Here is a 67,500-nt window from a genome sequence, read left to right as displayed (position 1 = left end):
AAACTTAAATAAGAAGCCGGTTTTAACATATAGCAGCCTAAGTATGCATGTGCAAGTGTGTGCAAGTATGAGGTAATCCAAAAAGTAGTCCTTAGTATTGCACTTGTGGGTCCTTACTATTGCACTTGTGAGTCCTTAATATTGCAATTGCACTTATAGGATAAAGTGTTTGTAGTGCACGGGAGTGGGGGGTGGGGAGGGGAGGGGGATCAAGGCTGTGTGTGTGTGTGTGTGTGTGTGTGTGTGTGTATGGATATAGGGGGGTGGGGGGGAACTATAGGGCATGGCTGGAGTTCAGCAATCTGACAGCTTTGGGGAAGAAGCTGTTCCTGAGCCTGGTGGTCTTGCTCCGGATGCTCCCCAGCCGCTTGCCTGAGGGGAGGGGTTGGAAGAGTCCATGTGCTGGATGGGTGGAGTCCTTCATGATGCGGAGGGCCCTCCCCCTGCATCGTGCTGTGTAGAGGTCTGAGGTGGTGGGGAGGCAGCCCCCCCATGGTCCTCTGTGCAGCCTTTACCTTCCTCTCAGCAGTGGTGCAGCTGCCGTGCCACACAGTAATGCAGGTGCAGAGGATGCTCTCCACCACACAGTGGTAGAAACTCCTCAGGACTGAGCTCCCAAGCCCAGCTCGCCGCAGCTTCCTGAGGAAGTAGAGATGCTGGTGGGCCTTCCTGACCAGCCGGGAAGTGTTGGTGTTCCAGGTAAGGTCCTCGGTTAGGTGCACACCAAGGTACCTGTAGCTGGAAACCACTTCCACAGCTACTCCTCCGATGTGCAGGGGAGGGATGGGGCGCCTGTCTTTTCTGAAGTCCACCACCATCTCTTTGGTCTTTGTCACATTGATGCAGAGGTTGTTTTCTCTGCACCACTGCACCAGGTGTTCCACCTCCTCTCTGTATCCCAACTCATCGTTGTTGTTGATGCATCCCACCACTGCTGTGTCGTCTGCAAACTTCACTACGTGACAGCTGGGATGCCTCGCCGAGCAGTCGTACGTCAGCAGAGTGAACAGGAGGGGGCTCAGCACACAGCCCTGGGGGGAGCCAGTGCTGAGGGTGATGGAGGAGGAGGTGAAGTTGTGGATCCTGACAGTCTGAGGTCTGTTGGTCAGGAAGTCCAGGACCCAGTTCCCAAGTGTGTGACTCAGACCAAGGGTGGAGAGTTTCTGTACCAGGGTCTGTGGGACGATGGTGTTAAAAGCAGTGGAGAAGTCCAGGAAGAGCAGGCGGATGTAAGAGTTTCTGCTCTCCAGGTGGGTGAGGGCTGTGTGGACCACTGATGAGATGGCGTCATCCGTAGAGCGGTTTTTCCTGTAGGCGTACTGGTGGGGGTCCACAGTGACGTCGATAGAGTCTCTGATATGTGCCATGACCAGCCTCTCGAAGCACTTCATGACTATCGGGGTCAGAGCTATGGGTCGGTAGTCATTCAGGCCTGTCACTGTGGAACACTTTGGAACGGGGACAATAGTGGCAGTCTTTAGGCAAGTGGGGACGGACACCAGTGACAGTGAGGTGTTGAAGATGTCTGTCAGCACCTCAGACAATTGGTGTGCGCAGTCCCTCAGTACACGCCCTGGGATGTTGTCTGGGCCAGCAGCTTTGCGGGGGTTGATACCTTTGAGGGTCTTCCTCACATCCGCTGTGGACACACAGAGGGGCGTGTCACCAGGTAGTGGTGTAAGTCTAGTGCGGGGGGGGGGGGGTCAGGATCCTCGAAGCGAGCGTAGAACCTGTTGAGTTTGTCCGGCAGGGAGGGGTCCCTTGGGCATTGTGCATCTCTGATGCTATAGTCTGTGATGCACTTTATGCCCATCCACATGCTCCGGGGGTCATTGGAGGTGAGGTGCCCCTGAATTTTACGAGTGTATGTGGCTTTGGCCCTGTTGATGCCTGCCGTCAGTTCTCTTCTCGCCACTCTCAGTGCTGATGCCTCACCTGCCCTGAACGCAGCATCCCTAGCTTTCAGGAGAGCTCTCACCTCAGCATTCAGCCAGGGTTTCTGGTTGGAAAAGCAGGTTACTGTCCTGATGGTGGTGACATCATCAGCACACTTGGAGATAAAGCCGAGGACGGAGTAGGTGTATTCCTCCAGGTCCACCTCTCCCTCATATGTAGCTGCTTCTCTGAAGACCTGCCAGTCTGTGCACTGGAAGCAGTCCTGAAGCACAGAGGCTGCATCACTGGGCCACACAGTGACAGTCTTCTTTGTTGGCCTGATCCGTCTCAGCAAGGGGCAATAAGCTGGCACTAGCAGGATGGAGATGTGGTCAGAGAGGCCAAGGTGGGGGTGAGGAAGAGCTCTATATGCATCGCGGATGTTGGTGTACACACAGTCCAGAATGTTGTTTCCCCGTGTGGGTATGGTGACATGCTGATAAAACCTGGGCAGAGTGTCCATCAGTTTCACGTGATTAAAGTCCCCCGCACCCACGTAAAACACCTCCGGGTGCCTAGTCTGCAGTGAGCTAATAGTTTCATGTAGCTCCTGTAGCGCTTCTTAGCATTAGCACCCGGTGGGATGTAAACGAGGAAATGAGGATGGGTTCCCTTTTGAGTGTGGTTCCTCTCGAGGTTTCTTCCTCGTGTCGTCTGAAGGAGTTTTTCCTTGCCACCGTCACCATGGGCTTCATCATTGGGGATAGATTAGGGATAAAATTAGCTCATGTTTTAAGTCGTTCAAATTCTGTAAAGCTGCTTTGCGACAATGTTTATTGTTAAAAGTGCTATACAAATAGACTTGACTTGATGGTGATGATGATGATGATGATGGTGATGATGATGGTGATGATGATGATGGTGGTGGTGATGATGATGATGATGATGGGGCTGGTGATGGTGATGATGGTGATGATGGTGATGATGATGATGGGGATGGGGATGATGATGGTGATGATGATGATGGTGATGGTGATGATGATGGTGAAGATGGTGGTGATGATGATGATGGGGATGGTGATGATGATGATGGTGATGATGGGGCTGGTGATGATGATGATGGTGATGATGGTGATGGGGATGATGATGGTGATGATGATGATGATGGTGATGATGATGGTGAAGATGGTGGTGATGATGATGATGGGGATGGTGATGATGATGATGGTGATGATGATGATGGGGATGGTGATGATGATGGTGATGATGATGGTGATGGTGATGATGATGGTGAAGATGGTGGTGATGATGATGATGGGGATGGTGATGATGATGATGGTGATGATGGTGAAGATGGTGGTGATGATGATGATGGGGCTGGTGATGATGATGATGGTGATGATGGTGATGATGATGATGATGGGGATGGTGATGATGATGTAATAATGATGATGATGATGGTGATGGTGATGATGGTGAAGATGGTGGTGGTGATGATGGGGATGGTGATGATGATGATGGTGATGGTGAAGATGGTGGTGATGATGATGATGATGGGGATGGGGATGATGATGATGATGATGATGATGGTGATGATGGTGAAGATGGTGGTGATGATGATGGTGATGATGATGATGATGGTGATGAAGATGGTGGTGATGATGATGGTGATGATGGTGATAGTGTTGATGAGGATGATGGTCATGATGATGATGGTGAAGATGGTGGTGATGATGATGATGGTGAAGATGCTGGTGATGATGGTGATGATGATGGTCATGATGGTGATGATGATGAGTGTACAGCGTGCTTTGAGTGAACAGTAAATCGGCTGTGACTCCTTGTCGGTAAGCCGTTGGCGTAACACAGAGACGTGATGAGCTCTGACACACGATGAGTTCAGGCGAACTGAAGGTCATGGAGGACGAGCTGCTAATGAACATCAACACCATCTCTCTCTCTCTCTCTCTCTCTCTCTCTCTCTCTCTCTGAGATGCAGGCTTATCCTGACTCACCCTGATCTTTATTTAAAGAGATCCTTGGTGCTCTAATTACCAAATCCTGAACACACACACACACACACACAGTGTGTATCCTCTCAAATACACACCATCTGTGTTTATCAAAGAAAATACTGACATCATTTTCCATAAGAATTTCTTGAATTAACATCAGTTATCACATTCAATAACATGAACAAAATACGCTGTAACTGTGCTGTAATGAACTCTTTTACTACGAACTTTCTCATATAACAAACTAAGTTCATGTCCCTTCCTTTAATGACAATGTGTCAGAGTCTTCAAAAAAACATCGCTGAGCCATGTGTTCCTCTTCCCCCAGAGACAAACAATCAGTAATCTAGTCCACAGTCGAGTTATCGATGCATGTTAATGCCATGAAACAGACTTAACGAGCCTCGCTTCGGTGTCGATCACTAACAAATATCAAGAACGGAAATCAAAGGATCAATAAAAGGATGAAATGACTGCTGGCATCATCTGTGATTTGTGACACATGAATGAAGTGAATGGGTGAAGATTTAGAAAACAGAGCGATTCAGTGTGTGGACATCGATAACAAACAATACACCAGTAACCTCCATCTTTTCCATAACAGATGAAGAAATCAATCACCACCTCTGTTCGTGATCCTTTAACTCAGTCAGTGAACTGTGAGAGTGACTCAGAAGGAGAAAGTCATGATCAGGAGAATGTGATGAAAATTAAAGCCGTCCAGGATTACGCATTTCTTCAGTAAGTAAAACTGATGGGACATGACTGGAGTATCGGAATTTTACTAACTGAAAGTTGACAATATTCGCATTATTTTGATGACATTGTGTTATGTGCACACACAGTGGTTCGCCTCGAATTGCTCCTCATGTGCATGTTGCGCTCAAGCTCATGAGGACTAATTTCCGTGCACCTGTTCCTTATCAGTGCGCAATCACAGCACACACTTACAGTATAAGGACTCTGAAACACACCAACTTTGTGAAGTACAGTAAGCCCTCAATATTCGCGGGGGTTAGGGACCGAACATGGCCGCGAATAAGCCCAAATCGCGAATACTTGTAACCCCCCCACCCATAAAATTCCTGATCTCTTGCTCCTTCTTTATGTAGCGCACGGTACTCTCGTTGATGCTGTAGTGACGAGCCACTACTGCAAAACTCTTCCCTTCCTTTAGCATATCGAGAAGTCCTACCTTCTCCTGCAGCATCATTACCTTCTTCTGGCGCTTAGGTTCCTTGGCAGGAGCCTTAGAAGATGCAGAGCGTTTAGGAGCCATTGTAGGGTGTAAAAATTATTCAAAAATACCAAGAACGCACAACACGTGAACAAGTCTGAACTACAGGAACCGCGAGACTGTACTGTACAATGCGCTCATTCGTATCAGCCAATGAGCAGCAGCCCACCGTTCAAACTTCAGCCAATAGCGAGCGAGCATTCGGCTCCGAGAATGTAGCAGTGCGTAAACATTCGCAGTGTGTAAACGTTCGATATGTTTGCCACAAATGACCGCGAATCGCTGAGATTTCCGCAAATGTATAGGAGATATGTTCTATATAAAATCCCGCGAATATGTGAATTCGCGAATACTGAACCGCGAATAGGCGGGGGTCTACTGTATACGTGCTGTACCTCATGTCTCTGTATCACCCTTCTGGTTTTGACTTTGTTTTGTAGATTTAGATTCCGCCTTTCTTTCTTGCCTCGGCTATTCTGTCTGTGCCTCGCCTGACCCTCGCCTGTTTCCTCGCTCTGCTTTCACATTATGTTCTGGATCTGTTTACCTGCCTGTTTGTAAATAAACACTGTTTCTGTAATTACATCCATCCATCTGTCCATCCGCCTCCTTTACACGACACATAGAAAAGTGTGACATAAATATGTAAGTGAATTAAGTGTAAATATAAATTAAACACAGTTGGTCTTGTTTTATGTAAGCGTGAGTGTTTGGTGTCACAAGTGGCTCCATTTCAGTATAACAAACTATTTGGACGTCCCCCAAGGAGTTCACTATAGCAGAGTTGCAGTGTATAAAAATAAATAATCTCATGTTGTTTTCTTTACAGCAGAGTGCATTGAATTAATACAAAACCACTGACGTTGTTTTATTCATTCAGCAAATCAAAATAGTGAATTATCAATGTGATAAAATCTCCGACATCCTGCACACACATTACAATTTCATTACCTCGGTTTAGAATCTCGTGTCTTCATCCAGATGTGAGTGACTGTCAGAGGTCTATAAATGTAAATGTGGATGATGTTCACATTAAAATTGTGTGTACAAATTATTAAACGTAAAAAACAAACAAACAAAAACAAACATAAAATAATAGTCTGTGCTGGATCAAGTGCTGTGTGGTGAATAATGAGTGTGGACTCCATTTTGTTCAGTCATTAATGAGAAAAAACTCCTTCAGTCCATATTTTCTATCCCTGAATATTGTCATGTTTAAAGGTGAGTCTTTGTGTTTAAACCCATTAAACTGAAAACTCCATCTCAGACGTTTCTCCTCAAAAATTAATAATGTGAATGTGGAGGTCAGAAAATCCACAGAAGTATCTGCGTGACCCGACTCTGAACACCAGGAACTTTCCTCACGTAAACACTGATGTCACTTTTGGATCCTTTATTACGTTTTACCATTACTGATGATGGAATTAACTCAAGTTCACTAATGGATGAAACAACGTTATTAAGGGAAACAGTCACATTTTCCATCTAATCTCTGAGTGTGATCTGATTTATTTCACCAGCTTTCTTTATTCACATGACAATCCTAATAACACTGAATAACAGGAGCAATGATTTTCAAACAAAGCAAAACAAAACTCTATCTGTTAAAGCGTCCCGTGTTTAATATGAACAGCTCTTTAGCTTGTTATCGTAGCTGGATAATTACGTTATTATGATTGGGTGAGTAATGAGCAGAGAAGAGCTGTGTGTGGGAGAGAACCAGGATGAGTTGAGCTTTAGGAACATTGATGTTTAAAACAGTAAAGTCAAATATAAAAACACAATACGCTCCTCAGGTTTCTTAATGGTGCATGTTTTTTTTTTTATTAGCGTCTATCTAATAAAAGGTCTGTCTATATTTTTAAAATAATTATTTGTAAAAGAAATATAGAAAAATAGGGCAGCACGGTGGCTGGCTATTAGCCTGCAGCCGACTCCTCCCTCCCCTGACGGGAGAGGAAGTCCGCCACAACCATCTGCGCCCCCGGCCTGTGGACCACCTTGAAATTAAAGGGTTGGAGTGCCAGATACCAACGGGTGATCCGCGCATTGGCATCCTTCATGCGGTGGAGCCACTGGAGGGGCGCGTGGTCCAAACAGAGGGTGAAAGGGCAGCCCAGCAGGTAGTACCGGAGGGCGAGGACCACCCACTTGATAGCCAGACACTTTCTCTATGGTGCTGTAGCGCCCCTCATGCACCGACAGCTTCCTGCTGATGTACAGGACGGGGCGGTCCTCCCCCTCCACCTCCTGGGACAAAACCGCCTCCAGCACTCTGTCCGACGCATCGGTCTGCAACATAAAGGGGAGAGTGAAGTCAGGGGTGTGTAAAAGTGGCCCCCACACAGTGCAGCCTTTACCTCAGAAAAAGCCCGCTGGCATTGCTCCGTCCACTGGACCGGATCTGGTGCCCCCTTTTTAGTGAGATCAGTCAGCGGGCTGGTGACGTCCGAATAATTAGGTATAAACCTACGGTAATAGCCAGCCAGCCCCAGGAACTGTCTCACCCCCTTTTTGGTCTTGGGCCTCGGGCAGGCCGCAATTGCTGCCATCTTATTAATTTGGGGATGCACCTGCCCGTTACCCAAGTGGAAGCCCAGATACCGTACTTCCACCCACCCAATCGCACACTTCTTTGGGTTGGCTGTGAGCCCCGCTCGCCTCAGCGACCTAAGGACGGCCCTCAGATGTTCGAGGTGCCGCTGCCAGTCATTACTATAGATGATGTCATCTAGATAAGCGGCCGCATAAGTGGTGTGAGGGCGGAGGACTCTGTCCATCAGCCGCTGAAACGTAGCGGGCACCCCAAACAGCCCAAACGGAAGGGTGACGAATTGGTGTAAACCAAACGGTGTGGAAAAGGCCATTTTTTTCTCGGGATAGTGGAGTCAAGGGGATCTGCCAATATCCCTTCGTCAAATCCAGCGTCGAATAAAAGCGAGCAGTGCCGAGTCGATCGAGCAGCTCATCAATATGAGGCATTGGGTACGCGTCGAATTTAGACACCGTGTTGACTTTTCTGTAGTCCACACAGAACCGGACTGACCCATCAGCCTTGGGTACCAAGACCACCGGGCTGCTCCAGTCACTGTGGGACTCCTCGACAATGCCCATTTCGAGCATGGTCTCAAGTTCTTCCCGAACCACCTTTTTTTGTGTTCGGGTAGTCTGTAAGGGCAGCTACGCACTACTACCCCCAGGGGTGTCTCTATTTGGTGCTCTATGAGGTTGGTGCGGCCGGGCAGGGGCGAGAACACATCCGAAAACTCGGTCTGCAACTGGGCGACCTCCGTGAGCTGGGTCGGGGAGAGGTGATCTCCACAGGGGACCGGAGGGGTACGTGATGTCAATGCCCCTTTTTGAACCTCCGGCCCCAGCTCCGCCTTCTCCGGAACCACTGACACCAACTCCACGGGGACCTCCTCCTTCCAGAGTTTAAGGAGATTGATGTGGTAAATTTGTAGCGCCCCACCCCTGTCTGTTTGCCTCACCTCATAGTCGATGTCCCCGACTCGCCGTGTGACCTCAAAGGGTCCTTGCCACTTGGCGATCAATTTGGAGCTCGAAGTGGCAACAGTACGAGTACTTTATCTCCCTGGGTGAACTCCCTAAGGCACGTACCCTTGTTGTACAGGCGGGCTTGCCGTTCCTAGGCCTGCCGCAAATTCTCCTGGGTTAGGTGGGTGAGTGTGTGGAGTTTTGCGCGCAGGTCCATAACGTATTGAATTTCGTTCTTGCTTTGTGAAGGTCCCTCCTCCCAATTTTCCCGCAGCACGTCTAGAATGCCACGCGGTTTATGCCCATATAATAATTCGAACGGGGAGAACCCCGTGGAGGCTTGGGGAACCTCTCGCACTGAGAACAACAAGGGCTCGAGCCACTTATCCCAATTACGTGCGTCCTCACTTACGAATTTTTTAATGATATTTTTGAGGGTGCGGTTGAACCGTTCCACTAAACCGTCCGTTTGTGGGTGATACACACTGGTGCGGATCGGCTTAATTCCCAATAACCCATACAGTTCGCGCAGTGTCCGTGACATAAATGTAGTGCCTTGATCAGTCAGAATCTCTTTCGGGATTCCGACTCGGGAGATGACGCGGAAGAGTGCCTCTGCAATACTGCTTGCTGAGATATTGCGCAGAGGCACTATTTCCGGGTATTGCCTTGCATAGTCCACCAGAACTAATATAAAGCGGTACCCTCGTGCTGACCGATCTAATGGCCCGACGAGATCCATCCCAATTCTCTCAAACGGGGTCTCAATCAATGGAAGAGGGCGCAAAGGCGCTTTTGGAATGGCTGCTGGATTTACTAACTGGCATTCGCGGCATGCCGTACACCACCTACAAACATCGCCGCTAATCCCTGGCCAATAGAATCGGGCCATTATTCGGGCTAGTGTCTTGTCCTGCCCTAGGTGTCCAGCCATGGGATTAAAGTGAGCCGCCTGGAATACCAATTCCCGGCGGCTCTTTGGAATTAAAAGCTGCGTGATTTGCTCTTTTGTCTGAGTGTCCTGCGTCACTCGGTATAATCTATCCTTCATAATAGAGAAATAGGGGAAGGACGGGGTGGCGTTCGGCGGGAGCGTTTGACCATCGATTACTCTCACTTGGTCAAACGCATGTCGCAGAGTCTCATCTCGCGATTGTTCTAACGGGAAATCCGCGAGGGATTCCCCGAGAGAGAGAGGAGGAGCCTGGGGTTCCTCACTCTGACGCGGAGATGACATAGACGGCTCTGTGACAGCTGCTCCCGCCAACGCGACACCGGGACCTCCCCCTGCTAAATGGCAGGACCCACTCTCTACTAAGCGTGACAACAAACCCCGAAATCCCGGCCAATCAGTCCCCAGAATCAAAGAGTGGGTAAGGCGAGGATTAACCACCGCCTTCACTATAAATTTTTCCCCTTGGAAAAAAATGTGGACTGACACCAAAGGGTAGCTGTGAACATCCCCGTGCACACACACACAACACCTTCACCCCCTGTGCTCCCCCCAGTGTCTCGTTTTGAACCAGGCTTTGGTGAATTGAGGTCTGATTACAACCAGAATCAACCAACGCCTGATATGTATCCCCTTGGATACTCACCGGTATGTGATACGCTCCGGCCCGATCGAGGGCGGCTTCTAGCGCGTCGGGGATCCGAACCACCGCGCCCACCTCCATTGCCGTGCACTGCTGTTGGAGGTGGCCCGGTTCCCCGCAGCGCCAGCACACCGGCCCGGGCTTCCTCTCTGCACTGGTGTTCTGGGGCTCACTCACCTGAGGGGGGGGAGAGACAGACACAGAAGGGAGAAACGGGAGGGCACCGTGGGTGCGGCGGGCCGGCTGGGGTAGTGCCAGCCCCTGGCTCTGCAGTGGGGGAATGGGGCGAGGACGGGACACAGAAGGAGGGGGAGAGAGAGAGAGAAGAGAAGAGAAGAGGCTGTCTGCTGTCCTGCCGCTGGAACAGCCGCCAAATGGTCCTCCGCCAGCTCAATGGCCTGATCCAGCGACGCCGGGCGGTGGCACTGGACCCACTCCGTGGTTCCTGTGGGCAAGCGCGCGATGAACTGCTCCAGCACCACCTGATCGACGATCTCCTCAGCATCGCGGTTGTTGGCCCTCAGCCACCGCCAGCAGGCATCCCAGAGTTGCTGGCCAAACGCGAACGGGCGGCCGACTTCCTCCAAGCGCAGAGCGTGGAAGCGCTGGCGCTGTTGTTCGGGGGTGTGCCCCACGCGCTGGAGGATGGCCCGGCGAAGGTCAGCGTAGGCCAGCCGGCGGTCGGCGGGGAGCTGTAGCGCAGCCAACTGCACCTCCCCCGTTAGCAGGGGGAGGAGGCGCGCCGCGCGCTGATCCATCGGCCACCCCGAGGTCTCCGCGACTTGCTCAAAGAGTGTGATGAAAGCCTCGGGGTCATCCTGCGGGCCCATCTTTGTCAGGGTGAGGGGGGAAGGGCCTGCGATGGAAGCGTCGATTGTCCCCGCCGACGCGAGGAGGTGCCGGAACACCTGTCGGTCCTCTTGCTGGGCCAACACCAGGGCCTCAAAGCGCTGCTCCTGCTCCTTACGGAGCGTGACGAGCTCCTGGTGCTGGCTTTGCTGGGCCGTGGCGAGGGCGTGGACCAGGTCGGCGAACGGGGAAGACTCCATGGGGTGGTTCGGCGTTCTGTGCTCCCGGTCCCGGGTTTCAGCACCACTGTAGCAGTTCTTATGTATGTGCGGAGCACAGAAGACGGCAGGACAGAGCTCAGGTTGATAATCCGCTTTATTGTCACACTTTTCAGTCTAACAACTATATGATCAACTTTTACAGACACACACTCGGCGTCTGGTTCCAGGGAGAGCTCCCCTGCTCTCTGCTCTCCCTCCTTATATAAGGCGTGGTCACTGGGAAGACACATAAACAGGTTAATTGCTCTCAGGTGTAGTGATTCTGCCACTTACCTTCCCTGACTCCGCCCTCCTGTCACAGACCGGCGCTTGACCACGCCCCCACTGCCACAATAACATTACCCGGATAGCTTTCTTTCATCTCAGAAATATTGCTAAGATAAGAAATTTAATGTCACTACATGATGTGGAAAAACTAGTCCATGCTTTCGTTCCCTCCAGGTTGGATTATTGTAATGCCTTACTGTCTGGATGTTCCAATAAGTGCATAAACAAGCTCCAGTTAGTTCAAAATGCAGCAGCAAGAGTCCTTACTAGAACTAGAAAATATGACCCCATCACCCCTGTCTTATCCACACTGCATTGGCTCCCAATCACATTTCATATTGATTATAAAATACTACTATTGACCTTTAAAGCACTGAATGGTCTCGCACCACAGTACCTGAGTGAACTTCTGCTCCTCTATGACCCGCCACGCCTACTTAGATCAAAAGGTGCAGGTTATCTGCTGGTACCTCGTATAGTGAAGGCTGCATCAGGGGGTGGAGCCTTTTCTTACAAAGCCCCACAGTTATGGAACAGCCTTCCAAGTAGTGTTCGGGAATCAGACACAGTCTCAGCGTTTAAGTCTCGGCTGAAAACAGATCTGTTTAGTCAAGCCTTGTGTTAATGGTGTTTATGAGGTAAAGGTGTAGATCTGGAGGATCCTCAGACAGAGTGTTTTGGTAAACTGGGATGTATGGATGCTGTCAGTCCCCACTCACTCGCTCCCTGGGGTTTGTTGACGGTGTAGTGGCTGCTGCTTTATGTCCCAGAGCTCCCTCATGCCTGTGTTACCTTCTGGCTCTCCCCTTTTAGTTATGATGTCATAGTTAGTCTCGCCGGAGTCCCTGCTTTCACTCAGCGCACAATGTACACTGTTCTTCACCATTAGCTGACACTGGGCGAACCTAACAACCTGTGTTTCTCTCTCTCTCTCTCTCTCCAGTGATGCTGAACCTCTCCTGCTCTCGGACCTGCCTGATCCATCCTGATGCCCTACTTCTGGCTGGAGTCTCATCACATTGCTCCTGTGGAGGTCGGAGGACTGTCCCCGTATGGACAGTCTAAAGACACACTTAGAAGACGCTCTGGACACTTATAGTTTTACCCTGATGGCTGAACAGTTTTACACTCAAGTCTCCATCAGTGAACAGTTTATTACTTCAACAAAACAGACTTCCTGTTAAACTGTAATGAATTTCCTGGTTCCACAGTTGTACTTTGTGACTCTATAGGACACAGTTATAGAAGCGAGTTATTTATAATCACGCTATCTGTTATCACCCAGATGGGGATGGGTTCCATTTAGAGTCTGATTCCTCTCAAGGTTTCTTCCTCGTGTCGTCTGAGGGAGTTTTTCCTCAACACCGTAACGTCAGGGTTACTCATTCGTAAATTAATATATATTTAAAATATATATAAAATCTATTTTTTAATTTATTCATTCATTTTTTAGTTATGGCTTTCCAGGGACTTATTAATATAATTAACATTTAGACAAAGTCAAAAATAATACATCATGCAATTTTTTTTTTAATAATTAGAAAAAAACAGAATCTGGAAACACAAGAGTTTTCATAGTGTGGCGCACATGGACACAGAACATGTAGGACGTGTGCTTCAGTGCTCTGAGGCTATGTGACCTATTTGTAACTTATTTCGGCGGAATATTCGACTGTACAGCTATTTCTATCGTATTATTAACAAGTTTAGAGATCACTCGACTGAGTTATGGCTACTTCACGACAGAAAGATTCGGGGAAATCCAAAAAGAGCCCTTCACAAGTCGGCGAGGCGGATGCTAGCTCGCTACAGGAGATGATGAATGCTATCAGGGACGACATATGTGGTAAAATCGACTCGCTGTCCACTGAACTGAGATCGGAGATTGCAACAGTAAGAACCGAACTGAGAAGTGCGATAACACCATTGCAACAAAAAGTGGACACACACAAGGGCACTATCAGGGAGTTGGAACATGCTGCTTCAGACCAGGGTGATCGCTTAAGTGAGTTGGAGAATGTCGTGCAAACTCTGAAAACGCAAGTGTCGCAGCTGACTGCTAAATGCGAGGATCTGGAGGGGTGTTCGAGAAGAAATAATGTTAGACTGGTTGGAATACCGGAGAATGTGGAGGGCCCAAACCCAACCGAATTTGTCTCTGGACTGTTGCAGGATATTTTCAAACTCAACCATAAACCTATCGTGGGCAGAGCGCACCGCAGTTTACGCCAGAAGCCCAAGAAAGATGATCCTCCCAGACCGTTCATCATTCGTCTACACTACTATCAAGATCGGGACCGGATTTTACGCAGGGCCGAAGAGCTTTCCCCAGTCGTCTACCAAGACAGGAGAGTGTTGCTTTTCCCTGACTACATAGCTGCTGTGGCCAACAAACGCGGAGAGTTCAGGGAGGCAAAACGCCTGCTTCGTTCCATCAAGGAGGTGAAATTCAGGCTGGTGTTTCCAGCCCTGCTGAAAATAACGCTGCCTGATGGAACTTGCACAAATTCGACGACCCCTCGGCCGCGGAGGAGTTTATCAAGTCCATTAAACCCCTTGGACTACCCGACACAGATAATACTGCCGATGATGAGGAAATAACCGAGTGAACTATTTTCTTCTTCCAAAATATGCGACAGGTTAATTTATTTAAGTTATCTGGTTTATGTCATAACTCAGTCTATATACTGAAATGCTGCTATGGTTCTTATTTGCCACTTGTTTGAATTACCCATTTAAGTGAAGTCACTGGCCTCTACGGCACGTAGGCGGCCCTGGAATGAGCATGAGCAATTGTGCTACTTCAGTTTGTTCGTCGAGTTTAAGGGGGGGTAAGCGCGCGTCATGTTCAGTTGACGCTTTAGCAAGGGAGGGGTGTATTTTAACATTTTTTGTTTGTGTTTTCCTTTATTCTTTAATCTTGTGTGTTTTTGTTTTTCTTTATGCCTGCTTAAATATTTTTTCACTTGTGTTGACAACCTGCAGCAGCCTACTTTTCAATGCCTTATCAAACATGTCATATGCAACAGTTCAACGGGAATGAGCTTAATTTTGTCAGCTGGAATTGCAGGGGTCTAAATGCACCAATGAAACGTAACAAAGTTCTGGGTCATCTTCGTAAATTAGGGGCGCATATAGTTTATTTACAAGAGACACATCTAAAAGTGGTGGACCATATTAGATTGAGAAAAAAATGGATAGGTCAAATATATCACTCAAAATTTCAGGCCAAGGCGAGGGGTACAGCTATTCTCATACACAAGTCAGTCCCTTTTATCTGTTCTAATGTTCTAGCAGATCCAAATGGGAGGTATGTTGTTGTCACTGGCAAAATACATAATACTCCACTTATCCTTGCAAATATTTATGGGCCTAATTGGGACGATCATAATTTTTTCAAAACTTTTTTCTCTAAGCTCACAGATGTTGCAACACATTCTCTCATTCTTGGAGGGGACTTTAACTGCTGGATCAACCAGCCCTTGATAGATCCGCAACCAAAACACACTCCTCATCCAGATCTGCACAATTAATTAAATCCATTATGGAGGAACTTCACATATCTGATCCATGGCGCTTTCTGTATCCAAATAGTAAACAATATTCATTTTTCTCTCCTGTCCACCGGACATTTACACGTATTGACTACTTTTTAATACAAAATAATTTACTGCCCTCTGTCAAATCTGTTACCTACAATCCCATAGTAATATCAGACCATGCACCTATTTCTTTAACAATAGCCTTTCAGGGACTTAACTCTACTCGTCCTCCTTGGCGATTAAACACACGCTTGTTATCTAGTGGAAAATTTCTCCAGTTTATATCTGCACAGATTAAAATGTTTGTAGAAATTAATAAAACTCCTGATATCTCTGCATCCACTCTTTGGGAGACATTGAAAGCATATCTCAGAGGGAATATTATTTCATATACTGCATTTGAGAGGAGAACAAGAGAGGATGAACTGTCTAAGCTGATAGCGAAAATTGGGGAAACTGACAGGCTATATGCAGCCAATCCTTCCCCTGATTTATATAAAGAACACCTTACCTTACAAGCAAACTTTGACATTTGTTCTACACAGAGGGAGGAAGAAATGCTATTTAGGTCTAAATGTAAGTATTATGAACAGGGTGATAAGGCGGGACGGCTGCTTGCGCACCAACTCAAAAAAGAAGCATCTTCCCACCAAATACTCCAAATTAGGACCCCTATAGGGCCAACAACGGACCCAAAAGAAATTAATGATTGCTTTAAGGATTACTACAGCTTGCTATATACTCCAGAACACACACCAGATTCTTCTGAATTTGATCTCTTTTTTGATTCCTTGGACATTCCAAAGGTGGATGAGGAGGCGGCTAGTAGTTTGGACCAACCTCTATCTGTGGAAGAACTTAAGATTGCAATGGCTTCAATGCAGGGCGGTAAATGTCCAGGGCCTGACGGCTACCCAGTAGAATTTTATAGAGCATTTTTTCCATTATTGGCCCCTTTGCTTGTCAATATGTACAATGAATCTTTTGAAAACCATACTCTCCCACCCACTCTCAATCATGCCACTATATCTTTGATTCTTAAAAAAAACAAAGACCCACTGGACTGTGCCTCATATCGGCCCATCAGCTTGTTGAATGTGGACCTAAAGCTACTTTCTAAACTGTTAGCACTTCGCTTAGACCCTATACTGCCGACCATCATATCCCCAGATCAGACAGGGTTCATTAGACATAGGCATTCATTTTACAATCTAAGGCGCCTTTATAATATTATTTATAGTCAACCCTCATCCACCACCACCGAAGCCCTGATTTCTCTTGATGCTCTGAAAGCATTCGACAGAGTGGGCTGGCCGTACCTGTTTCACACTTTGCAACAATTTGGTCTTGGACAAAAATTTACCACCTGGGTTCAGTTGTTATACTCTGCTCCAAAGGCCTCTGTCAGGACTAATAATAACTTCTCTGAATACTTCCGCCTACACCGTTCCACTCGACAAGGATGCCCTTTAAGCCCACTTTTGTTTGCTACAGCAATTGAACCTCTGGCTATCCTCCTCAGATCCAACCAAGATATTGCGGGCGTGTCTAGATCAGGTATAGAACATAAGGTGTCACTTTATGCTGACGATCTTCTGCTTTATGTGTCAAACATCTCCACATCCATACCTGCTGCACTTCAGTCCCTCACAGCATTCGGCTCTATATCAGGCTACAAATTAAATCTTAGTAAGAGTGAGTTTTTCCCTACAAATGCTGCAGCTCGAGCATATCCTACTCACACTTTTCCATTTAAGATAGCAAATCACAGATTTACTTATCTGGGAGTGCAGGTCACAGAAAAGTTTCAGGACTTGTTTAAGTTTAATTTTGCAAGTTTGCTATCCCGTGTACAAAATGACTTTGAAAGGTGGTCAATTTTACCCCTATCACTGCCAGCTAGAATTAATTCTGTTAAAATGAACACCCTACCTAAGTTCTCCTATCTTTTCCAGACCATCCCCATATTCCTCCCGCAAACATTTTTTCGTAAGATTGAGAACGTAATAACAGAATTTATCTGGAACGGAAAAACACCCAGAATTCGTAAAGCGCTCCTCCAAAGGCCTAAGAGACTTGGAGGCATGGCATTGCCTAATTTACAGTACTATTATTGGGCTGCCAATATTAGAACCTTGCACTTCTGGTTGCATTTAGACACTCTCAGTCCACAGCCTACCTGGCTTCAGATGGAAGCTTTATCATGTAAACCCACTTCTTTGAAGGCCTTATTGTACTCCCCTCTTAGATTTTCTCTGTCTCCATACACTAAAAATATTTGTGTTAAAACCTCAATGAGAATTTGGAACCAGTTCAGAAAGCATTTCAATCTGTGTGATATTTCCATCCTCTCTCCTCTCACTTCAAATTTAGTTTTTCCACCTTCACTGATTGATGGAGCATGGTCCTTATGGTCTAGGTTAAGTATCAAATCTTTAAAGGATCTGTATATAGATGGGGTATTTGCATCATTTCAACAATTGTCTGAAAAATATTCCTTACCTGCATCACATTTCTTTAGATATTTACAGATACGCAGCTTTGTGAAATCCTTATATCCCAATTTCCCTAATGTGCCATCTGCTAACCCCATTGACTCCCTTGTAATACCTCTTCCTAATGTGAGCGGAATGATATCCTCTATTTATAATAGAATGTATGCCTTACGACCTGTCACTCTCAATCCAATTAAGACTCAATGGGAGGAGGATCTTGGAGAGGAGATCCCAGATGTCGAATGGGAATTAATCTTGCAACGAGTACATTCATCATCAATATGTGCTAAACATGGCATCATTCAATGTAAGATTGTCCACCGGGTTCACTGGACTAGGGTTAAATTGAACCGTTTTTTTCCTGACATTGACCCCACATGTGAGCGGTGTCACTCAGCACCTGCGACACTGGCACATACACTCTGGTTCTGTCCCAAACTATTTGAATACTGGTCCAAGGTATTTGATATCCTGTCATACATATTCGAACAAACAATTCCTCCTTCTCCATTTACTGCGTTGTTTGGTGTTCTTCCCTCTACAATCTCCCTATCCTCATATAAAGCTGATTTTGTTGCATTTATCATTCTAGTAGCAAGGCGTCTAATTCTGCTGAGGTGGAAGTCTCCTAACACCCCTTCATTCAGTTCCCTGATTAAAGATATCCTTTATTTTATGAAAATAGAAAAAATAAGATGGAGCATGAAGGGCTCTACCCGCAAGTTCACTAAAACGTGGGGATATTTATCTGACTACATTGACGAGTTGAACCTCCCCTCTGTGACAGACTAGAACTGTGAGTACACTTTACAGACAGTAGACTACTGTGGTAATATATTTTCAAGGTTGCAGGCTTTGTGTATGTACTTGTTATTGCTGGTTTTTTTGTTTTTTTTGTTTTGTGTTTTTTTATTATTATTTATTTTATCTAGGTTTTATTATAGATTTATTATTATTATTAATTTATTTATTCATGTCATGTTTTGGTTATTTTGTGTTAAACTGTGTACCATATATGGTTGGTGGGTGGGGGGTGGTGGGGCAAGGTAGGGTTTGTTCTTTTATCGTTGATCTGCTGCTTTATAATCAAGGTGTGGTATCATTCCTAATGTCAGCTCCACAAATTGCATCACTTATTGTGCTTTGGACATATCCTATACCTTTGTATTTACTCTTGGAAAAATCAATAAAGAAACCTTGGGAAAAAAAAAGAATCTGGAAACACAAATAATTTACACATTAATAATTGTGTGTGTGTGTGTGTGTGTTCTTTACTCTTTTTTTGTTGTCCTTCACTGTTTCTCTCCCTCTGGTTACCAGCGGCAACAGCACGGTGTATCTGAAATACAAATTTTGGTGTGTGTGTGTGTGTTTCAGAAATCTATTTTGAGCTACCTGCAGTTCCAGACTCATACCTTCTTGTACATGCTTTCACTGTTTACTCAGGGCTACATTTATTATAAATACCGACTCCTTCGCCGTGTTTCACTCACTCTTTAATCTTTAATCAATAATCGTTTTCTGTAAATTAGCACTGATTTAATCCTGGACTCTGATTGGTCAGAAGGTGTTGATTACTTCTCTCTAACAGCACCTCTGACAGTGTGCAGGTTTATATTAATGCCCTCGCTCTGATGTTATCGTTTCTATAGTAACGGCTCACTCACAGGGGTGTGTCCAGCAGACGCCCAACATCTCATCTCATCTCATTATCTGTAGCCGCTTTATCCTGTTCTACAGGGTCGCAGGCGAGCTGGATCCTATCCCAGCTGACTACGGGCGAAAGGCGGGGTTCACCCTGGACAAGTCGCCAGGTCATCACAGGGCTGACACATAGACACAGACAACCATTCACACTCACATTCACACCTACGCTCAATTTAGAGTCACCAGTTAACCTAACCTGCATGTCTTTGGACTGTGGGGGAAACCGGAGCACCCAGAGGAAACCCACGTGGACACGGGGAGAACATGCAAACTCCGCACAGAAAGGCCCTCGCCGGCCACGGGGCTCGAACCCGGACCTTCTTGCTGTGAGGCGACAGCGCTAACCACTACACCACCGTGCCGCCTGTCACCCAACATAAACGGATTAAAAATGTGTGTAATCAGTGATATAGTTCACACACACACACACACACACACACTGCCAGCCAGCCAATCGCTGCTATGTTACTAGGACAGCTAAAAGGACATGGTTTCTGCCGGCTGACTTCTGAATTAAAATCTTGCCCTGTTCTCCTCAGAGCTACGAGTGTCAAAGACTAAAATCAGGTCAACATTGGCAGTGTTGGCCTTTTCATGACATGAGATGTCAGTTATGTTCATTACTGTTTCAATGATTGGTTATGAGACTCCGCCCCTTTCAGAGATCTCCCAGTCATCATAAGGAGAAGCCGTGTATCTGTGTGGGACGAACAAAGAGCTCACCGTCCAGTCTACAGTCCTGTGCAAAAGTCTGAGGCACGTGTAAAGAAATGCTGTTGACCAAAAATGGCTTAAAAATAATGAAATGAAATGGTTCAACATTAAAAAAATACTATAAAAGTAATCAGTGAGCCATAATAAATGAAACAGAGTCAGTATTTGGTGTGAGACGACCCTTTGCTTTAAAAAAATATATATCCATCTGAGGTCCAGTGAGGTCAGTTTTATGTGGAAATGATCTGTAGGTTTTCCTGAGCATCTTACAGAACCAGCCACAGTTCTTCTGCACACTTTGACTGTCACACTCACTTCTTCATTTTACACCAAAACCCAGCAGCCTTCATTATGCTTTCTTTTTTCATATGGAAAGTGTCTCTTATGGAACATGCTGCTCAGATACAAACTTCTTTTTTCCTGTAATATTTAATTTGTGCTGGAAAACAGGTTTTTCCCTCCAAAAAACTGACTCCTCCCCCTTTTCTGCTGCCATCTTATTCAGGCCACACCCCAATCCGGCTCAGCCAATGAAAAAACATCAGGGTAAGACAACGTCAATAAACTTTATGAAACTCTCAGTGTTAGAAACTCTAATCAAACACGGTATAATAAATATTATTTTCAGTACTCTTTATTTGTATATTTTATTTATAACATGACAATCGTGCTTTATCATATGACACCATTTAAATACATATCCTGTGTGTATAACACGCTGTAGGCAGTGTAACAGTTAAAAATATACAAATCAATGTTATTTTATTACTAGACATAAATTCTATCTCTCATAATAATAATAATAATCTTTAAATATTTTTTATAATCATTGTCACTTCTCGTATGTGCTTCGCTTTCAAAGATCAAAATATTATTGCAGAAAAAAACAGCAATATCATTTTCTGACTGTTCCAACATTTAGACAGAAACTTCCAGAATAGTACAGACGTTCACAGGTACATGTTTAACACGACACCGTTTTACAATAAAGCTCCAGAGAGAGAAAACAGCAGGTTTTATACAAATCTCACAGGATGGCGCCGTTTCACATTTCCTAAGTGCTTCTGTCTGTAAACAGCTTCGGATTTAAACTCACATCGTTCACACATAGCTGCCGTAAAACGCAAACTCACATGTCATCATCATCCTAACTCCGCCCAACTCTGCCCACAGACATGGAATAAGACATGTCAAATGATAATAAACTCTGCCTGTCTGTACAGGGAAATGAAACCTTCACGCTTTCTCCACAAACAAACTTTCACAGTCTAAAGCTCAGAATTCTAGAATATTTGTGCTTTTCCAGAAAATTCACCGACATTCCTCATTGTAAACTTTCACAGAGGTACTAATACTTTTTGCTTGTTTGTTTGTTTGTTTGTTTGTTTGTTTATTTGGTTGACAGATTTGGTCAAACAGTTTGGCATAGAAATGAACGACGTCTTCACTTCGTTCCATCAGATTCACCTCTATTTATGATGCTTACATTTTTATAGTTAAGATATTTATTGAGAATTTACTAAAAATCAATCAATTAATTAATCATTTAATTGAATGGTTTAAAATAAGTAACAGGAAACTGACACTTGATTTTATTTTAGTGCTGTCAAGCGATTAAAATATTTAATTGCGATTAATGTCGCGACTGTCATAGTTAACTCGCGATTAATCGCAATTTAATTGCACATTTTTGTCACATGAAAAACCATTGTAATTCTCTTATCAGCATAAAGTGAATGGGCTTGCTCACCGTTCGAACTACGGGGGTACACGGGGGATCCGAGATCCCCTGAAACAGACATGAGATCCCTTGAAAACATGATTTGGGAAATGTTGGGGGGTCTCTAAAATATTGGCAAAATGATGTTTATTGACATAGCAATCATGTGTAACGGGAAGCATTTGCATATCCGAAGTGAGCACGCGATGGAGATCCGCGCTCTGAGACAAGCGCAAGCACCCCCCCCAAGGGAAAAAAAGGGACCCCCTGAAAATATCGGCCTAGTTCGAACACTGGTTGTACCAATGTTTTTTTTTTATTTATTGCAGAGCATAACACGTCTTGTCACAGCCACTGCAAAGTGGGGCTGGAGCCGCCGATGGGAAAACGAAACCTAAGCCGAGCACCGTGGCTCTTCGGGGGAGGGCAGAGGACTCTGGCTGTGCGGGGCGGGGCATTACAGTCTAGCTGCTATCATTTTTCTAAGCAAAGTCTCTGTTCCAAGTTCCTGGCAGTTTCAAAAGCTTATGAAAAACCTACATCATGTCACAGAGCGTTAATCTCGCGATAAAAAAATTATTGCCGTTAAAATTGAGTCAAGTTAACGCGTTAATAACGCAACATTTTTGACAGCACTATTTTATTTATCTATTGTTGAAATACCACTAAAAGGAAATTCAGGTAAATTTGGCAGCTTTTCTTTTAGTTGGTTTGCAAAATGTAATTTTTAAAAATATTTTTAAAAATTAATCAGAAACGCAGGAATGTGAAAATACAGATTTAATCACAAATGAATCCTAGCGGATCAGAACACATCTCAGATAAAGAGCTTCAAGGTTCTGAGTGTAAAGTTGAATTCTGGGTAAAATGTTCTGTTGCTGTTGGATTTTTGAGATGTTTCGCTGCCACACACACACACACACACACACACACACCGTGTATCCTGTGTGTAAATGTTTTGTTGAGATAAAAAGCGTCCCGTATTTTATGATTTCAGAGATCGCCGAAGCGAGTGAGCAAGAATATCACATGACCACCTTGGGGCGTGTCTGAGCTACTTTTAACCAAAACAAGTCGGTGTTCTCGAGTGCCTAGTGAGTGCAACTGCAAGATAGAGCGAAGTTAGATGACGTCATTTTTCTGGACAGATAACTAAATCATTCTAGCTAGCGCTTAGCTATCTTAGCATTAGAACCCATGGGCTCGATTCCACGGTAGTGAGTACGGAGTTACACACCTAATGTTCTGATCTTACAGAGAAAGAAACGAGAACACAAAAGCAGGAACAGAGAAAAGATATAAATATTCATCTTTTGTTTCACGGATCTGTTCGCGAACGTCAACCACAAATTCCATCCCTGAGGCTCAGAACTCTCCGAGATCGATGCAGAGTCACAATGTTTTCCGCGCGTCGGTGTCTTGGTGTGACACAGTTCCATAGTTACGGTAATTAGTTAAAGCTCCTCGTGTTCAGCTGTTTCCTGTCTCCGTAGTACCGTACTGTTTACCTTAGGAGGGAGGAAAACGGCCCCAAAACGGAGAAAAGCGACCCTCAGGACATCAAAATGATCACATCTCGTACGCAGGATATTGTTTTAGCGAGACAGAGGAAAATGCCATGTACAATAAACAAATAAAAAAAATTCAGATGACTTTGCAGTCAGCACTTTTAAGTTTTTCCATCTAAGAAAACCTTCATGTCTCTAAAAACAGTATTTTTTGTAAATTAAGAGAAAAAAAAGAGTGATTATAGTGATACAGTGGTGCTTGAAAGTTTGTGAACCCTTTAGAATTTTCTATATTTCTGCATAAATATGACCTAAAACATCATCAGATTTTCACACAAGTCCTAAAAGTAGATAAAGAGAACCCAGTTAAACAAATGAGACAAAAATATTATACTTGGTCATTTATTTATTGAGGAAAATGATCCAATATTACATATCTGTGAGTGGCAAAAGTATGTGAACCTTTGCTTTCAGTATCTGGTGTGACCCCCTTGTGCAGCAATAACTGCAACTAAACGTTTGCGGTAACTGTTGATCAGTCCTGCACACCGGCTTGGAGGAATTTTAGCCCGTTCCTCCGTACAGAACAGCTTCAACTCTGGGATGTTGGTGGGTTTCCTCACATGAACTGCTCGCTTCAGGTCCTTCCACAACATTTCCATTGGATTAAGGTCAGGACTTTGACTTGGCCATTCCAAAACATTCACTTTATTCTTCTTTAACCATTCTTTGGTAGAACCACTTGTGTGCTTAGGGTCGTTGTCTTGCTGCATGACCCACCTTCTCTTGAGATTCAGTTCATGGACAGATGTCCTGACATTTTCCTTTAGAATTCACTGGTATAATTCAGAATTCATTGTTCCATCAATGATGGCAAGCCGTCCTGGCCCAGATGCAGCAAAACAGGCCCAAACCATGATACTACCACCACCATGTTTCACAGATGGGATAAGGTTCTTATGCTGGAATGCAATGTTTTCCTTTCTCCAAACGTAACGCTTCTCATTTAAACCAAAAAGTTCTATTTTGGTCTCATCCGTCCACAAAACATTTGTCCAATAGCCTTCTGGCTTGTCCATGTGATCTTTAGCAAACTGCAGACGAGCAGCAATGTTCTTTTTGGAGAGCAGTGGCTTTCTCCTTGCAGCCCTGCCATGCACGCCATTGTTGTTCAGTGTTCTCCTGATGGTGGACTCATGAACATTAACATTAGCCAACGTGAGAGAGGCCTTCAGTTGCTTAGAAGTTACCCTGGGGTCCTTTGTGACCTCGCCGACTATTACATGCCTTGCTCTTGGAGTGATCCTTGTTGGTCGCCCACTCCTGGGGAGGGGAACAATGGTCTTGAATTTCCTCCATTTGTACACAATCTGTCTGACTGTGGATTGGTGGAGTCCAAACTCTTTAGAGATGGTTTTGTAACCTTTTCCAGCCTGATGAGCATCAACAACGCTTTTTCTGAGGTCCTCAGAAATCTCCTTTGTTCATGCCATGATACACTTCCACAAACATGTGTTGTGAAGATCAGACTTTGATAGATCCCTGTTCTTTAAATAAAACAGGGTGCCCACTCACACCTGATTGTCATCCCATTGATTGAAAACACCTGACTCTAATTTCACCTTCAAATTAACTACTAATCCTAGAGGTTCACATACTTTTGCCACTCACAGATATGTAATATTGGGTCATTTTCCTCAATAAATAAATGACCGAGTATAATATTTTTGTCTCATTTGTTTAACTGGGTTCTCTTTATCTACTTTTAGGACTTGTGTGAAAATCTGATGATGTTTTAGGTCATATTTATGCAGAAATATAGAACATTCTAAAGGGTTCACAAACTTTCAAGCACCACTGTATTATTACTGTAAATAAAAATGACACTGAAACGCTACGCAGCTCCACGATCCAAACCAGCTCACAAAAACTAAACTGATCAGTAATGTGCACCAGTGATGACATCATGACCTGATTATTTGAATGAGAGATGTATTCTGATTGGCCAGAATTGAGTTTTGATTAAATCCAGGTTTGTTTGTTTTTTGATGTTGTTCCTGAATTTCCTCTTTATTTTTCTCAGATTGTTCACACTGATATGATTATAATGTGCTGAATTTTCTCCTGATCGTTTCGTAAAGTTCACTTTAATCTGATTTTAAACTCAGTAAATCCTTCATCAGTAAATTCCGAGATTTTCTCCTCGTCTCAGAAGCACATGAGCGTAAACAGGACTGAGGTGACAGCAACTGATCGACAGACGGACGCTGACGCTAAAAACCCTGTTTTTTCTTTATTTTTTGTTTATTTATTACTTTTTTTTACCCTGTTCTTTGTGATCTACACACTGAATGGCATAGATATGTTTTTGCTTTGTGATTTTGGTCCTCGATCACAACATTAAAGTACAAAACATCCTAAAAAGTCTCTAAAAACAATTTTCATCACATACAAGTATAATTTCTAGCAGTTTTTTTTCTTCTATTTTCCAGAAAAAATAAAATAGTAACAGTCTCTCTAACAAAAATATCGGATGATGAATAAACGAGTCCCAGGGGCTTTGTTTGTGCTTCATATGAGAGAATAACGCTCGTCGTTACGGTACAGCTCGACTCTCACGACTCTACGACTCGTTTCTACAATAAACACTGATTTAAAATCAATAACGTTGATTCTTTCTTCGTTAAAATGTTTTTTTCATGAGTTTTAGAGCTTTTTGAAGATTTGTGCTCTTTGTGCAGATATTCAGTTTCACATGATAATAACGGAACAGACTTTCAAAATGTGAACAGAATATTATATTATTAATTATTATCGACTTTAAATTGTTTATGTGCCTCTAAACTTTGGGACGTTGTCACTGATTTCATGAAGAAAGATATGAGTCTTTGTAATGGCTTCAAAATGGGATTGAATTTATATCAAGAGGAAAAACACAGATGTGGTAAAAAAAAAATGTTGAAAATTGCCAAAGAATGTCACGAAATGCCAAAAAATGCTGAATAATAAAAAATGGTAAAAATGCAGAAAAATACTAAAGAATGTCGAAAAATGTCAAAAGATACTGAAAAGTAGATGAATCCTTAAAAATGCAAAAAAAAAAACCCTGAAAAATGAAATATTGAAAAATTCTGCAAATTAAAAAAAAAAACTCTAAAATGTGTAAAAATTCTGAAAATATTCAAATATGATCAAAGTATTTAATACAGAAAAATGCCGGAAAAACTTGGAAGTGCTGTAAAATGCTGAAACTTGCTGAATGGAACACAATTTGACCTTCTCCATGATTACAATATTGTGCATGCTGAAAACACTGATACTGGCACGTGGGCCGACAGGAGGTTCTGTGCTCTAATCCGACTCCCAACTGGAACTCGATGAACAAAACGCTTTTTAATACAATTCCTTTTTTTGACACTAACACTGCGCTTGCGTTTCTGTCCCCTACACCGACACCTGCAAAAGGCAAAGGCAAACTGTTCCACACATATAGTATTATTATTATTATTATTAAGATTAAAGTGGATGGTGATTGGCCCCTGGAGGTAGATGACTCTATTACTGTAGAAAGATGGAAGTCCTCTGTGCTGCTGCTGGGTGATTGCTCTCGGGTCGGGGTGTTTACGCGCTCGGTGACTGCTCTCGGTTCGGGGCGTGTGCGTTGGCGAGGTACACGGAGATGGCGTTTTCACCCTGCTGCTGCTGTTCAGGTCTGTTCTCCTGAGATCGCACTGACTTCACATCCTGAAACACAGGCATCACAGACGTACCTATTATTTTGATTATTCATTTCACCTTAACTGTGACATCTATTTACCAGTACGTGTCTACAGTGTCTTGCAAAAGTATTCACCCCCTTGGTCTTGTTTTGTCGCATTACAAGCTGGAATTAAAATGGATTTGGGGGGGGGGTTAGCACCATTTGACTTACACAACATGCCCACCACTTTAAAGGCGATTTTTTTTTAATTGTGACACAAACAATAATTAAGATGAAAAAACAGAAATGTGGAGTGTGCATAAGTATTCACCCCCCAAAGTCAATACTTTGTAGAGCCACCTTTTGCTACAATTACAGCTGCAAGTCTCTTGGGGTATGTCTGTACAACCCGCCGTAAGTGTTTTGGACATGCACGGGTCGCAGGGTTTGGTAGCTCGCAGCCGTGCCATGCTGTTTGGGCGAGGAGTCCAGGCAAAGTACTTGTCAAGTACAGGCTGCACGCCTGACTTCCTTGAGGCGTGGGAAAAATTGTGCCGTTAGCCCGTGGAAAGCGTATATCTGACGCACGTGATCAGTGCGTGTTCAGTGAGTGTGGAGTGTGTGTGACTTGCATTTTAACAGTTTCCTGCACTACGAGTTCGGGCTGCATTTGTGAAGCGTGTGTGACGCATGTGATTCGCACGTTACAATCACTCATAACTTGCGTGTGATGCAAGCCAGGAGTGGGTATAAAACCAGCATGTCTGCAGCATTCTGCATCTGTCTTTTGACTGAAGAACATTGGATATTTTGTGGGAAAAATTAAATTTTCAGTTTAAAGTTTAGAAAATGGGACCCAAGAAGAAGCGAGCAAAAGTGAAGTTACCCAGCCTGAAACAGCAGACGAGGAGGAGGAGGAAGAATGTGATGATGATGGTAGCAGCACCGGCGAGCCCTGCACGGACAGGGAGAAGTTTGCCTTCAAGCCAGCAGAAGGCACAGCAGCCCGCCAGAGGGATTTCCACAGGTAAATACACACGCTTTAAACATTCATTTCAGTATCTATATGCTTATGTAATTAATATTATAGATGCTGATTTTCATGTATGTTTCAGCTAATGATGCCCAGAAGTGAGGACAGTGCAATCCCATCATCGCTGTCAGGCCATTGTGCCATGCTCAGTGATGAGGACGAGGACATCCCGACACCTCGTCCCACCACTCAGCAGGAGCAGGACAGCAGCTCGGAGTCAGAGTGTGTTTCAGTGCTCAAACTGTTGGGCTATTTAGTTGGGATTTTTTACAGTGTAATAAAATGCGTTATTCCCTTATACTCATGTTTTATTATTTGAGGTTTGCATGGTAAATTAACATATACTCAAATAAAAACAGCAAATGAGATGGTCTTCTTCCTTTCTACAATGCTACATGACTGGTTCCTTGGTTCCTCCCCAATATATATACCCAGAGTCTTGCCCCTCATGTTGCACGTGGGTCGCGTGTGCTGCGTGCAGGTCGCATGTGCTGCATGCATGGCACACATAGGAGTAAAAAGTGAGATGTACTTCTGTCTTGTGGGCCACACAAATAGCAAGTGTGGAGTACTTGTGTAGTATTTCTGAGGCACGTGACTCATACAATGACCGTGCGTCACTCGTGTCTTACTGTCATCGCAAAAAGCCCCTACTAGCCGCGCTGCTGACTTGGTTCAGGTGTACAAAAGGAGTACGGGTCCCGTACGTAGTGTGTGCGTTCTTGATTTGTTGCAAGACCCGTAGAATTTGCATGTGCAGGACCAAAAGTCTCCATGGCCAGTCTGCGACCTTCTACGGTGCTGAACACACACAAGTGTCGCACAAGTCTCAAGCACGGTTTTGCCAAGTTTTTTACTGTAGACCACCCATAGCAGCACATATGGTGGGTTATGAGTGAGGCTTTAGCACATCTAGCCACTGGGATTTTTGCCCATTCCTCAAGGCAAAACTGCCCCAACTCCTTCAAGTTAGATGGGTTCCGTTGGTGTTCAGCAATCTTCAAGTTATGCCTCAGATTCTCAATTAGATTGAGGTCTGGGCTTTGATTAGGCCATTCCAAGACATTTAAATGTTTCCCTTTAAACCACTCCAGTGTAGCTTTAGCAGTATGTTTAGGGTCATTGTCCTGCTGGGATGTGAACCTTCGTCCCAGTCTCAAACCTCTGGCTGACTCAAACAGGTTTTCCTTCAGAATTGCCCTGTATTTAGTGCCATCCATCTTTCCTTCAGTCCTGACCAGCTTTCCTGTCCCTGCAGATGAAAAACATCCCTACAGCATGACGCTGCCACCACCATGCTTCACTATAGGAATGGTGTTCTCAGGGTGTTGGGTTTGCACCACACATGGCATTTCCCATGATGGCCAAAAAGTTCAATTTTATTCTCATCTGACCAGAGAATCTTCTTCCATGTGTTTGAGGAGTCTGCCACATGCTGTTGGGCAAACTCCAAATGGGTTTTCTTAAGCAATGGCTTTTTTCTGGCCACTCTTCCATAAAGCCCCGCCCACTCTGTGGAGTGTACGGCTTAAAGTGGTCCTATGAACAGATACTCCCATCTCCGCTGTTGATCTCTGCAGCTCCTTCAGTGTTCTCTTTGGTGTCTTTGTTGCGTCTCTGATTAATGCCCTCCTTGCCCGGTCTGTGAGTTTTGGTGGGCGGGGCCTTCTCTTGTCAGGTTTGTAATGGTGCCATATTCTTTCCATTTTGCTATAGTGGATTTAATGGAGCTCTGTGGGATATTCGGAGTTTGGGATATTTTTTATAACCCAACCCTGATCTATACTTCTCCACAACTTTGTCTCTGACCTGTTTGGAGGCTCCTTGGTTTTCATGTTGCTTGCTTAGTAGTGCTGCAGAGTCAGGGTCCTTCCAGAACAGGTTGATTTATACAGACATCATGTGACAGATCATGTGACACTTTGATTGCACACAGGTGGATCTTAATCAACTAATTATGTGACTTATGAAGTGAATCGGTTGGAGCAGCTCTTATTTAAGGGTTTCATACAAAAGTGGGTGAATACTTATGCACAGTCCAGATTTCTGTTTTTTCATCTTAATTATTGTTTGTGTCACAATAAAAAAAACAATTTTCACCTTTAAAGTGGTCGGCATGTTGTGTAAATCAAACGGTGCTAACCATCCAAAAATCCATTTTAATTCCAGCTTGTAATGCAACAAAACAGGACAAACACCAAGGGGGTGAATACTTTTGCAAGACACTGTATTTTCGTGAAGAATGATGGAATCTGGTTCTAAAAGCAGTTGCTGTGATGTGAGGGTTTGGAGCAGAACGTAGCTCCTGCTGTAATGTGAGATGATTGGTCACCGTCACCTCTTTAGATTTTCCCCTGGTGGTGAGGAACATGTAGGCCATGTATCCCGGGATGAGAATCATGGAGGAGACAGCCATGAACCAGCCGACTCCCTGACCCCACGCCGGGAACACGTAGTTATTCATTTTGAGAGGAACCATTTGGATGGCGCTGAACAGAAAAACTCCCTGAAGAAGAGGAGAAGATTAAGAAGAGTGTGGGAAAGAAGATTTTCACTCTCTAAGCTGGTTTTATTTCTCCAGTTCATCTCCACCGGAGAACAGGGGAGAGCTTTCAGGGATATCAGCTCTGAGAAAATCCTCATCCTCAATGTCAGGGATTGTTTACGGCTCAAATCATTACACGTCTGCGTCAGACAAAATGCACGTGATATTGGACAGTTTATTTAGAAACCATTCAAAAATTACAATTAATAAACAGACTTATCATTTATCATTAAATAATAAAAACACGAGGCACTAAAAATCATTCACAAAAATGCGTTACTGTGTCATAAAATATAAGAGACAATTATGTTCCAATATGCAAATACTAGTCATGCAAAAGAAAAAGGGGTGGAGCAAGCCAGAGTGTCTAATTTGCATATTCACAGAATTCACTTTTCTTAGCATTTCTGTGTTTCTGTGGAGTTTTCCAAACAACTTTTTCATAATTTTTAATCTTTAAACAAATACATGCTGTACCTTCACAAGACACAAGAATTAATTATGATATTTTTCATTTAAAAATTCCAATGCAGTTGATCTGATTATTAGGAATGTAAAGTTAATGCACATAAACCAGCTGGTATGAAGATTAGTCAGTGGTAAAGGTCAGGGTTCGAGTTACAGATTGAGATGGTTAAAGGAAACTCATTTATAAATTGCTGAAAAATGCCAAATAAAATGACCAAAGATGCAGAATAACTCCAAAAATTCTAAATGTAACTGAATTTTCCATGGTTTCCAAAATTTTTTCATGATCACAATATTGTGTGTTGAAAATTGTTTAATTTATAAGAAACTAATTTTACTTTGATATAAATATTATATTATACTATGACATTTATATGTCAGTATAAATTGACAATTAAATGTCAATTTAATTGACATATTAAATTGAACCTGGTGTAGTGGTTAGCGCTGTTGCCTCACAGCAAGAAGGTCCTGGGTTCGAGCCCCGTGGCCGGCGAGGGCCTTTCTGTGTGGAGTTTGCATGTTCTCCCCGTGTCCGCGTGGGTTTCCTCCGGGTGCTCCGGTTTCCCCCACAGTCCAAAGACATGCAGGTTAGGTTAACTGGTGACTCTAAATTGACCGTAGGTGTGAATGTGAGTGTGAATGGTTGTCTGTGTCTATGTGTCAGCCCTGTGATGACCTGGCGACTTGTCCAGGGTGAACCCCGCCTTTCGCCCGTAGTCAGCTGGGATAGGATCCAGCTTGCCTGCGACCCTGTAGAAGGATAAAGCGGCTACAGATAATGAGATGAGATAAATATTATATTATACTATGACATTTATATGTCAGTATAAATTGACAATTAAATGTCAATTTAATTGACATATTAAATTGAACCTGGGGTGGCACGGTGGTGTAGTGGTTAGCGCTGTCGCCTCACAGCAAGAAGGTCCTGGGTTCGAGCCCCGTGGCCGGCGAGGGCCTTTCTGTGTGGAGTTTGCATGTTCTCCCCGTGTCCGCATGGGTTTCCTCCGGGTGCTCCGGTTTCCCCCACAGTCCAAAGACATGCAGGTTAGGTTAACTGGTGACTCTAAATCTGGGGTGCCATGGTAACGGCCCGCGGGCCGGATACGGCCCGATTGGTCATCACATCCGGCCCGGTGGTTCATGAGACTTTTTTTTTTAATAATAAATTAATAAAAATCGAATGTTGTGGGTTTTTTTCGTAATGATTTTAAATCTAATGTTTCAATTTGATTCCATTTTCGTGTAATCCATCGGTTCGTTTTTAGCTGCTCTCTGCTTGCTGCAGCACGCGCAGGTGCAGTGACCCGGATTTAATGTAGAGTAGGCTAGTTGTTGCTCGTTCACAAGCAACAACAGTCTAAAAAGAGAAAAGTTGATTCTGAGGGTCGAATCTTTCAGGAAAAATGGAGAGAGAAATACTTTTTCTGGGAAGTAGGGGGAAAACCTGTTTGTCTGATTTGTTCGCAACAAGTGGCTGTACCGAAGGAATACAATGTCAAAAGACATTACGAGACCCACGCCGACAAATACAGCCAATTCACCGAGCAACGCAGGACTGAAAAGCTAAATGAGCTTGCCTCAAACCTTCAAAAACAGCAAGCAGCTTTCTCAAAGTCTCGAGAGACACATGAAGGTTCGTTTTAATATCATCTTCAGTTCGCCTTTAATGTTAAATGCGGCTGTTTTCAAAGAGGGGTGTCTCAATATCTTTGTTGTACATTTTATTTCATGTTAGGGGCAGTGAAGGCGAGCTACATCATCGCGTAGGAGATCGCAAAAGTGTCCAAGCCATTTTCGGAGGGTGCATTCGTCAAGGATAAATACGCATCTGTTGGAATCCAATCTTTCTATCAGTCATTGCCACCAGAGTACCCAATTATCACGGCCTTTGCCGGTAAAATACTCTGTATGTTCGGGACAACATATTTATGTGAACAGGCATTTTCAGTAATGAATATTAATAAATCGAAACTGCATAGTCGTCTGACCCATGGACATCTCAACAATGTCATGAAAATAGCAACTGCCCAGAGTCCACGGGCGCAGATAGAGGGGGGGACGGGGGGGATTCGTCCCACCCAGATTTAAATTCACCTCGTTCGGTCCCCCCCACTTATAGGGAGGAAAAAACGTCTATGCTGTCTTTCTTTGCATAAGGCAAACCTCACGGAAAAATCAAAAGACTAATTACCATTCGGTTTATTGAGGTGCACAGCAGTACATACATAGTTGCAACTGCACAGACTGCACAGGTTGCGAGCTCGAGCTTGGTTGCTATGGTTACAAGTTTGACAGGCATATCGGGGACAGCTCCTCCTAGTTCAGGACCCCAACACGGCATGATGAAGGGTGCCAAAAGGCAGAAAACGATTGCATCGTTTTTCAAAAAAAAAAAAAAAACGACTGTAAGTAAACTGTGCCTTACTTTATCATATCACCTTGCAATTTTTTGATAGTCTGTTCGAAGTAATGTCGTAGTGAAAGTAAAATCGTACGGAGTGAAGTCTTTCTGGTAGCCTCCTTCTTTCGGTGGTAGCCTGTAGATACAGTGCTCAGAAGGCAGTTTTAATGTTTAATCTGGCGTTCCCTGCCATAATTTCAGCGAGCATATTGTTTCATAAGGAAACTTTGTGAAGAGTTGTTGACTGACTGCCGCTCACGCAACACACAGGCATAGTTAGAAAGTCAGGATGCACTGGTTTACACTTTACACACACACACGTAGCCCAGCCTCTCGCTATGTTTAACAGTTGGAACTTAGCGGTTTTAAAACTAGTTTTGCAGTTTTGCAATTTCTGTGCGTGATGATAATGTGTAAACTTTGGATTTCCATAGGCTATGTTAAAATGTTATCATTGTCCTGGCCTGCAGGTAGTTCCTGGTGATGGCAGTGAGGGAGGTGAAACAACATGTATACACACTACCGTTCAAAAGTTTGGGGTCACCCAGACAATTTTGTGTTTTCCATGAAAAGTCACACTTTTATTTCCCACCATAAGTTGTAAAATGAATAGAAAATATAGTCAAGACATTTTTCTGCCCATTTTGAGCATTTAATCGACCCCACAAATGTGATGCTCCAGAAACTCAATCTGCTCAAAGGAAGGTCAGTTTTATAGCTTCTCTAAAGAGCTCAACTGTTTTCAGCTGTGCTAACATGATTGTACAAGGGTTTTCTAATCATCCATTAGCCTTCTGAGGCAATGAGCAAACACATTGTACCATTAGAACACTGGAGTGAGAGTTGCTGGAAATGGGCCTCTATACACCTATGGAGATATTGCACCAAAAACCACACATTTGCAGCTAGAATAGTCATTTACCACATTAGCAATGTATAGAGTGGATTTCTGATTAGCTTAAAGTGATCTTCATTGAAAAGAACAGTGCTTTTCTTTCAAAAATAAGGACATTTCAAAGTGACCCCAAACTTTTGAACGGTAGTGTATATATATATATATATATATATATATATATATATATATATATATATATATATATTTATTTTTTTATTTTCGAACATGTATAAAAATGTATGTAACTATTTGTACATACAAAAGAAAGAAAATGAAAAAAGTGACAAAAAAGAATAAATAAAATAATATAAAGAGCTAATACATTACAATACACCGCACATTGTTCGAAAAAGGAGTGGGAAGAAGTACAATACTTTTTTTAATTTCCCACCCCTTTTTAACTACCCCGAAATCCAAACTACATTAATACACTTATAAAAATATATACCACATATACCCTTCATGATTATCCATATAAATATATAATTACAAAAATAAATATATACTACATACCATATCCATATACATATATATACATATACACATAACTATCTATATAAATATATAATTACAAAAAAAAAAAAAAATATATATATATATATCTACTACATACTTATCCCTGTAAATATGAAGATATCTATCCCCATAAATAAATATATACCATATACTAAGCTAGTTCTAATATAACAATCAACCCTATTCTATTTATCCCTCATCATCCTCCATTAACATATTTCCTCTGCAATATACTTGTTTAAAAATATTTTTTTGTACCTTTTTTTAAACAGATTTATATTTGCACTTTGTTTTATTTCTGTCTCCAGTCTCCAGTCTGTTCCATAAAGTCACCCCACACCATGTTCCCTTTCTGTAGTTCATATATATGAACTACAGAAAGGGAACATGGTGAATAAAGGGGCACCCAGGAAGTACAACTCACTCTCCATACCAGAGGCACTCGAAACTGCCAAACAGCGACTAACAGCTCTGGCCACCCGGTTGAAGAGATACACCAAGGAGGGAGAGGCCAGGAGAATAAACAAGCTGTTCTCCACTGAACCAGCCAAGGTGTACTCTCAGTGGCAGGGGAACAACAACCGGTCAGACCCACCAAGAGCTGAGGTGGAAAAATACTGGAAAGACATATGGGAAAGAAAGGCATCACACAACACCGATGCCCAATGGTTAGTGGACCTAAGAGCTGACCACAGCAACCTCCCAGAACAAGAACCAGTAACCATCTCAATGGCAGACGTCCAAGAAAGAGTGTCAAAGATGAAGAGCTGGACAGCACCAGGCCCCGATATGATCCATACGTACTGGCTGAAGAAGCTAACTGCACTCCATGAACGCCTAGCAGCACAGATGAACCAGCTGCTGAGGGATGGAACCCACCCAGAATGGCTAACCCAAGGCAGGACAGTCCTAATCATGAAGGACCCCCAGAAGGGACCCATCCCATCCAACTACCGGCCAATTACCTGTCTCTGCACAACATGGAAGGCCCTGTCAGGCATCATTGCGGCAAAAATGAGTAAGCATGTGGCTCAATACATGAGCGAGGCACAGAAAGGAATTGGCAGTAACACCAGAGGAGCCAAGCACCAGCTACTGGTCGATAGAACAGTCGCCCGAGACTGTAAGAAGAGACAGACCAACCTGTGCACTGCCTGGATTGACTACAAGAAAGCCTACGACTCAATGCCACACACATGGATACTGGAATGTCTGGAATTGTATAAGATCAACAGGAACCTAAAGACCTTCATCCAGAACTCAATGGAAATGTGGAAGACAACCCTAGAGGCCAACTCAAAACCCATTGCCCAAGTCAACATCAAGTGCGGCATATACCAAGGAGATGCGCTATCACCACTGCTGTTCTGCATAGGCCTGAACCCCCTCAGTCGGATCATCACGAAAAGCGGCTACGGGTACCGATTCCGTAGTGGGGCAACAATCAGCCACCTGCTCTACATGGATGACATCAAGCTGTATGCCAGGAACGAGCGAGAAATAGACTCGCTGATCCACACCACCCGGATCTACAGCGATGACATAGGGATGTCATTCGGATTGGACAAGTGTGGCCGGATGGTCTCAAAGAGAGGCAAGATGATCCGGACTGAGGGGATTGACCTACCAGAGGGCAACATAGGTGATATCCAAGACAGATACAAGTACCTTGGCATCCCACAGGCTAATGGAAACCATGAAGAGGCCACAAGGAAGTCAACCACAGCCAAATACCTCCAGAGAGTAAGGCAGGTCCTGAAAAGTCAGCTGAATGGTAAGAACAAGGTCCGAGCCATCAACATGTACGCACTACCAGTCATCAGATACCCCGCTGGTATCATAAACTGGCCAAAGGAGGAGATAGAAGCCACAGATATCAAGACTAGAAAGCTCCTCACCATGCATGGAGGGTTCCACCCCAAGTCCAGCACCCTGAGACTATACACCAAGCGGAAAGAGGGAGGCCGAGGGCTAGTGAGTGTCAAGACCACGGTCCAGGATGAAACATCGAAAATCCAAGAATACATCAGAAAGATGGCCCCAAAGGATGAACTGCTAAGTGAATGTCTCAGGCAGCAGAACCCTGATGAGAGTGCAGAGGAGGAGGAGGAACAGACAATCTGCAGAGACAAACCCCTACATGGCATGTACCACCGTCAGATAGAGGAAGTGGCTGATATCAAGAAATCCTACCAATGGCTGGATAATGCAGGACTGACAGACAGCACAGAGGCACTAATCATGGCAGCACAAGAACAGGCCATAAGCACAAGAGCCATAGAGGCCAGGATCTACCAGAGTAGATCAGACCCAAGATGCAGACTGTGCAAAGAAGCCCCTGAAACAGTCCAGCACATAGTAGCAGGGTGTAAGATGCTAGCTGGATCAGCGTACATGGAGAGGCACAACCAAGTGGCTGGGATAGTATACAGGAACATCTGCAACCAGTATGGAATAGAAGTACCCAAGTCCCAATGGGTCATACCACAGAAGGTGGCTGAGAACAACAGGGCCAAGGTTCTGTGGGACTTCAGCTTCCAGACTGACAAACAGATCCTGGCTAACCAACCGGACATAGTGGTGGTGGACAAAGAGCAGAAGAGGGTGGTGGTGATAGATGTGGCGATCCCAGCTGATGCCAACATCAAGAAGAAGGAACATGAGAAACTTGAGAAGTATCAAGGGTTGAAAGAGCAGCTGGAACGGATGTGGAAGGTCAAGGGTTGCGTGGTCCCCGTGGTAGTGGGGGCACTTGGGGCAGTAACCCCCAAACTGGGAGAGTGGCTCCAGCAAATCCCAGGAACAACATCTGAAGCCTCAGTCCAAAAGAGTGCAGTACTAGGAACATCGAAGATACTGCGCAGAACCCTCAAACTCCCAGGCCTCTGGTAGAGGACCCGAGCTTGAGGATGACATGGATACCACCCCCCCGCCGGGGGTGAGAAGGAGATTTTTTTTTTTTTATATATATACACACACACACACATATATATATATATATATATATATATATATATATATATATATATATATATATATATACAAAATGGAATAATTTGCTGACAGCTCAGTCCCCCCCAGTTCAAAAATCCTATCTGCGCCCCTGCCAGAGTCTGTCCCCCAATGTCGACAAGCTGGTAAAAAGTTAAAGACTTCTGGCTTCCACATGTAAAATGTAGCTGGTATTTCTCCCCCATGTAACCTTTTGCTGTGTGCTTGAGGGGGAATAAACAGGATGGGTGTGTGGAAATATATGTGGGACTTGACCAGCAAAGTTAATGTGCCATCTGTAGTTTGTTTTTATTGGTATGTTCAGTCATATTTGGCTCTTTTAAACTAATGCTACTGGATATTTAGTCACTTGACCTATTGGTGGAATTATTTACCCTGGCACTTCTTTCTTTTGACTCGTTTAGGCCTACTTGCCAATCGTTTTAATTGGCCTAATTAGGCCTATGCATTGACATGTTTTTGATGTGCAAGATCAATAAATCTGATCTAAGTCATTTACAGTTTACACTTGTGTTATTTGTGTCTTAGTCCGTTTCTGTAGCATTTTATTTTATAAATGTAGGCTACTTGCATGCTTAGACTGTTACATTTTACAGAGGGTAAATTGCTTTTGTCTGCCATGTTATTGTGCGCCTCATTTTGAGGCTATAGCTTTACAATTCCTTTTGGGCATATAGGCCTTCAAAAATCATATAAAATAATGTCCTTTTGTTGAGTTAGTGTCTGGTCTTTTCAGGCCAAAAGTGTAATTCGGCCCCCAAGGTCCCACTTGAAAAAAATCTGGCCCCCTTACCAATTTCACCCTGGCACCCCTGCTCTAAATTGACCGTAGGTGTGAATGTGAGTGTGAATGGTTGTCTGTGTCTATGTGTCAGCCCTGTGATGACCTGGCGACTTGTCCAGGGTGAACCCCGCCTTTCGCCCGTAGTCAGCTGGGATAGGATCCAGCTCGCCTGCGACCCTGTAGAACAGGATAAAGCGGCTACAGATAATGAGATGAGAAATTGAACCTGTATTCTGCACAAATACACTCACCAACCACTTTATTAGGAACACCCCTCCATCCACCCGCTGTTTTCTGCAGTTCTCTAATCAGCCGATCCAAATCAAGAGCTTCAGTTAATGTTCACAATGTTCAAACATCAGAACGGGAAAAATTGTGATCTCAATTTTTGTGTGACTTTCTGTCTCTCACTGTGGTATGGGTGTTGGTGGTTTGAGCCAGATGAGTATGAGGTTTGAGTATTTCAGAAGCTGCTGATCTCCTCCTGGGGTTTTCACACACAACAGTCTCTAGAGTTTACACAGAATGGTGCAGAAAACAAAAAACACTGAGTGAGTGAGTGACAGTTCTGTGGGTGGAAACAAACGCCTTGTTGATAAGAGAGGGTCAGAGGGAAATGGACAGGAAGGATATAGTAACTCATATCATCACTCTTTACAACCGTGGTGAGCAGAAAAGCATCTCAGCAGAAAAGCAACAGCAGAAGAACACATTGGGTTCCGCTCCTGCAGCCAAGAACAGGGATCTTAGAACCAACACCACGTTCCTATTAAAGTGGCCGGGGAGTGTACGTTGTTTATAATTATTTATCCATAACTACATTCCATATAAAATGTAGAAAAGTGTATGAACTGTGAGTATGATCATTTATACAGCTTTATATTTTACTTTTATATTCCTGTGAACCAGGGCTTAATTTGAGCCGGAACATGACGGAACAAGATCCGTAACCTCCGTCGTCAGATCCAGCAGCTATTTTCATTTCATTCGGTGTTCCGGCCGCTATTTAAATGGATCAGATCACCTCCGTGACCATCACAAAGGGAAAAAAAATCAAACAATAAATTAAATAAATAAGTAAATAAAAATGTGTTTAGTGTTCGGTTTTGATATCTGTTGTTGATTTCTCTCCTATGACATCCACAAAATCTATGCGAAAGGGGAAGGGTGGGGGGGCATGGGGTGTATACTTCCGCTCAATAGAACACCGGGTTTTTTGTAGCCGTTAGCTTGCGCTGTGGAAAAAATGGCAAAAAAACAAGAAAGCTTACTAAAATTTTTCAAAGTCCCAGGACAGCCAGATCCTAAACGACCTAAAATGGACGACGTTGGACACAGTGACACTGCACCAGCACCTGCTGCAAGTGTACCAGTCCGCGGGAACGATCAAAAAGAAGACGAGAAGAATGATGATGGCGGTGAAGCTAGAAGTGTTAGCGCACCAACTGCAACCGTCAGAGGGAATGAGGATGAGGATCGGGAAGATGAGACTGGTGATGGCGGTGAGGCAAGTGGGGCTATCTGGACCGATGCCCAGTTTAAAGAAAAGAAGAAGGTCTATCTGTGGCTGACGATGGGCAAAACTGGACTGGGCTGTGCTACGTGTAAAAAAGTGGGCTCACTGGGCCTGGATAAAACGGCAGGTATGCGGCTAGCAAAAGAGTGGGTCACCAGCTCAGTGAGTTCATCTGCGCCTGACCTTGCGAGACGACAGCGAGCCTTACGAAAAAAGGTTTTTGAGCATGACAGTACAAAAGTGCACGTAATGGCAGCAAATATCCTAGAAAAAGGTGCTGTTGCAATACGTCATGCAATAAGCGTGTGTGCGTAAAGTTATAGTAAATCGCCCCCCGCCTTTTTTTTTTTTGAGTTGCCGGACCCACCCACCTCCTGCTTTCCGGGACCTCCCACTTCACAAATTAAGCACTGCTGTGAACACTGAGTCTCTTTTCTGCAATTATTTTTTTTATATAAATGAATAATCCTGACTGAATAAATTAGAAAAGTGCAACTACAGCCACGATAAATAATATTGTAGAAATATTACTGTAAATCATCATATTTCATTCTTATAAACTAAATGTACTTTTAAACGAGTTGATAACTCGTTCACTCGTCTCTACCTGCACCTCTAAATGTACTTTAAGTTCATTATATGAAATAATAATTTAACAGTTTATGTGTGATTTAAAGTTTTGGTTGTCACATTTAAATAAAATTATTTTAACCCGAGCTTCGTGGAAAATCCAATCCACAGATTAATGGCAAAAAGTTACTTGCTTGTATTTACCTTTTTGTTACCTGATTTATTCAGGAAAGAATTAAAACACATAGTGATGCTCACACACACACACACACACACACACACACACACACACACACACACACACACACACACACGAAATGAAGAGGGATTTTTACTCACTGCAACAACCAGAGGAGTGAAAAACACCCAGCAGAGTTTCCACCATAGGCAGGGTTTATATCCGATCATCTCCTCAATGTTACTGTAGAATTTATTCACACCTAGAGACCAGAAATCAGAAATTAGATCATCATCACATTCACTGAGAAACCAGCAGATTAAAGACCTTCTCCTGCTTTTCCACAGGAAAACCCCCACTAGTGTACAACCCCAATTCCAAAAAAGTTGGGACGCTGTGTAAACTGTAAATAAAAACAGAATGTGATGATTTTCAAATCATGGAAACCCAATATTTCATTGAAAATAGTACAAAAAGACGACATATCAAATGTTGAAACTGAGAAATGTTATTGTTTTTTGAAAAAATATTTGCTCATTTTGAATTTGATGTCAGCAACACGTTTCAAAACAGTTGGGACAGGGGCGTGTTTATCACTGTGTTGCATCATCTCTACTTTTAACAACACTCTGTAAACGTTTGGGAACTGAGGAGACCAACTGCTGTAGTTTTGAAAGAGAAATGTTGTCCCATTCTTGCCTGATATACAATTTCAGTTGCTCAACAGTTCGGGGTCTCACGTCTTTGTCGTATTTTGCACTTCATAATGCACCAAATGTTTTAAATGGGAGACAGGTCTGGACTGCAGCAGGCCAGTTTAGCACCCGGACTCTTTTCCGATGGAGTCATGCAGTTTTAATATGTGCAGAAAGCAGTTTGGCGTTGTCTTGCTGAAAGAAGGAAGGACTTTCCCGAAAAAGATTTTGTCTGGATGGCAGCATGTTGCTCTGAAATGTGTTTATATTGTTCAGCATTAATGATGCCTTCCCAGATGTACAAGCTACCCATGTCATGTGCACTAATGCACCTTCATACCATCACAGATGCTGCTTTTGAGCTGTGCACTGATAACAAGCTGGATGGTCCCTCTCCTCTTTAGCCTGGAGGACGTGGTGTCCATGATTTCTAAAAAGAATTTCTACTTTTGATTCGTCAGACCTCGGGACAGTTTTCCACTTCGCCTCAGTCCATCGTAAAAGAGCTCGGGCCCAGAGAAGGGGGCGGGGTTTCTGGATATTGTTTATATCTGGTTTTAACTTGCATTTGTGGATGCAGTAATAAAGTGTTTTCACAGATGATGGTTTTCTGAAGTGTTCCTGAGCCCATACAGTGATTTCCACTACAGACACGTGTCTGCTTTTAATGCAGTGTCTCCTGAGGGCCTGAAGATCACAGGCATCCAATGCCAGTTTTCAGCCTTGTCTCTTGCATACAGAGATTTCTCCAGATTCTCTGAATCTTTTAATGATATTATGGACCATAGATGATGTGATCCACAAATTCTATGCAGTTTTACATTGAGGAATGTTATTCTTAAATTGTTGCACGGTTTGTCCACGCAGTCTTTCACAGAGCGGTGAACCCCGCCCCATCTTTACTTCTGAGAGCCTCCGCCTCTCTGAGAGAATCTTTTTATACCCAATCATCTTACTGACCTGTTGCCAATTAAACTAATTAGTTTTTTTTAGCATTACATAGCTTTTTCAGCCTTCTGTTGTCCCTGTCCCAACTTTTCTGAAACGTGTTGCTGACATCAAATTCAAAATGAGCAAATATTTTTCAAAAAACAATAAAATTTCTCAGTTTCAACATTTGATATGTACTATTTTCAGTGAAATATAGTTTCCATGATTTGCAAATCATCACATGCTGGTTCCATTTACAGTTTACACAGCATCCCAACTTTTTTGGAATTGGGGTTGTACTAATGTCGAAACATAATATATACAATGTGGTGTAAATAAATATTATATTCTATATATATAAACAATACATTAAGTTAGTGAAATATCATCTCAGGATATTTTTTGCAGATTAAGTGAGTAATAAAACAATGTGTGATAAGTGCATATTTTATTCCTCTTATACCACAGAAATTTGTCAAGTGTAACCATTTAGTATTCAATTTTTATGAATGAATGATGTCATACTTTGTATCCATTCATAGTTGCGTTTAATGTTCAAGTTAGTTCTTGTTGTCACTGATGTTATAGCAGCTATAAACAGTCGTTCCCTCACCAGTCTTTCTCTCTCAAGTTAATAAGACAAAATATACACAGCTTGTTCCTGGGAAACTGTAAAGAAGTGTAAACTCTCCTGTCCTGAAAGTTCCAGCTTCTCCACTGACTGATACACAGCACTCACACTGGAGACTCCTTACAGAAATGTTACACACATAATTCTCCTCACAGAAAACTTCACCATACCAACAATTAAAAAAAAAAACATCCCTGTGAATGAGCCGTTACTCTAGAAACAATGATATATCAGAGTGAGAGCATTAATATAAACCTGCGCTACTGTCAGAGCTGCTGTTAGAGAGAATTAATCAACACCTTCTGACCAATCAGAGCCCAGAACTCAGGAATGCTGTGGTGTAATACTGCTTACTGAAACCGTTTCATATTGAGAGTGTGTTTTAATAAAATAAATTAAATAAATAATCTTTGTAACGTTGTCGTGTCTCACCGTAACACCAGGAGATGGAGATACACTCGAAGAAAACCAGGAACAGTAGACATGTGCCACTGGCAGAATAATAATCGAAGAGTTTGAAGACGTAAAGGCCGCCCTGACACAACGGCAAGAAATAAAATTCAGTTTTTCAGATAAATACAGTGAGCAAAAGTCTTGATGCTCTAATTTTAACACAAATTTAGTGCATCAGCCACAAAAGAATTTCTAAACATTAAATTTTGCAGAACAGCATTCTATAGAAATGTTAATCATCTTTGCTGCATATAATGTATTTTCCCTGTTATTAATATATTAAATATGATCATATAAGATAATTTACTACACTTACAGATTTACCTGTAAAATAATTTTTTATATATGTTAAATAATTTTAATATATTAACCTTAGTAGGTTTATATATACTGCTGTATATACAGTAAACCTATCAAGTATTTACTTTCTTTCATAACATCACATAAAGTTGAGCAACACATCTTAATTACCTGTGTGATATTGGAGAGGCCGATTATATACGACACGATGCACACACATGCGATGAAAATCTCTCGTCTTTTCCTCAGGATCGCCGGGAACTCGTCCACCAGAGCGGTGATGAAGCCTTCCACCGTACAGAACTGCACCGGAAAACAACAAAACTCCAACTTAAAGGAACAAGAATTCCTGGGTTTGCTCTATGTTTATTCTTTATAAAATATAAAATATAATTTAATAAAAGCTTTGGGAGATGAATTAATGTTAAGCCAGTGAGAGATTGCTAACTGACCACTGCTACTTTACCCGACATTACACATGCTCGAATCCTTCAAAATGCACATTCACACACATCACCCTGAAATGATTAGAATTTTGCAATTAAATCTGAATGTCTATGCTTTATTTGAAGTTCTATATGAATTTTTAATGTTCTATCATTTTAAGTTGTATGTAGTTTGAAATGCACTGTGTGTGCGATCAACATTTTTAATTTTGCACATCTGATTATTTTAAAACTGTTTTTGATTAAATGAAATACAGCATAAAACTGATTGCACTTGATCACAGCCACACTCTGTATAAGCACACTCATCACACCAAGGACTTTGCTGAAGTGATGCTCGGGGTTGATTATACCTCATATTACCAAGCCTTATATTCTCGTGTTTTTTTCTCTGTTTTTCTTGGCTTTGCTTTTTTCCTGGTTTTTGCCCTCGCCTGTTTTGAGGACAGTGGAATGATACAGCTACAAGGAATAGAGGTGGTCAAAGCAGATGAGCTCAAATATCTGGGGTCAACTGTACAAAGTAATGGTGAGTGCAGAAGAGAGTGCAAGCAGGTTGGGAGGGATGGAGGAGAGCGTCAGGAGTGATCTGTGGCAGAACGGTGCCAGCAAGAGTGAAACAAGACAGTAGTAAGACCAGCGATGTTGTCTGGTTTGGAGACGCAAAGACAGGAGGCTGAACTGGAGGAAGCAGAGCTGAAGATGCTGAGATTCTCATTGGGAGAGACAAAGTTGGACAGGATGAGAAATGAGAATATTAGAGGGACAAGACGTGTAGGACGACTTGGAGACAAAGTGAGAGAGACGAGATTGAGATGGTTTGGACATGTACAGAGGAGAGATCCAGGGTTTACTGGGAAAAGAACGCTGGAGATGGAGTTGGCAGGCAGAAGGAAAAGAGGAAGAGCAAAGATGAGATTTATGGATGTGGTGAAGGAGGACATGAGGACGGTTGGCGCTACAGAAAAAGATATAGAGGACAGGAGGAGACGGAGGGACATTATCCACTGTGGAGACCCCTAATGGGAACAGCCAAAAGAAGAAGAAGAAGAAGAAGTATTTTCTCCTGTTTATGTTGTTTGCTAATTACCTGACCCTTGCCTGTTTATGACTACTCTTTTGCCTCATGTTTTGTATTTTGTCTGCCTGTGTCCAACAAACTCTAAACTACATTTGCATCCAGCAGCCGTGTGCTTCTTTGACAGTTTACTTCATCGCTCATGGACGCAGCAGAGGAGGAAAGTCGGCATGACACTGTGTCAGCTCATGGGTGGTTGCTGAGAAAATAACAATGCTTGGGCAAACTTGATGCCAAGTTGTATCAGCTAACCAATGTAGTCTCCCAGTCATTTCTAGCATGCACTGCCATGCCTACTAGCACTCTCATTCCCTGTCCTGACAAGTTTTCAGGAGACACCTCCCAATGCAAGGGATTTTTGCTTCAATGTTCCATGTACTTTGCCAGACAAGCAGGCCTCACAGATCAGCAACAAATAGGACAATTTCTGAACTTACTCACTGATAGGGTGCTCAAGTTGGCCATGGTGGTGTGGGAGAAAGTGCATGGGAGAAATAGCGCATGCAGCTGATTACACCCTGGAATTTTGCACTCTTACCACTGGGAGCGGGTGGAATGAGGCCGATGCTGAGAGCTCCTTTTCGCTGTGGTCTGAGCAGTGAAATACTCTCTGAACTGGCATGCCACAATGAACAGAGTTCCCTCACTCATTGACTTTTCTATTCACCTCGATAATCTCATTCATAACCACCAGGCCCATCAAACAGCAGTTACTCTGCTGTGTGCCACCGACCACCCAGAGCCCATGGAAATTGCCCATGCCAAGCTGAGCACCACTGAACAAGAGAAAAGGCAGAAGGAGTGACTGTTTTTCTACTCTGGGGTCGCAGTCACTTGGTATCCCAGCATCTGGCTCACCAAAAGGGTCCCACCTTAACATACTCAGCTGAGAGAACAGCAACCCCTTCACATTCTTCCTCAGTGAGTTCATCTAAGCATTCTTCTCAACAATCATTTACATTTGATGTTCAGACAAGCCACTCAGGGTCTAGCTCTGTTCTTTCAGCCCTGATCAACTCCAGAGCTGCTGGTAATTTCATCAACCATGACACAGTGTTAAGACTGAAACTTCCTACACAACTGTTCCAGCATCCCCTGAAAATCACAACCATTGGTGAAGGGCTCATTGCCACTGATCTGATCACTCTATGCACCAAGCCCCTCCAGCTCCAAGTTGCATCAGGAGTCCATCTCCTTCCTCGTTATGGCAGCCACCAAGCACCCCATAATTCTGGGACTACTGTAGGTGCAAGGTCACAATCCACAGATTTCATTTCAGGACAAGTAGATTGCAACATGGTCCAAATTCAGTCAATGCCACTGCCTGCACCTGCCCCAGGTCACTGTAGCATCCTCCTTGATGGAAAGCCCTGAGTCACTAGTCACTCTGTCATTCCCAAAGAATATATAGACCTCAAGGAGGTATTCAGTAAGATCAAGGCCAGCTGCCTGCCACCCCACCATGCCTCACTAAACTGAATCTACCTGTTATCCCTCACAGAACCAGCCATGGAGGATTATGTGTAGACCCATCCATCTACCTCCCCAGCCTCAATTTTGAGTACTGTGTCATGCCTTATCAGCTCTCTTGCACCCCTCTGTCTGTCTTCCAGTGCCTAATAAATGATGTGTTGAGAGATATGCTGTGAAAATTCATTATTTCCTACATAGATGATATTTTGATCTACTCTCCCTCTCTTCACAGCCATATTTTCCATGTTAAGCAGGTCTTGTCACATCTCCGTGAACATCACCTCTATGTAAAAGCTGATAAATGTGAGTTTCACATGGCCACCATCTCCTTCTTGGAATATATTGTCAGTCAAGAGGAGGTAGTCATGGATGCAAACAAGGAGGCTGCTGTCAACAATTGGCCAACTCTGACTACTGTTAAAGAGCACCAATGCTTTTTAGACTTTGCCAATTTCTACTGGCAGTTTATATGGGGTTTCAGCTCCATCATCACCATTCTCATTGGTCTCCTGAAAAAGGGCTCTGAGCACCTTAAATGGACCCAAGCAGCAGAAGAAGCCATCTCAAAACTAAAAATCTGCCTTCACCACAGCTCCGATCCCTAAACACCTGGACCTCTTCAAGCTTTTCATTGTGGAAGTAAATGCCTCTGAGAAAGTTGTGGGAGCTGTGTTGTCCCAGCTCTTCAGGGAGAAATCCAAGTCCCATCCAGGAGCCTTTTATTCTAAGAAACTGATTCCAGCTGAACAAAACTGTGATTTTGGTAACCATGAGTTACTGGCTGTCAACTTGGCCCAGTAGGAATGGCACAACTGGTTGGAGAAAGCAGCTCACTCTTTTGTCATATTCACAGACTACAAGAACCTCAAGTATCTGAAAATGGCCAAGCGCTTTAATCCCTGACAAGCCTGCTGGGTGCTGTTTTGTTTTGTTTTTTTAACCAGGTTCAAGTTTACCCTCTCATACAGACCAGATTACAAAAATACCAAACTGATTCACTCTCCTGTATTTACCTCTCTGACCATCCCGACCAAAGCCTTGAACCCACACTTCCACCCAACTGCTTCATAAGAACAGTCACCTGGGAATTTGATAGGGAGATTACAAACTCCACCCACTGATTTCCCTGTGCTTGTCCTTCTAAACTCACCTTTGTACCTGATGATCTCAGAGGCAAACTGATAACTTGGGCCCACACAATACCTGCCACTGGTCACCCAGGCAGCCAATGCACCTATGACTTGCTTAGAACTAAGTACTGGTGATCCCATATGCTCGCTGATGTCAACAAGTATATATCCTCTTGTACCATATGCACCCAAGCCAAGGTACTCTGTACTCTCCCAGCTGGTAAGCTCATGCCACTACTGACTATCCAGCTTCCCTGGTCTCACATTGCAGTACACTTTATCATGGACCTCTCTGAATCAATTGCTAACACTGTAATCATAGTCATCATCAATTGTTTCTTGAAATTGTTGTTCCTTAGCCCAGCCTATATACAGCCTTTGAAATTGCAGAACTAATTTTCCAACATATGTTCAGATATTATGGCATCCCTGAAGATGTAGTGATCATGGCACCCAGTTCACCTCAAGAGTATAGTCTGACCCAGCAATAACAACCTCTCTCAGACCCATTTTATTACCACAGAATCAACCTCACGGTCATAGTGTCGAAAGTATACAACAAACTTATCCTCAACAGACTAGTAACCCCACTTGATCCAGTCCTTAGAAGAAACCAGAATGGGTTCAGGAGAGGTAGAGCCATGATTTCACAGATCTTATCCCTCAGGCATATTATTGAAGAGATGTGTAATGCCAACAGGGAAATGAAACTAGTGTTTGTAGTGTTCAAGAAGGCGTTTGATTCAGTGGAAAGGAAAGAAAGTCATGTTTGAGTTCCTGAAGTTATACATAATTGTAGTGGAAATCATCTGTGCTATTAAGGTGATTTACAAAGACTCAAGAACAAGCATCCTCAGCCCTGATGGTGAAACTGAATGTTTTGACATCATGTCTAGTATTCTTCAGGGCAACAATGTGGCACCTTTCCTGTTCATTATAGTCCTTGACAATGTCCTGTGTATCTCCCTCGATAAACATCATGAGAAAGGTCTCCTTATCCTTTTTCTTTCAGCTACTTCTGTACATTCAGGGTTGCCACAGCAGATCTGTTCTGCATATTTGATTTGGCATAGGTTTTACACCGAATGCTGTTCCTGACACAACCCTCCTCAATCTATCTGGGCTTGGGACCAGTACTAAGAATGCACTGTCAAGTACAAACCCAATGGCTGGATGTTTTACCCAATCTGCATGTCTTTGAACTGTGGGGGAAACCGGCGCACCCGGAGGATACCCACGCAGACATAGGGAGAACATGCAAACTCCACACAGAAAGGCCCCTGTTGGTTTGAGGCTCGAACCTGGAACCTTCTTGTTGTGAGGCGACAATGCTAACCACTACACCACTGTGTCACCCAGAAAGTTCTCCTTATCCACAACCCAGAATATTAGGCATCAACCTCCCCGTTCATTTGACTGACCTGGACTATGAAAACAATCTGGCTATCAGAACTGATACAGTAGAGAATGCGGAAGATCTTCTTTGTGCATTAGAGGAGGCAGCAGCAAACCAAGACTGAGTTTATTTCCTCCATTCCAGATGCATCAGTAAATGCTTTCTCATGCAAAGGCTTAAAATACATTGATGATTTTAAGTACCTCAGCTTTTACACCATACACTCTGTAAAGGACTTTAGAACATGCAAGGGACAAGTGTGGGATGCTTGCAACAAACTAGATAAAATCTGGAGAAGTAATCTATCAAATAACATCAAGCACAACCTCTTCAAAGTGGTTATACTTCCAATACTGCTTTATGGCTCGGAGACATGGACACTCAAAGCAAAGGAGATTAAAAGAGTTGATGGATGCTACATCAGCCTCCTAAGGAGAGTACAAAATATCTCATGGAAGTAACACTACACCCTAGCCCAATATATAGAGATCTTCCACCCCTCTCAGCACATCATGCTCAATGCAGAGCCCAGTTTGCAGGCCAGGCATTTTGGATAAAGGGTGAAATGATCTCAGACCTCCTTTTAAGGAAACCTTCTCAAGGAAGAAAGCTAATGTTTCCTGACACCATTACAAGGGACACCAGTATAAAGGTGGAATCTGCCCATCACCATGGCCCACAACAATGTGTGAAACCAGATTATGTGGGAAATCTCAGCTGAGGCCACAAAATGTTAATGATGATAATAGTCTGGTTTCATGAAAAAACTGGGAGTTTCCATCAGCCTCACCTCTGGGTATCACACTGAGGCCAACAGTCGAGTAAAGAGAGCCAACAAAGAGACTGGTTGTTTTCTGTGGGCATTTTGCTTTGAGAATCTAGAGGATTGGGCATGGTTTCTCCCATGGGCTTAGTACACCCAAAATTATCTACATCACTCTGCTTTCCGCCAACCTTACTCCTTTCCAGTGTGTGCTCAGTTACCAGCCAGCCCTGTTCCCATGGAAAGCTACTCTCACAGAGGCCCCTGTCATGGACAACTGGTTCAGATGCAGTGAACATGTGGGGGAGAACACACATAAGCACACATAAGGAACAGGTGGCTCACAGAACCAAATGCTTTGGGTAGAAACTCCCCAGTACAATCCTGGTGACCGGATCTGGCTGTGCATGAAGGACAAAATTCATGGGAATAAGAAACTTAATGGCAAATACACTGGCCTCGACAAGATTCTCCAAGAAATCAACAAAGTGATAGACTTTGTTGATCCACCATGCCACAATCAACTCTCTCCCACGTTTCACATGGAACATGAGAGAGAGAGAGTCAGCTGTGGCATGGTGGTCCAATCTGTATAACATTTCATTGATTCATTGGACCCTGTCAATCCAGGACTGCTAGCCACAAACATCCCCCCACATCCTTGACACCTTACTTTGCCAAGAATTCCACACTAACTATCCTGAAAAAACAGGCCCTCACCCCGGGGACATCCAAGAAATTTGTCCAGTCCTGGTATAAGCTCCTTGGGAAGGGGTTCTGTCATGTATTCACAGGAATCCACTCAGAACTCTCTCATGCTCAGAGTCACCTGATAACTAATTGCACTCACCTGGACTCAATTACAGCCTATACGCACACTCACCATGGCAAGGACTTCGCAAAGTAACGCTCAGTGTTCATTAAGCATGATCATACAATGCCTTATATTCTCGTGGTCTTCACCTGGTTTTTAAATTACTTTTCTTAGTTCCTGGTTTTCACTCTCTTGTACTTTGACCTGTCTATGCTGTTTGCTGATCGCCTGACTCTTGCCTGCTTTTGACTCCTCTTTTGCCTCACGTTTTGGATTTTGTCTGCCTGCATCCAACAAACTCTAAACTGCATCTGCATCCACCAGCTGTGTGCTTCTCTGACAAATGTGATGTCGGCTGTGTTTTAATCACATCACAAGCACGCTCCTGATTAATGGGTTTGGTGAATGTAACTGCAGGTAGACTCAAGAATAAATTTACTCAAGCTGCTTTATCTTGTCTTGCCCCTGTAAGTGATTATGTTTAAAGGCAATGGCCTAGATGCTGTTGAAAACTCTGAACTACACGCAGGTGATTGTAATAATATAAATGTTTCAGATAAATAATCTTAAGCAGCTGCATACCCCAACTCTGTATATGAGGAATTTCTCTCACATAAATGTAAAGAGGCAACTTTTATACTTAAGTCCCAGACCCTGAATATTGTGATCAGAATATTTGCTGAGTGACATCACCTGGCTGTCGATTCCCAGCATGAGCAGCATGGAGAAGAAGAGGATGGCCCACAGCGGGGAGATGGGTAACTGTGTCACGGCTTCAGGATATGCTAAAAATGCCAAGCCTGGACCTGAAGAAGAAGAAGAAGAAGAAGCACGAAGCATAAAAGTAAATCCACCAGTGAGTCATGTGACAGGAATTATTGTACAACACTATAAAGAGGTGATTGAGTTACCTGAAGCAGCTACATCAGCTATCTGTCTCTTAGTCACGTGAGCCATGAAACCCACAATGGAGAAAATGACAAATCCAGCAAACATACTAGTGGATGAGTTTATAAGGCACACAATGACTGAGTCTCTGCCGGAAAGAGGAAAATACAGGCATTAAATATATTCACGGCTGAACTGCAGGGTACTAATTCCAGCCATGGAAGAATGAATTAATTATGTACCGACAGTGCTGAGGTTTAATTACACACTAATTCTAGGCACAAATTGCTCATGTTTATTCATATCCTCTTACATTAGTCAAATGAGGGGTCTTAAACGACATGGTAAACATCGCTAGACAAAATGGAGGTGTTAATGAAGAACATTACATCGAACAATCCATCAAAACATTCGAAGATGACTGCAGTCACCAGTAAGCAACTAACCAGTCCAGTCAGGTTGACTGTCACTAGTGATGTACAACCCCGATTCCAAAAAAGTTGGGACAAAGTACAAATTGTAAATAAAAACGGAATGCAATAATTTACAAATCTCAAAAACTGATATTGTATTCACAATAGAACATAGACAACATATCAAATGTCGAAAATGAGACATTTTGAAATCTCATGCCAAATATTGGCTCATTTGAAATTTCCTGACAGCAACACATCTCAAAAAAGTTGGGACAGGGGCAATAAGAGGCTGGAAAAGTTAAAGGTACAAAAAAGGAACAGCTGGAGGACCAAATTGCAACTCATTAGGTCAATTGGCAATAGGTCATTAACATGACTGGGTATAAAAAGAGCATCTTGGAGTGGCAGCGGCTCTCAGAAGTAAAGATGGGAAGAGAATCACCAATCCCCCTAATTCTGCGCCGACAAATAGTGGAGCAATATCAGAAAGGAGTTCGACAGTGTAAAATTGCAAAGAGTTTGAACATATCATCATCTACAGTGCATAATATCATCAAAAGATTCAGAGAATCTGGAAGAATCTCTGTGCGTAAGGGTCAAGGCCGGAAAACCATACTGGGTGCCCGTGATCTTCGGGCCCTTAGACGGCACTGCATCACATACAGGCATGCTTCTGTATTGGAAATCACAAAATGGGCTCAGGAATATTTCCAGAGAACATTATCTGTGAGCACAATTCACCGTGCCATCCGCCGTTGCCAGCTAAAACTCTATAGTTCAAAGAAGAAGCCGTATCTAAACATGATCCAGAAGCGCAGACGTCTTCTCTGGGCCAAGGCTCATTTAAAATGGACTGTGGCAAAGTGGAAAACTGTTCTGTGGTCAGACGAATCAAAATTTGAAGTTCTTTATGGAAATCAGGGACGCCGTGTCATTCGGACTAAAGAGGAGAAGGACGACCCGAGTTGTTATCAGCGCTCAGTTCAGAAGCCTGCATCTCTGATGGTATGGGGTTGCATTAGTGCGTGTGGCATGGGCAGCTTACACATCTGGAAAGACGCCATCAATGCTGAAAGGTATATCCAGGTTCTAGAGCAACATATGCTCCCATCCAGACGACGTCTCTTTCACCCATAGAAAACATTTGGCGCATCATAAAACGGAAGATATGACAAAAAAGACCTAAGACAGTTGAGCAACTAGAATCCTACATTAGACAAGAATGGGTTAACATTCCTATCCCTAAACTTGAGCAACTTGTCTCCTCAGTCCCCAGACGTTTACAGACTGTTGTAAAGAGAAAAGGGGATGTCTCACAGTGGGAAACATGGCCTTGTCCCAACTTTTTTGAGATGTGTTGTTGTCATGAAATTTAAAATCACCTAATTTTTCTCTTTAAATGATACATTTTCTCAGTTTAAACATTTAATATGTCATCTATGTTCTATTCTGAATAAAATATGGAATTTTGAAACTTCCACATCATTGCATTCCGTTTTTATTTACAATTTGTACTTTGTCCCAACTTTTTTGGAATCGGGGTTGTAGTCAAGACCACCTAAACTGAGACCAGAGTGTATCGAGACCAAGAAAAGACCAAGACTTTGAGGGATTGAGATGAAGTCAAGACCAAGATCAAAGTTGGGCAAGTTTGAGTCAACACCAGGACCAGACCAGTGGGTGTGAAGGGGGGTGGGGGAGGAGTGACGGCCATGAACAGTAATGAAAATTTCAAATTGGTTGCATTTGAAGCAGGAAGTTTTACATCCAATCACAGTAACGATGTTAACAAATTAATTAGACAGTGCACAGGCAGTTTAGTGAAATCCCAACAGTTGTGGTCTTGAAATAAAATCCCAAGTCCTTTAAGTCCAAGACTGAGACAAGGCTGAGTAAAAATGCGGTCGATTCCGAGACGAGACCGAGACCTTCAAAAACTGGTCTTGAGACCGGTCTTGAGTTCTACAACAATAACTGTCACCAGTCAAGTTGTCTTTTTACTGCCTAAAACTCTCGAACATGACAAAGTTCACTCCCTCATGGCACCTTTTTAAAAAAATATTAGATCACATTTTTTCCATCAAACATTTTTTAATCTGTTTATGTGGAGCGTCCGCCAAACAAGTCCCTGTGAATGAGAATTCATTGCTGTTAAAACTGTCATGTATTTTATTTTCTGGATTTTTTTAATAGTTCCAATAAAACAGCCATGAGTTTTTATTTGACTGTGGTTTTAAATTACACTCCTCAATATTTTTTGTTCTTACTATGACAAATAAATAAAATAGAAATTTTGGGGCATTTGATAAAACATAACTAATTAAAACATGTGGATTGTTCACTAGAAAAAAAACTATTAAACACACACAGGCTAAAGCTTTTCAAACACAAGCATGGTAGAATTCTGTGCTAAACCAAAGCATCACCAGATGGGAAAATAAAAAAAAGTGGAAAAAAATAAAATGAAACAAAAGTAAAACCTACTATTCCAGGATGGATAAATGATCAGACTGAGAAAAGGGATGAAGCTGATTTTAGCTATATTTATCCTCGACAGGTGATGGCATCATTAAAGTTAAAAACTGCTAAAATATTTAAATCAATTGTCGCATCAGTAAATCTGTATATTTGTGGTGAGTCAGTATTTTGCATCCTTATAAATTTGTCCAATCTAACCGAGTTGAACAAGACCTCGGGAGGTGAGCCCGCTGGCTAATACAGGGTTTCCCCAGGTTTGACCACCATAAATTTAAGACTTTTTTAAGACCTTTTTAAGATGACTTAAATGAGAATTAAGACCTACATCGCGCCCATTATGCGGTCGTAGAACACCAGATCAAATTCACAATAATGATAAATGTTTCAAGTAAAAATACTTTTATTATAAAAGTTATAAACTTAAGTCATTATGTGCATTGCTTGTCAAATCTTCACATTCAAGACAAAAAAACAAGTCTAAACCTGGAAGAAAGGAGCACAACGTAGGGTCCACGTCATGGCCTTAAAGGTACACAAAAATGCAATTGGCATACCAACACATTAATGCCAAAGGTGTGCACTCGCCAGTCAGAAAGCCAAACCGAGGGCCCAACTCGAGGCCTAAAGAACTGTCTCTGAACTAATTATGACCATGCACCCAGAGATGATACTTAAAATAAAAAAGTGATGTGGGTGTATTTTTTTAAAATAAAATATCAAAACATTCACAACACTCTAAACAGACAAACTCTTTGTCTTAATTTCCCAGCACTTGCTTCAACCATTTTACATTTTGTACCCTTGTAAACGAGGGAGGGAGAGAGATACAGAGGGGCATAGATAGATAAGAGATGAGGGGGACAGATGGGAAGAGAGATAGAGATAGACAGATCGATAGAAAAGAGGTAAGCCGAAAGTCTCTTAAAGGTGCACAAAAATGCAATTGGCATACCAATACATTGGTACAATGGTGTGCACTCACCAGCCAAAAAGCCAAACTGAGGGCCCAACTCCAGGCCTAAAGAACGGTCTCTAAACTAATTACGACCAGAGATGATAAACAGACAAACTCTTTGTCTTAGTTTCCCAGCATTCAACTTGCTTCAACCATTTTACATTTTGAAGAATAAAAATAAATGTAAATACTCCTAGTAAACAAGGGAGGGAGGGAAGACATAGATGTGGAGGTGGATAGATAAGAGACACAACGAGAGAAATCCACCACTTGCCTCGTTAACGTCTTTGACCAACTCCTTCGTTATATAAGGAGCAAGACCGAATTTTGTTCTGTAAGACGTTTTGTTTTTTCCACAGGAGAATGTTGTAGTGACTTCCGAGTCTGGGAACACAGCCTTAAAGAGTTTGCTTATGCCCTCATTCGAGCTGTACGAGTGGTGTTCCGTAATTGTTTTTAAAATCCAGAGCACCTCTGCCCGAAGTGTCGGGGTTCCACCGACACCCATCATGCCACTGCTCGGCCCTTGTGTTGTTGCTAGCCTTGCCGATGATGTCTGGCTTGGCTGATGCTGCTGACGTTCGACAGTGGTGCTAGTGCCAACTCCAGGTGCATTCGGAGATTGAACCGTGCAGAACTGAGCGATGGGCTGGTGGCGGTGGAGGGCAGATGCAATGTGCTTTGAGCTCTTCATGTGAGACTCTAAAGCGAAATGACCTATAGTGGACAACTTGAAGGTCTTTCGACAAACACAGCATCTTGCTTCAACGTCGCTTCCAGGAACCTCCCTCACCCAGTCACGATATCTTTCATCTGAAAGCCACTGCTGATTAAAACGACACTTCCCCACTCTGCGATTCGCGGAGTCTCCTCTCCACCACGGACTATGACGATTGTGCTGGCGCGAAAATGTATCCATATTATTTCTTTCTTTGTGCATACTCCAAGAAATTCACTGATGTTACGCAAAACCCACGTTTGCACATTGTAGAATAGTATGAGTAAATTTAAGACCTTTGTTTAAAAAATTAAGACTTGGGCAAAGCAATTTAAGACTTTTTAAGGCCTTAATTTTGGAATATTAAATTTAAGACTTTTTTAAGACTTTTAAGACCCCGCGGCTACCATGTAATAAACAAATGTGGGTAAACTCTGCCTTCTAAAAAGAATTTTAGGAGGCGTGGCTTTGTGTTAAATAAATCAATTAAGTGTTTTTGTGGTTCATATTCTAACTTCTAGAGCTCAAATTCAACCCAATGGCTCTTTAGTTTTATCCTGAAACTAACTCCGTGCAACCCTTTACATGTTTATTAGTTTGTAAGCTCAAACACAGCAAAATATTCACTCTCGGTAACAATGGAACCTGCGCACCAGCTGACAGATGATGAAACAAACCCTTCGCATTGTCTTGTCGTACCTGTAAATGTTATTGTTGAAACGGTTGTAGCTGCCGAGTGCGATCAGAGAACCAAGCCCCAAACCATACGAGAAAAAGATCTGAGTCGCAGCATCCAGCCAGACCTGAGAGAACAATGAGGCGAATCACATAAACCTCCCATGTCCGATCTGCTTGATCTTTATTTGTTTCTATCTCTAAATCATTTGAAATTACCTCAGACTCTTTAAGCTTCTCAAAATCAGGTGTGATGTAGAACAGAATTCCTTCTTTCGCTCCTGGAAGTGTGACTCCACGGAGGAACAGAATAAATAACATGAAGTAGGGGTAGGTGGCCGAGAAATACACAACCTACAAATACAATGTAGTTTACACGTCACAGAGGAAAATATCACATTAGAATGAGTAGATGTTGTAAAAAAACAACAACAGCAACACATCGTCAGGATATCATCAGTCATTCTGAAGATGTTTCAGTTCAGTGTTTTAATGGGGTCATCACTAGATGATAGCTTTCCATTCTAGTGTACTCAGAAGTTGAATATCAGATCTTCTCACTGTAGGTGTCCCGTGAGTTCGTCGTCCTCCTATTGGTGGACTTTAGACGAGGATTATAGCAGCGCTCACACTCTGAGACGTTAATCAGACATTTCTGACACTGAAAAACTCCGTCCCTGGCCAAAGCTAAAACATTACTGATCTCACTGAACTCACACAATAGTTTAATGATTTTCACATGAAAGTTACTCACCTTTCCAGTCCAGCGAACACCTTTCCAGACGCAGAAGTACACGAGAACCCAAGCGATGGCCAGAGTTATTGCTAGCGGGACACGGATCTGCCCCGGTTTCTCCAAACCGTCAGTGATGTTATGCACATTGCGTCTGTATTAACACATTCAAACACATTCAAAGAGTTATATTTTAATTTTGCACCTAATTTGGTTGAATAGTACAATAGGCTAGTTTAACTAATGTTAACTAGCTCACTAACAAACATACAAACTTCTTTTAATTCTGTACTGTAATAATCAGACGAGGCGGCACGGTGGTGTAGTGGTTAGCGCTGTCACCTCACAGCAAGAAGGTCCGGGTTCGAGCCCCGTGGCCGGCGAGGGCCTTTCTGTGCGGAGTTTGCATGTTCTCCCCGTGTCCGCGTGGGTTTCCTCCGGGTGCTCCGGTTTCCCCCACAGTCCAAAGACATGCAGGTTAGGTTAACTGGTGACTCTAAATTGAGCGTAGGTGTGAATGTGAGTGTGAATGGTTGTCTGTGTCTATGTGTCAGCCCTGTGATGACCTGGCGACTTGTCCAGGGTGAACCCCGCCTTTCGCCCGTAGTCAGCTGGGATAGGATCCAGCTCGCCTGCGACCCTGTAGAAGGATAAAGTGGCTACAGATAATGAGATGAGAATAATCAGACAAAGATTAGCTAGGTTGTATGATCTTGGTCAGATCTTGATGTCAAGTACCTCTAGTCGATATAAAAAGCCCACACACCCCGTAAATCCAGCTTCCTAAACACAGCATTGCTTTCGCATTAGCTAACCTAACTAAGGTTATGTCTTTAGCAATACAGCAGATATAAAAGTTTACACACCCCTGTTAAAACTGCAGGTTTTGGACATAATTCTAAAAGATATTTTGTGCAAAAGTAAGACAGCATATATTCAGAATAACTGTATGTAAGCTTTGGCAAAATATAGGCGAGCTTAGATGTATTTTTCTTGAGGCAGAGCTTCAGTCTAGCCACCCAACCCATAGAAGCGTCCCTGATAAGTGTTCTTCTTGTCCTTTTGTCAGTTTTGGAGGAATGTGCTGTTCTTGGTGAGATCACTGTGGTCCTCCATTTTCTCCACAGGTTGATGATGGCGTTCACAGTGTTCCATGGTAAATATAATGTTTCAAAAATGCTTTTGTCCCCCTTTCCTGATCAATACCTTTCCACAGTGAGAGTCCATACATGCTTTTTTCAGCTCTTTGAGGACCACAGCTACAGTAGTCAGATGAAACCAAGAAGATGTGAAGAAAATTGTACAAAAACAGCTGATCTTTAATCAGATCATTACAATAGGAATGAGTTTTCCCTGCAGGCTGTCCCTTAGAGACAGGGTGAGAAGCTTGGTCATTCGGGAAAGACTCAGAGTAGAACCGCTGCTCCTCCACATTGAAAGGAGTCAGTTGAGGTGGTTTGGGCACCTTGTTAGGATGCCCCCTGGATGCCTCCCAAGGGAGGTTCTCTGGGCATGCCCCACTGGGAGGAGACCCCAGGGCAGACCCAGGACATGCCGGAGAGATTGCATCTGTCGGCTGGCCTGGGAACGCCTTGGTATTCCCCTGGAAGAGCTGGTGGAGGTGGCCGGGGAGAGGAAAGTCTGGGCTGCTCTGCTTAGGCTGCTACCCCCGCGACACAGATCCAGATAAGCAGTAGAAAATGGATGGATGGATGGATGGATGGATCTTTATTTGGGGTTAATCACAATCACTTCAGTGTATGATAATTGTTTTTGAACACGAGTTTCTGAATTTGAGCACAGTCACATGCCTCATTATAAAAGGGTGCACATACTTGTGCAAGCAGATTAATGTAAGCTTTTTCCCTTTTTTTTACTTCCTAAAACATTTCTGTTTGTTTTTCACCTGAATGTTGTTGGTTGCTGTGTCAGAGTGAAGGTGGAATAAAGATCTGATGTGTATTATCTTGGGTTAATTTTTCTTACATCATCATCATCATTATCAACAACAACAATTTTGATTAATATAAATTTAACCCAAGGATGCTTATAAGGACATCACAAAAACCTGCTATTTTAACAGGAGTGTGTAAACTTTTTTAAATATCCATTGTATTGCTGAAGATATCTTCAGCTTGGCTAGTTGATCCTAAAGCAGTGCGGTGTTTAGGAACGGTATAACGAGCTGAAGAGGTGGAAATACAAGCTTGAGGTCACGTGATGAACCTTCTGATTAAACACAAAACAACAGAGTGCATTGTTTAAGTCAGAAAATGGTAAAAAACATTTCTTGCAAGCTCTTACTCCCAAAACTCCACCACGGCGCTGGTCAGGTTGGTGGTGTTTACAATGCTGTAGTTTGTGAAACATCTCTCTGTGTTCCAGGGATTGTTGCAGGATTTCCAGGGAAGTTCCTCAAATAAAAATAAAAGTGAAATCGAGTTGATTTTGTATTAAAGTGCTGGGAAGAGCCTGCACGATGAAGCAGATGAGACGTGTGTTACTTACAGTGGTGAAGGAGTTGTACAGGTAGTACAAAGCCCAAGCGATGATGACGATGTAATAAATGTTGAGCCAGAAGGAGAGCACGGCTGCAGCGAGGCCGACTCCTGCGTACATGGGGGGGGGGGGGGGGGGGGGGGGGATAACGTCCATCCAATGTGAGCAATACGAAGACTTTTTACATGGTGCAATTGTATGTGCATTAAAACTACAGTCTTTGTGGAATGTCTAAAACTGAGAGCAGTTACGTTTAGGGCTTCCAAAGTGTGGAGTTTACAAAGCAAAAGAAGAACTGTTGAAACTGTGAAGCTAAACATGTACCAGAATTCGACCCAGAGTTCAAACAGTCATGTGGTCACGCGTGTGTTTAAGTGCACCCGGTTACTGTTGATTTGTAAATAAGAACTGTTGCTTAGCTACATAGCCACCATGGCCTAATGGTTAGAGAAGCAGCTTTGGGACCAAAAGGTTACAAGTTTGATTCCCTAGACCAGCAGGAATGGCTTGAACAAGGCACCCAACCCCCAACTGCTCCCCAGGTTTGATGTTGTAAATTGCCCTGGATAAAAGTGTCTGCTAAATGCCTGTAATGTACTTAATCATAAAGACCGTCCTGTCCTCATCCCAGGACTCTTAGCAGGCCATTTTCACACTTGAGGATTTTTCCAGACCCAGGGCCGAGAGTCCAGTATGATTGGTGAAATGAAAGCTGTTTTTGAGCTCCAGACATCTGATTCCTTGGTCCTCTTGAAAATAGTGATCACAAGCTTGCTTCAACAGAGTCATGGTGCGATTCATATCCTGTGTTGAATTGATCCATTCTCATCACTGTGTGCAGAGTTACAGGATTAGTTCAGCTGGTCACGTTACTTCCTGTTTGAAGTTTGGTGATGGTGAGGAAAGTGTTGTTACGGTCAGCGGAGGAGACGGAACACCTTTTAGATCAATATGTAAAACTAGCCCTTCACAGGACTGGAGGAAGAAAGGAAAGAAGGAAGAACTTCTTTGATATGAACACAAACATGCGATTATGATCTGCGTTCCAAAACAAGCACAGAATCAGTCCTGGGTGTGGATTCAACTCTGAAAACGACCTCATTCACAATCTTCTCAGACTGCACTTCCTGTAACCACAGTCTGCACTGTGTTGCTTTACTCTTCTTCAACTGTATAATGTAATGATTTATAATCACACTATCCGGCATTACCCAAAAGAGCACAGTTCCCTTTGGAGTCGAGGTTTCTTCCTCATATCATCTCAAGGAGTTTTTTCTCACCACTGTTGCCTCTGGATTGTTGATTAAGGATCTGAATTTACATCTGGATTTCTGTAAAGTTGCTTTTTTTTGGTGCAGTTTGTTTATCTGTCTGTAAGCAGGATTGCACAAAACTTATCAATTTCCCAATTTCCATGAAACTTGGTGGAAGGTTGTAGTATTGGCCAAGAAAGAACTTAGTGAATTTTGGAGCAGGGCGGATCCATGAATTTAGTTTTTCTTTCACTAACATTGCGAGATACGGCATTTGGCCTTGATGGACTTCTGCACTCAATACCATGCATCTTAAAATCCAATAGATGGCAGTAACATTTAATAGTGACAAAACAAAGCCAGTGTAGAAATACGAAGACTCCATATCACAATCCACATTACCAGTACCAGTAATGCTCTGGGATACACATGTAGGCTAGTTGCTCAAATACAATACAGAAAGAAGGCATCATGGAACACTTGGAGGGAAGCACAGCAGGGAAGCCATGGCCTAAAGGTTAGTGAAGCAGCTTTGGGACCAAAAGGTTGCTGGTTTGATTCCTTAGACCAGCAGGAATGGCTGAAGTGCTCTTGAGCAAGGCACAGAACCCCCAACTGCTTCCCGGGTTGCTGTGGGTATACCAGGGTCCTGTTGTATGTTGCTCTGGATAAAACTGTCTGCTAAATGCCTGTAATGTAATGTAACTTAGGGACAGGGTTTTCAAAATATGTCGTAATGTAAAACAAACAGGCTGCGAAATCAATGCAAGTTAAGTATGACTCATCCAAATATATAAAGTGTCTGGAGTTGCAGATTTGCATATAATTGAAGAATCAACTATTGTCCTTGTTGGTGGAGATCTACGCTCTCCGACTGCCCTTCTATTTGTAAAAGTGCTTGCTGCACCAAGTCCGACCTCAAATCCCAACTCTGAGAGGTTTATTGCTCCTGTATCGCATAACTCATGGTATCATAAAGGTTTCTTCTCTTCTTCTTCAAATCCCTTGAACTATAGAGAAGTATGAAGCCGATGCAGTGACGTCATCTTGTGCACATTCTTTCAAATTATGTATACTCAGCAAAAATAAAAACTTGACACTCATTATTTTTCAAATAGTGTTTAGAAACTTTTCTTGAAAGAGTTCTTGTTGTGATTATGGTTAAATGCATTGTCAAGGGCATTACGTCATACATTCATTCTACTGGTCAGGCCTACGTAGCACGTGCGAGAGCACTGCACGCTAAAATCACGTTTCCACATGACACAAGTGACGTGACCTATTGATACACGTGCAATTGATCTCACGGTAGCAGAGTAGAGTGTCATCTCAGAAAAACAAGGTTTTATGGTTAATTATTCGTTAATTTGCAATGCCATGACTGTCAAACATTCAGCGTGAACGTGCCATTGGCATGCTGAATACGGGAACATCCGTCACTGACGTTGCGAGGGTTATGGGATGCAGTCGACAGACCGTCCATAATCTCCAGACACGTTTCCATCAAACTGGCACCACAGCCGACCGTAAGGAACCCTCCACAGAACTTGCAGGAGCTTGGTGCCATGTTGGTACAAATATGGCGGCGCATTCCCCAAGCTGTGTTCAGACGCATCATCCAATCCATGAGGAGACGTTGTTTCGCAGTTGTGAACGCCCATGGAGGACACACCCGATATTGACATGATTTCATTAAGTTGTGACTCACAGTTTTTGATCATGGACATTGTCGTCGCATTTCCGGTGGAACCGATTCCATGACAAACATGATCTGTATGCTATAGCATCTTTAATGACAAGATAATTGAATACAATCGTTATTTCAAACCTATTTTCCAAAATGTTCAAATTATTGACTTTGAAACGAGTGTAAAGTTTTTATTTTTGTTGAGTATAGATGTTCCGCAAATGGCCAGTGGTAGCTCAGTAGATAAGAGCGTGGGTAAATGTAATAGATGAGATTGGACTTCTGATTGGAAGGTTGTCAGTTCAAATCCCAGTGCTGCTACTGCTGAGCCCTTGAGCAAGGCCCTTAAGTCTCAACTGCTCAGTTGTATAAAATGCTATAACTGTAAGTCACTCTAGATGCAGGCACCTGCCAAATGATGTAAATGCAGCCTTGTCCTGTACATTAATAGATGTTGTCATCCCCTAAAAACCTCGATACACCATTTTTCCAAGATCCAGATCTATTTCCATTTCTACTTCATGTGAAATTCTCTGATGAGAATTTTAAATGGCTGCTTCCAGCACAACTACGATGGAAAATGATTCCTCACATGTGCAATGCTTTCTGATGGTGTATGTTCATTTCCAGATGCTATACCTTTGAACATTGGCGCCAGCTTCCACACTCCGAGGCCACCGATGGACGTGTACTGACCGAGTGAACACTCGAGGAGAAACAAGGGCATTCCAGCAAATATGAGGGTCAGAAAGTAAGGAATCAAGAAGGCCCCTGTGCGGATACAAATAGAGAAGACACAAATCTCTACACAAATCAGCTTACAGTCATTTATCCATCTGTAAATTCAAAACAATTCACACAAGTCAAGTTATATGATAGAATATGAAGGTTAGGGTTAGGGGCGGGGTTAAAGGAGACATTAAGGGTGGAGTTAGGACATATTTTATACATATACACACAGAAAAGCTTGTGAGGTGTTACGGTATATTAATTTAAAAATGATAATAAATTCACTTTCACAAGTAGAACTCAGAGTAGAGTTACGCACATGTGGTGAAGATTTAATCCTGAACTTCCACACATCAGGATTCAAACACCAGTTATAAAGACACAAATATTACTCTATTCATTAATTAATAATATTGTCTCTTTAAAATCCATGAAAAGTTTCTTCCTCAGAGACGTGGCTTATCTGTATCTGTAGGAGTGACTATTTTATGGATAAAGTGATGAATGAAGTTTCTCTGTAAGTGTGGCAGATGAGCACTCGGTCAGATTCTCCTTCATACCATGAGCACGCTTTCTTTACAGGAGAGCGCATCAAATTAACATAAATACTAATATTATTTTATTAATTCAACAAATCAAAATAGAGAATGAAAAGGTGTAATAAAATCTCCTATATCCTGCACACGCATTACAAATTCATCACTTTGATTTAGTGCCCTGTGATGTCGTTAAGTTGCGCTCGAGTAACTGGACCACAGTCTGCGCTGGATCATGTGCTATTCTCTGAGCTGCTGAATAATGAGTGTAGAAGCCATTTTGTTAAATGAAACCAGGGATTAATGATCATTACAGCTTGCTCTGTTCATGCAGTAATATGTTGGTGATGTATGAGACTCATTTAGATTTAGATTTATTTTAATAATCCGAAGCACAGAAACTCCACGTTAGCAGCTGTGTAACCCGACTCTGAAGACCTGGAACATTCGCTGTGAAAGTTAAGGTTATGATTAGTGGTGGGTTTAGTGGAAATTTTCTTACTTTATTCAAATGTTGGGTTTTTTTTTTTCATATGATCAGGCATAATAGGAAAAAAGTAATCATCACACCAACAGTTATCATAAAACCAACAGTTTCTTAAACAGGATGTCTGGAATGATCTGACTTTATGCAGCCATAATACACCTAAGATGGCCTTACACTAACAAACAAGGGGCTGGTCCTCATGGACTAAATCATGGTTAGCGTTGGTTGGCTCAGATGATGAACATGGAACCTCTTGCTGACATCACAGCAACTCTTCTGTTTGACTTTCTTGAGATTTTTCCTCAAGACTTTTTTTTCCTTGAGCTAGTTAAAAAACCCAGCTATTTCATGATACTCTTGGTGCTGCGATGATTTGGGAAGCTCCATGTTTCTTCAACAGTCAGCTTGAGCAAAACGTTCATCCTTTACAGAAATCATTAGAAACCATTACAGAATTCTACCGGATCCTGGTGGGTTTGATGTGTTTCTGGTGGACTGTAATGGTAGTTTAATGGCTTGTGTTCCTGATGGTTCCTGATGGTAATCATCTACCCATGAAAGAAGGCCTTATTGGGTGCTAATGGCATTCAATAATAACCAGAAGATCGCTAATGGAAACCATTAAACTAATTTTCATTAAGGCTCATTAAGTGATGGAACCCATTAAAGATTCATTGTAATTCACAGCGCTGCTTACCTCCGCCATTTTTCCCACACAGGTATGGGAATCTCCACACGTTTCCGAGCCCAATGGCGTATCCAACACAAGACAGCAGGAAGTCGAACTTTCCCGCCCATGTTTCTCTGTCAGGAATATCCTTTTTCTTCTTCTTCTTCTTGTCGTCATTCGGTTCCTCCTGTATCTCCTCCGGTTTGGATCTGTCATGGGTCATGACCTCGTTCAGCTCCATCGCCACCTGTCCGTCCACCGTGACGGTTTTAGCGCCATTTGTTGCCATTTCTCTGGATTTGGCTGAGCTCAAGCTCCTCTTGGCCGCGAGGCGCGAGACTTCAGCACCGGTCCACGTAGACAGCAGCTTCGCACACTTTTTAGCGTTTTTATTAAAACAATTTTTTTCAAATCCTCGAGACTTGTGATGTTTAAAACGGACGTGCGGCGTCACACAGCAGCTCTTCAGTTACAGTGAACCTGAAAACAGGAAATGAAATAGTTGGTCTTCGAATCTCGTGTTTTTTTCACTTCCTATCTTTCCTTCATGTGGTAAATCAACAAGAGATTTGCTTTTTATCAGTTCTTCAGAAGTCCAGATTTCTCCTCAGCGACCTTCCGTCAGTCACCGTTTTAAAATTCGCTCCCAATTGCGCTTTTTTAAAAATGTTTTTGTTTTGCATTTACATCCACAAACAGCTCAAGCGGTTCTACACGATGTAATCCTGTCCTGTAAACCTGATAACTGAGTCTCCTCGATATATACAGCTAATTTTATTTTTTTTAATTGTTAATTATTAAGGTATGGATTTAAAACTAATTCAAAAATCAACAGGCAAAATAAATATAATAGGCTGTTTATTATCTGTGTAGTGAGCATATATCTGATAAACACTCATTTTATCCTCATTTATATCATCAGTAATTTCATTGGATTTATTTATAAATCTGTAATTAAATCAATTACATGAGATGGAATTTTACTGTCACTTCATTAGTCTTAATTCCTGATCCAGATGTTCGCTAATAATGCTTGTGTTAATGATGTTTACGTCCTCTGTCTGTTTCTGCTTGTGACAAAATAAACACAACAACAACAACAACAATAATAATAATAATAATAATAATAGTGGTTAGAGATTCAGTGTATAATCTGTAATAAAGAGGTTGTTGTTGTTGTGAGGACGCTGGAGTCCCAATCTGCTCCGTTTTTACTCTTTTTTTTGTCAGAAGCAGAAAAATATATTGTGTAAAAATATTAGAGCACAAGAGCCTTAATTGGGTCTGCAACTGATTGCAATCAGATGTCACTCTAAAGCTGAATAAATTGCATTATTATTATTATTATAATTATTATTAATAATAATAATAATAATAATAATAATAATAATAAATTTGAAAGCATCATTATCTCCTCGAGAACAGAAAGCATGCCTACTCACAGCGAGTCTCTGAATAGCCTGTAAAAAGCTTCTTTTTTTTTCACCCCTCTGCTGTAATCGAGCTTCTGCTCTGTAGATTTTCTCCCGGAGTTGTAAACTTGCTGTTTTGCTGAGAATGTAAATGTGTTTTATTCCCATTAAAGCAAAGAAATTTGGAGCGAAGACCCAAAATGTTCCTCAGGGAAGGGGGGAAGGAGCGCAAGTGTGTGTGAGAGCGTGTGAGTGTGTGCATGTGAGTGTGTGCGTGTGAGTGTGTGCGAGTGTGTGTGTGTGTGTGCGTGTGAGTGTGTGCGAGTGTGTGCGACGGTCCAGAGGCTGATGAACATGTTCAGTCCAGAGGAGCAGAAACAGCGTCGCT

At 42.9% G+C, this 67,500-nt stretch overlaps 1 protein-coding gene across 1 annotated transcript; it reads right to left on the bottom strand.

Moving 5' to 3' along the window:
- Positions 1 to 26,864: 26,864 nt before the first annotated feature.
- slc6a1a (solute carrier family 6 member 1a) lies at positions 26,865 to 65,989 on the bottom strand. Its single transcript, XM_060937088.1, has 14 exons — positions 65,728 to 65,989; positions 63,918 to 64,049; positions 60,348 to 60,448; positions 60,144 to 60,253; positions 57,861 to 57,993; positions 57,326 to 57,460; positions 57,131 to 57,234; positions 51,888 to 52,012; positions 51,670 to 51,782; positions 44,048 to 44,179; positions 43,556 to 43,658; positions 41,029 to 41,129; positions 30,315 to 30,482; positions 26,865 to 26,978 (listed from the first exon to the last, which is right to left on the bottom strand). The coding sequence occupies exons 1-14, from the start codon at positions 65,987 to 65,989 to the stop codon at positions 26,865 to 26,867; spliced, it is 1,833 nt and encodes a 610-aa protein (XP_060793071.1).
- Between the last annotated feature and the right edge of the window lie 1,511 nt (positions 65,990 to 67,500).

Source organism: Neoarius graeffei, chromosome 13 (assembly GCF_027579695.1).
Source record: "Neoarius graeffei isolate fNeoGra1 chromosome 13, fNeoGra1.pri, whole genome shotgun sequence".
NCBI lineage: Eukaryota > Metazoa > Chordata > Actinopteri > Siluriformes > Ariidae > Neoarius > Neoarius graeffei.
The sequence above is the reverse complement of the archived record's forward strand: the minus strand, read 5'-3'. Positions and strand labels throughout refer to the sequence as shown.

What these genes read in the sequence shown, in the direction of transcription:
- slc6a1a (XM_060937088.1), bottom strand. Translation starts at nt 65,989, where the DNA reads ATGGCAACAAATGGCGCTAAAACCGTCACGGTGGACGGACAGGTGGCG. An exon ending in TTCAACAATAACATTTACAG is followed by an intron (nt 52,013 to 57,130) that starts GTACGACAAGAC and finishes TCTTTCCGGCAG; the next exon opens with AGACTCAGTCATTGTGTGCC. An exon ending in CTCCATCTCCTGGTGTTACG is followed by an intron (nt 41,130 to 43,555) that starts GTGAGACACGAC and finishes TCTGGTCTCTAG; the next exon opens with GTGTGAATAAATTCTACAGT.